A 72089-nucleotide genomic window follows, 5' to 3' on the forward strand; every position below is an offset into this window, starting at 1 on the left:
ACGGAGCTACTCATGCCCTCAAACAACCGAGCGAAGTGAAAATGTTCAAATCGAACGGTCAGGTCGTTACAGGGCAATACTACAAGTGAGTTTACTTGTGTGTGAATTGGTTATTTCAAGTTTGTTACCACCGTTATAAAGCTCGAATTCCTCCACATTTAATTCGAAATCGAGTTCAAATCTCAAACATGGAAAATTTTCCCTCTTAATGAACATACTCAATGCTAATTCATTTATCGATTTTTCAAATTAAATTTTTGTGATGATTATTCACGGGCTTTATCAAGGATGAGAAGCAAAGTAATAATATAGTGGTGATGGATATAACTAATTAGTTATGTGTTCAATCTAACTCTGTATTTCGACACAAAATATATTTGTGAAAATCCAGTAAGTAAAATTTTAACAAAATATTATATTACTCCTATATTTTGAAACTCATAAATTTCAAATATCTGATAAACTAATTAAGTTTTATTTTAATTTTAAATATGCCCGTAATAATATTGAGGAGACACCAGAAATTTCAGCAATAACTCATTGAAGTGATGATTTTTCTCTGCTTGGTAATAACTTACTAATAAGGTAAGATTCGAATAATTTGAGTTCAGAAGATTTTAATGCTTTTGTCAGAATTTGTAGCTAGAAGTCCAAATTAGCATCTAAAGCTTGTGACAGTGCTTTAATTTTTTTACTTAAAATTATTTTTTTACTTTAAATACAGGTCTGTAAACGGCCATAGCTCCAATTAATTTCTTGGAATATGTAAACACACGAATATGTTTGCTGCAAGTTTTATCAAAATACTATAGCCACTCCATATATCCCATGTTGTCAAACTAGTTTTTGAAAGTGAACAATAGGGAAATCAAGACTTGTTTCAACCACTGAAACTTAGGCACTAATAGCAAGTAAATTTCTATTATTCATGTATTTGGAATATCTCTAACTCTAAGGGTGTGTTTGGTACGAAGAAAAAAATTCAGAATTTTTTTTCCAATTTTTCCATGTTTATTGACTTAAATATTTTAGAAAATATTTTCCTCGTGAACTCATTTTTCAAAACTCTTTTTCAACATTTCTCACCCTATTTCTCATCCCCACCAACCTCTACCCCACCCAGCCCTACCCCCTAGCAATTAGAAGGTTATTGCTTGTGATACCTTCTTTTGGCCTTTTGGCTAAAATCAAGTATAAAATATTGCTTGTTCATTTCTTTTTTAGTTGTCGAATAAAATCTACTTTACCTCCTTACCTTTAAGGGTTGGGAAATAATACCTCCCTCACGTTTTAAATGGGAAAGGGAACCCCCTTGTTCAATAGTTTTCCGGGAAAATAATTTTTTAATAAAAATATTTTTTCTTGAATAGATAATTTTTAGAATAATCAAGTTCTTTCACTATATGGCCAAAAGCTCAAGATATGCCAAACAATTAGGATCTATATAATTATGGAGTTCCCCTTTAGCCTTCTTCTTACATAGTTTAAGATATGATGTAATGCAAAAACGCCTCCATAAATGAATTTTCAAATGTGACATTATCAACTATAATTTTTGTTCAATAAAGATATTTTCAAAATAAGTAAAGTTTAGTAATTGCTTTAGTATAATAATTTTAATATACAGAGAAAATACACAAATAAATTAATACTCATAGCATTAATTCTTTCATCTAATATATATGCTAGAGAATTGACTAATTCAATGTATTTTTTCCTTCAAATTGAAACGCTAAAGCATCAATGGTGAATGCAGTCCATCATATTTCTTGAATTTTGTACGCAATATTTTTTTTTTATTACAAAAATTTTAACAACGACCTTAATATAACCTCAATATAATAGAAAAATATCTTAAATTTTACAGGCAATAAAGACGAAATTCAAGTATTGGTTTAGATGAAAAATATTATACTTCACTTTTGAAATGATAGATAGAGAAAAATTATTTTAAAAAAGAAACTCTCACCAAAAAAAATATTGCATAAAGGGTTTCCTCTCCCGTTCAAAATGTGAGGGGGTATTATTTCACAACCCTTAAAGATTAAGGGGGTAAAGTGAATTTTACTTTTAGTTGTCACTAGACTATCTTTTTCTTTTTCTCTCGTTGTATATATTTCTAGAAAATGCCTAGGCATGTGAGTTTCTCTATTTTCACCTTCAGTAATCTAGATTGGATCCGCTGTTGATTTTCATATTATTCTCCAGTAGTTCTAAAATAGAAGGGAAAAAAACGAAAAAAGAAGAATAAGAATATGCAATAACCAAAGAACAAATTCTACTTTCGATATTTGCAAAATACCTTTATGTTTTTGTTAATTTCAATAAGGTACCCATTTGGAGCTAATGTGTCTCCTTTTTATAAGTTTGTGGGACCCATAGGGTCGCTAACTAAAAAATTTATCCAACTAGATATGCTATTATCCTTTGTACAATGCCATATAACTAATTCACCCTACAAATGAATATAGTGATATATAATGGACCTTTAACGGTTCGTATGGAAAGTCCAAATGTCGAATTGTATGTTTACTTTTTCTACACAGTATATATAGATTATATTCTGGTTACATACTATTATATACATATTATACATGAATTATACATTACATCTACCGACTATTTTTAGTTTAAATTGTTGGGTGAGCGGCGTTCCACGATTTAGGTTAATTCTTCCAAATGGGGTTATGAGTACAAAACCACCGAGTTTAGCTCATATTACGGCCCAACTGGTAGTTCAATATATTCTGGGGGCAAAGTGCACCAATAGTCATTTTTAAGCATGCAATTTAAAATATATCTAAAATTTACAATGTAATTAAAGATTAACCAATTCATCCAAATTTCAGGAATAAGTATTTTGAATTTTTGTATATTGAATTTCTGAGCTGTTAATATGAAATTCAGGACTTAGCGTCCTAAATTTTTGAGCTGCTAATCTGAAATTCAGGACTAAGTGTCCTAAATTTCTAAGCTGTTAATTGGAAATTCAGGACTTAATTTCTGAACTGTTAAGTGTCCTGAATTTCTGAACTGTTAATTTAAAATTCATGGCATAAGATTCGAATTTCTGGACATAATTTTTGAACTTTAAAATACGATGTCCTAAAGTTTGAACTTTGAGGTTTAAACAACGTGCCTAAAAATGGCGGGACAATATGCATAAAAATGGCTACCTGGTGTCATTTTTCTGTTACACAAGGATCAACTATTGGGGTACCCAAGCTGCAATCTTCCACTTGATAAGATACACCATTGATGTTGATGAAACTCTGTTGCTTGAAAGAGATGATATAAATTTGGCAACAATAATGAGTTATTTTCCTTTTGGCAAGTCATAGGAACAAATTTAATGAGTAATTGTGTTTTTGGCATGTGATAGGAATATATTCACGGACATTAACCAATTACAGTGTTCTTGCAACAAAATAATTCACAGTGCCTCTAAGTCTAACACTATTGAGTCCATCTTCACAGATCAAAATGTAATGAAAAAAGAATGAAAGAATTAATGGAGTTATTCTTACAACAACAAAAAATCCAGCTTAATTCCACAAGTGAAGTTTGGGGAGGATAGTGTGTACGCAGCCTTAGCCCTGCCTCGTGAAGGTAAAAACACTATGTCCAATAGACTCTCGGCATTTAATGGAATTGTTCTTGCAAAAAAGATTTCCACTAAACCTCAATAGTTGTTTGATTAAGTGCCTTGTATCTCCATCTTTCTTTCTCAACAAAATCAGCATCCAAGAATCTAGCTATAAAACTCCACAACCTATACAAATCTTCAAAGTTTGTCATCATCCCAAGTGAAACAGTTATAACTGATACACCACAATTCAATTTCCCCTTCTTATTATCTCCCACTTCACCACTTCTTGTTTCCAAGATTGTCTTTTTTTCATCATCATACATTTTTGAAAACCATATATGCTGCAAAAATGCACAAGAAAGAGATATGTTGTTTCGATCCGCTAGCTTCTGTACTAATGTTGGATCAATCTTTTGGCCTTTCCAATCAAACACATTGAATGCCACAGCTGGTCCTCTGTTGAAACTTATCTTTGGTCCATAGATTTTCACTAAAGGAGGATGAATATCTCCAGCATGGGGATGTTGAAGGCGCGATAACGCGTTTATCAGCCAGTTTACAAGGTATCTTGCTCTACTACTGATTAATACAAGGCCTAATTTATCAGCATGATCCAAGCCTCTACATTCTAACTCATCAGAATTCATACTTGTCTTTGATTCTACCTTTTTGTATTTGTTAGTGTTGGATTTCTTCCCCCAGTTTAGTATTTCAAACAATGTGATTACTTGCTTTGGTTCTTCAGACACTTGTTTGACTTCTTGAAATTCAGTAGAGTTTTCTTGGCTCACCTCTTGAACTGATTCTGCTGAAGAAAAAGAACAACTTTTATCAAATGGTTTTGTTGCTGGAACAAGACTAATAATTCCAAAGCTAGTGGAGGATTTGTTGAGCACTGATATGCTTGAATTTTTCACAAACAGACAGCAAAAACCAGATGGATTTTCTCCAAATACTTTGTAGAAAGAGCAAATGAGAAAATCAGGCTGAAATATTGAAAGGCCTAAAGTTTCCATTTCCTTAGGACCTAATGCAGATGCATCAAACAGGACATGCCAACCATTTTCTTGTGCAATATTCATCCATTGATAAGAATACCTTGTGCCTGTTACTTTAGATTGAAGAGGAAAAACAAACAAACCCCTCTTCTTTTTAGCATTTTTCTTGACAACTAACATCTTTCTCAATTTTCTTGAATTTACTCTAAAATTAGGCCATGAGAACTCAGCTGATACTACTCGAGCACCTTTCCTCTTCGCGCTATCTATCATTCCCTCAACGGCTTCATTTTCATAATCATAAGCAGTAACAAGGTTGTGATTAGACTCAAAGGGATAAGACCCATCCAAAAGTTTAAAAGCAGAAGATTGGTTTGCTGTAAAGACCATAGAATAATCATGCTTAGAAATATTCATGTATTTCATGATCCTTTCCTTCATTTGAGACTCTAACTCTGATTCTTGGCCTCCATATAGCAACTGAGTACTCAAACTCACTGACTTGTATGATATGTTAAAGAAAGGCTCATTTAGTGAAGCTGATTGTTGAGTTGGAGGAGGAGGAGCTGATGACGAAGACGCGATTGAATCATCTATTGAATTATACCCCTTTTGTTGGTAGTAAGAGAAAAGGCCATAGCCAATATAATCAAGACAAACATGTTTTGATATAGAAAGATGATAGTATTCTTGTGCTCTGATTTCATCAGCAAGATTAGTTTGGTTGTAGTGTGGATATGCTTCTTTTAAGCTTGTAAACAATTCTAAACATGAAGGCAAGCACTCATGGTTAGTGAATTGAGAATTTGGCTGGATAGAAGAAGCCACTGTATCGATGAATTCGCGATGGCAAGTGATGATTGTGCTGATTTTTGAGTTGTGGTTTTGGTTTCCATGGGAATTTTGGCAGCAACACTTGAAACAACCTTCTCTTGTCACTCTAAAACAAGGTGATTGCATTCTTGATTTAGTCTCCTTTGGTCTTTTTGTTGGTTTTTTGGTTGCTGCAGCAAGTGAAGTGTAAACTAAATTGAGTTATTTAGCCTAGTCTAGAGGGCAAAAGTTAGCACTTTACAAACATGATTGACCATTTCAATCTCAACTTACAATGCCCTCTCAAATGTATTTTCTCACACGACATTTAGTACTATATTGAAATTTAGACTTTGTATTTTTTTTTTTGTTTGTTGTTACTATTTCGTTTTCCGTAGTTATTTATCATAACTGTTGTGATTTTGCTTTATTGAATCGGGGTCTTCCGGAAATAGCCTCTCTAGCTTCACAAGGTAGGGGTAAAGACTGCATACATACTACCTCCCCAGACCCCACTTGTGATAATATACTAAGTATGTTGTTATTGTTGTTGATATATTGAACTTTAGACCTGGTCTTTTATGTGAATAGCCACTACATGAATCATTTAATTTTTCTGATTAAACACTAGAACAAGTCATTAATCCTGCCGATTAATATTAATCTGACAGGTTATATGCCTCAAATTTTCCATCAAAACAATCTTAGGATTGTATTAGAATCCAATAATGTGGAAGTGGCTTTGGAAAACTTAGCTGGAAACGTGACATAAAGAGCAAAAAAACAAGCAGAGAAGGATGAATTAATTATGCTTTTTGTAGTGGCCGGCACTATCTATCATTTTTCATAGGAACTTAACAAGAATGATTTTTCTCAATGAATTTTTGGACTTGATTTACGTGGTCAGTTTTCACAATTTAATTCAAAGTTTCCAAAATTTGGTGTAGTCTAGTTGCTTTCACTCACTATAGTACATGTTTCCCCACCAATAATATCAGTTGTAGCATTTCTTGGAAGTTAAGGCCGGCAACTGGACCGGGCCGGATAGTTGGTGGGCTTGTGGGCCGGTTTTACTATTTAGGATCGTTTGGACCGGATCAAGCGGGCCCAACGGAATTTTCTTTAAAAAAAAGAGAGTCGTTGCCCAACGGCCAAATGATAAAAAAGTCTTCAAAAAATAGTCATTTAACCCCCCTCCCTCCCTCCCCCCCAAACTAAACTTTTTATTATTATACTTTTTTCCTATTTTCTACTAAATTACCCCTAATTCTTTCATTTTTCTTACAAAATCAATATCAATCTATCAAAATTTCTCTCTAGTTTTTTTCAATACTTACTACAATTATTTTCTTTATCCCCCAAAAAATAGTAAAAAAATTGTGAGGTTGCTACAATTTCCTATTGCTTACTTTATTTAAAAAAATAGTCAAAACATATTGAGATTGTTAGAATTTGTGAAAATTATGAAGTTGGTGAATTGTAGTCTTCAAGTCTTCAAAAATAATTCAAAAAAAAAAATTTCAATTCAAATTAGAAGTTTAAATTTCAATTCAAAAGTTAGCATGTAACTTGTATGCAATTTGCAAGTCAAACGGTCCCAACGGCTATTTTTGAAAATTTGCCATTGGACTAACGACCATATTATATCTACAAGTTTGTTTTCCATCACAAAAACTTACAAATTAGGAGTTTAATTTTGAATTCAAAAATTAATATGTAACTTGTATGCAATTAGCAAGTCAAATTCTATAATAAAATTACAAGGCATTGCTTTAGATTTTTTTTTTAAACATCTTTTTGTCTCTAAGTTGTATTTAATTTTTTTTTTTAAAACAAAAATTAAAAATTTATAGCCGTTGGACCCATTTAGCCCGTTTGGACTGTGGACCTGGCCCGTTTAGCCCGAGACTATGAGCTAGTGGGCCGGTCTCGGGCATGTTCCTACAAAAAGTAAGTTTAGCCCAGGACTGTTTGAACCGTTTATTTAAGGACCAGACGAGCCCGGGTCCGGGCCCGCGATACCGGATCGTTCGGCCAGTTTGCGGCCCGGCTCAGCCCACTTACCGACTTACTGGAAGTCGAGCGTCTATCGGAAGCAGAGGCTGACCGAGGATTTGAAGGTCGGGATTGCACTTTTGGATTCAATCAAAATCTTCTTTGTATATAGGGTGCCTACTACTAATATATCACTATTTTCTAAAGACATATACATGTAAACATGAAGTTTTTGCCGAACTTTACGGGTGCCGATGAGCCCTCTAGGTATAGTATAGGTCCGCCTCTGATCGGAAGCAACTTCTTTACCTCACAAAAGTTAGAGGTAAAGTCAACGTATATATCACTGTCTTCACACCCCACTTGTGAAATCACGCTGAATTGTTGTATAGCATTTCCAGGAAAAAAGTATCTTTTCTTTTGCCAATATTCCTTGTTCCTTTGCTGGCATATAATTCAATATATATTTCTTCACAAATTAGCTAAAACCTGAATTATAGCTTTAAATCCTGAAGACCTAGAATGATTAGACCTGAGATACAAAAAGTCAATCAACTACATCTCAATTCAAGTCAATTAAGGTCGGTAAAATCATGTTGATATGTACCCGAAAAATAGTATTAAAATTAAAAAAATTAGATGGCTGTATCTTTACTCTTGCCGTTTGGGTGGTTGATACTATGCTAATTTTCATGTACAAAAAATAGAGTCTACTGATGACTTGATCAATACAGGAAAAAATGTGTACAAATACACAGCTTAGTTTGAGTTGTATGATCCAACTAGTATTTCTCAAAAATATAAAAGCAAGAATATTGATATCTTGTGAAATGGGAAATTTCGTAGCCAATTGCTAGTTCTAATACTACAAAATTAAATTTGAGTTGACTAAGTCAACTAGCTGATTGCACACGGCCTATAATGCAGCAAAAATAAAGTCTTGGAAAATAACAGATCTATGGGGTCATGTCTAACTTTTCAATATCTTTCAAGTCAAAAAAGCAGTTAATTCTATTTGATAAGTAAGAAGACTGAAGTGGACAGTGGCAAGGGAAAATGTATAATAGTTTGGCTTGCCAAGCTTCTAAAATCAGTTTATTTGAAGAAGTATTTTTTTCAAAAGTATTTTTTGAAAAAAGTGCTTTTGGTAAGAACTAGTTTATGTTTGACTTTTGAGCAGTAATTATTGTTTGGCTAAACTTTTGAAAACGGCTTCTAAGTGTATTTTTCTCAAAAGTGCTTCTCAGAAAAGTGCTTTTGAAGAAAAACTACTTTTTTCTGTTTCTCAGAAACTTCTTCTGCTTCTCCTCAAAAGTCCTTTTTTCCATCTAAAAGCTTGGTCAAACACCTCAAATTTTGGCCAAAAGTACTTTTAACCCAAAAAAAAGTTTGGCCAAACAGGCTATAAGATTGACCGGAGAGTTATAGCATGTTTGGCCAAGTTAAAGAAATTATCTTATTTTGAGAAATGCTTTTTTCAAAAGTGCTTTCGAAAAAAGTACTTTTGGAGAGAAGCAATTTGTGTTTGGCTAATCACTCTAAAAAATACTTTTGAGCAATAATTTGTGTTTGACCAAACTTTTCAGAAAGTGCTTTTAAGTATCAAATTACGAATACGGACATGAATAGATTTGCTTAATAGTTAATATTATAAGTAAATAAATAATCTTAAAAAATTATTATTACAGGCAATAATTAAATCTTTTTATTTTATTTAAGTAAATTATGAAAATAAAATTTAAAAGTACTTAATTCTTTTAATATAAGTTAAATATATTAAAAATTATTCAACAAATATAAAAGTATTCACCCTTAAAGTCACTATATATTAGAAAGCTATCCTAAAAATAATAAAAAATATTTATATATTAATATCCTAAGTATTAAGTTTAACGGTTATTTTGGTATATACTATATTTTGTTAAGAGTAATTTTGGTAAGAAGAAAAGTCAAAACTGCTTCTGTTTCTGTTTTTGGGAAGAAGCTACTTTTTTCTGCTTCTCAAAAACTGCTTTTGCTTCTTCCCAAAAGTACTTTTTTCCCCAAAAAAACTTGCCCAAGCACCTCAAGTTAAGAAAAAAAAAGTACTTTTGAGAAGAAAAAAAAACACTTTTGGCCTTTTGAGAAGCTTGGCCAAACAAACTATTATTTAGATAGAATTTTATATGTTCCAAAAGTTAAAGATGGGAAAGGAAATCTTTTCCTTTTTTCCCCATCAAAAACATTATAAAAAGATGCAAATTGTTGAGAGTGGGATTTGAACCCACGCCCTTTCGGACCAAAACCTTAATCTGGTGCCTTAGACCAACTCGGCCATCTGAACATTTACTTAGTTAAGCGTTTGTAAACCATAAAACGCAAGAGAGCCAATTGTATTACTGACTTGGGCCAGCCCACTAATCTTGGGGCATTTTCATATAGAGGATTTTTCATAAACCACTATTGTTTAGTGGCTATTAACTTCTTATAACTATCATATACATAATTATTTCCTATAACTACTATTCAGTTGTTACAGTAGTGTATTCACATGGTTTTCCCGTATGGCACTGACAATCTAGTCTAGCATACGGAGGGGACCTCAGTTGGCGGACAGCAACCGTACTGACATCGGTTGCCTAGCCTTACGTCGCCCTTCCAAGGAACTTCAGGAAGGCGCCGCGTAACAATTCACATGTATTCGCGTTGTTGTATTCATGAATATAGCTGTACGCGCATGTATTCACATGTATTCGCGCCATGTATTCATGAATAAAGTAACGGCAATCCCTTAGAAATAGGTATGTCTAGCTGTCTAAGAGAGAGGTAAAACATAAATAACGTATTTCTTGCCTTATTTCATGCCTCAATGGTAGTATATACCATAAAATACTCATTTTGCTATAAAATATAAAAGGTAGCTATAGAAAATAATATTTTAAAATAATTTTGGTTTATAATAAATAGGGTGCATACATTTGTTATAGGAGGTAAAATTTCCTTTGATATATACCCAGTTTTGGGGCCACCATTAAAGTTATATCCGCATTGCAAAGAAATTTGCAACGTGTACCCGCTCGGATCTGAAGTAATTCAATTTATTCAATGCAACTTCAGAAATCAAATATGAAAATTTTCAATCTTACAAATGCAACTTCAGAAATACGAATCTGAAGTAGTTCAATCTCCTTCATCGAAAACTTATTTTACTTATTTTTTCGCTACACTGTGTAAGAAGGTAAAATTTTCTTTTTAACCATTTCCTTCATTTCAATCCTATTAAGTTTTTACTTCGTAATTAACATACACCTCTAGCGTGCCTTAAAAATAATAAAATTGACGCTTATTTATCAAAAAGATACTGTAAAATACTTCTGAACATGCTAGGAATGTAAACTATCTTTCGATAAATGAAGTTCACAGATTCAGAGGGCTAATTTAGTATGATCAGGCTATACGGTCCGCCAACTGATGATAGTGAACTATATGGGGATGTCTATTTCTTTTAAAAAATGATCAATGTCTGGACGAACCAACTCATGATCATTTTATTACACTAGTCTTAGGGAAGTTAACTAATAATGATTATTAACACTCTCTAACCAAAAAGAAATAAATAAAAAATTTAAAAGAAGCAAAATCGTGTTCATAATGTTATCTTGAGATAGTAACACTCTTAGGAGAGAAAAAATAGCAAATTCCTTGTTGCATTCAAAATGCTAAATTCTAGGAATTTTTACATGCTTCAAATAAGGAAATATTTAATAATTAAAATTTAGTTGATTTAAAACATCTAAATATTAAGGAAAAACTTAAATGACAATTTTGTATAATGTAAAATTTATTTTAAAGGGTGAAAAAGGCGAACGATATTTCGCTAAGAGATTTCGTACTTTAAATATATTTTATTATTTATTATTATTACATATGCGTGACTACTTTAGGTTTAGGTTATTCACACAAACTTGTTTGCGAATTATTAAAATTTGTAGTTTGTAAAATGATTTCTAGCTAGGCTGCTAGCATGCCAAAATTACTTTCAAGCTCAAGAACCGAACTGCATAGCTTCTGAATTTAAGAAAGATTTTTTCACGATTCAAGTCCATGGCACATATTATTCGCTTTGGGCCTAGGCTCGCACGGTTTTTCCTTCGGGTTATGCTACCTTGAGCCCCAAAAGCAAGCGTACCATGTGAACTTGTGTCATGTCTTATAAAAGCTATTCACTTCCTTTTTTATTCTGATGTGGGATTTGCCTAAGGTGACATGTACACTTCTAGCCTAGAAGCTTGTTAGTCCTGCTTGACCCGCCCTCGTCAGCCCCCTCTCTATCATGGGCATCACATTCACCCCCGTTGGGACTTAATATCTTCGCGAAGGTTTGCCCCACCATCGTACTAGGGGAGATTCAGCTCTGATACCATATTTATCACGATCCAAGCCCAAGACTCGTATTGTCCGCTCTAGCCCTAGGCTCGCACTGATTTGTCTTTCGGGCTACACCACCTCGAGCGCCAAAAGCGCGCGTACCATGTGAACTTGTGCCATACCTTATAAAGCTCTCCCCTTCCTCTCCCATTCTGATGTGAAATTCGGCTAATGTGATATGTGCACCATTCAGGGGCGGATCTATGTGTAAGGGACAGGATGGTACGCCACCCGCAAGCTTTGGCCGAAACTATGCAATACTATGTATACATACATGTATATATAGAAGGAATGTATACAAATACTTTAAGTGGTACCCTCAGTAACAAAAAAGGCTTAAGGACCGGCAAAGCATTGCCAATTACAGGGAAATCCTTTGTTTCTTCTTTCTCTTTACTTAATTGCTCTTTTTTGTTTATTAATAGATCCCATTGACTTTTTCTTTGATCTTATTAGTTTATTTTTATTCAAAGAAATCTCCATTATTTCACTTTCCTAACTCCTCCATGATTTATCAATAAATAAAGAAAAATTAACAGTTTTCTCGAGGACCACAACTCTGAAAATCTATTTGCAGAAACAAAAAAAAAAATTAAAAAAAGAATCCTTGAATAAGTTATTGTTTTAATCAATGATGAAAGTTTATTTTTTTGTTAGATTGCTCTAAAGTAGGACAATTGTATATAATATCGAGTGAGTTAATTTTTATGAAAAATATAAATTGAAAAATGTCCGTAAACTTACTTAATATTTAGGGTGCTTATTAGTATAAGTTTTTGCCTTAAGTATCTAAATATAAAGTGATAACGAGTCTTTTTTCTCGTACAAAATGTATAATCCAGTTGAATTTTTATGCTTTTTTCCCAAGTTATCATAATTATTATGTAATCTTTTTGCTCGATCGATTTGTTTATATTAACTCCAAAGACGAATAACCCGAACCAAAACCCAAATAGACTAAACCGATTAAATTTATACCCTATTAGACAATGTAATTAATTTGTAATATGACTATGTTCAAAATTTTTGGCACCCGAAGCCGCTAAATTCCGGATCCGCCTCTGGCACCATTTCTTCATAAGCTTTCTAGCCTAAAAGCCTGTGAGTCATGCTTGACCCACCCTCATCACCTCGCTCTCCGTCATGGTCATCACAATTCTCGTCATATGATTTATAGCTAAACTAAATTACCAGAACATTAATCGAATTAACACAATGATAAGGCCCTATTTAGACTAAATCAAAGTGAACACTTACCAACTAAAGAAAATTAAGGAAGCACCAAATGTACGTACAGAAGAGGCACATGATTCTTTTTTTCTCATATAAATAATTAAGCAGAAACAATTATAGGGCAACTCTCCTTTGGCAGACAACAAATGTACGTAAATACGTGTTGATAACTAAATATCTGCCAAACGGAGAGCTACCCTACAACTGGTTCACTTATGATACATTTCAAAATCTGAAGCTTTATTTCTGAATCTCCATATAAGGAAATTAGACTGTGGTGAGCAGAATTTATAACTGGTTCAAGATTATAAGGTTATAAAACGCCAGGATATGCCATTGAATTATGCCAAAGGAATGAATGGATATCCTCTAATATGATGCCTAGCTTTTGAGCATTCCATGCAAAAGCTTCTTTTATCTGAAAAAAGGACTGATCAATTAATGATCTTATTCCTCCTCATATATCTCCACATGTTAATTTAGATTCCAGTTAGCATGATCTTGACTCTCTTCTCTTACAAGACCTTTCTCTCTCTGGATGTTGTGTGTGTGAGAGAGAGACAAGAATAGATATATGAATACTGGTAGTTCTCTTTCATCGTATATAACAATTATTTACTATAAAAATTTTATTTTTTATGAAACCAATTCCATGTTATGTTATAATATTATGCTCACTATAACAATATTTTACTATAACAACCAAAAAGATTCGGAACAAATAAAATTGTCTCCCACAGGTTTGATTGTAATTGGAGAAAGATAGAAAGGGAGGACAGCATACCCTTTGACAGAGCAGAGAATCCTACTTTTGCTTCTACGCAACTAGTTATGAGTAGGTGGCAACAATCTTTTCCTCCTTTGAGGTATATTCTTTGTCATATTCTTCCAAACATTTCTCCACACCGCAACTCCACCCCTTTCTCTGGTCCTAAATATTTTCCATTTAGGCCAGCAAACACAGAGAAGTATAGGGGCAGATCGGTGCACTAAGTTCCCGCTATGCGCGGGATCCGGGAAAGAACCGGACCACAAGGGTCTATTGTACGCATCCTTACCCTACATTTCTGCAAGAGGTTATTTTTACGGCTTGAACCCGTACTTGATCTTTGGAGGGTCTTGAATACGAGATTTTCTGGTTGAATTGAAAAAAAAAGAGAGGAAAAAGAAAAAAGAATATATCGTAAATACTATTATTAAGAAATAATTAGTATCCAACAATAAAAGCCCATACAGGTAGGGAGGTTTAATTATAAATTAAAAAAGAAGAAAGAAACATTCAACAAATAATTCTGTCATTAAGCTTTGATGCCTGTATGTGCAATTTAAAAGCAAAAGAAAGAAGTGGGAGAGAATATCAACATATTATATTCCAGAATCCCTTCTATTCTCCAGAATAAACTCAAAACGTATTGACAGGCCTCTAAAACATAGGAGTATTAAAATTTTGGGATTATTGCAGAGAATAAAGACTATATACACCATATATAGTGGTATACATGTTCTTAATCCATGCACCCTCATTCAAACAAAAGATAAGAAAAGAAAAAAACGAAATTACATCATAAATTAATATGACTCCTCTTTTGCAAGTCTCTCATTCAGTATCCTTACTCCCATATACCTGCACATTTCACACAAACACAAAAATTCCTTTTAGTAATCATCACATTTTTGAAGAACTAAGAAATTTATATATAGTATAGTAGTAGTAAAAAAACAAAATCAGCTCGGTGTACAAATCATCCCACATTCACGCAGGATTCGGGAAGAGCCAGAGGTGTGATTTAGTGTGCCTACCCTAACACAAGCATCAGTGGTTGATTCCACGGCTTGAACCCGTCACCTATAGGTCACACAGAGACAACTTTACCGTTGCTCCAGTAGTGGAGCAGCCCGGTGCACCGTGCACAAGCATTAGTGGCTGCTTCCACGACTTGAATCCGTGACCTATAGGTCACATGAAGACAACTTTACCGTTGCTCCAAGTACGATCTTTAGCCCTCTCTAATCCTGACGCAAGCATCAGTGGCCGATTCCACAACTTGAACCCGTAACCTATAGGTCACACGGAGACAACTTTATCGTTGTTCCGATCCCCTTCATAGTATTTTATATAAATTAGTACTGACCTTCCTAGCATCATGACAGTGGCTTGAGGATTAGTTCCAGGAGAGTAACTAAAAGTTGAACCATCAATTACCCTTAATTTTCCAATCCCAATAACCTTATAATCTTGATCAACCACCCTACCAACTTGACACCCCCCATGATAATGCCATATTGTCATAACTGTGTCCTTACAAAATTGTTCTAAGGACACTGAAACATTGTCATGTCTAGGCAATAAATTCACTGGTGCACTTGCTGTCAAATTGAGCAATGCTGGTATTGAAAGTGTATCATATCTGAATTTTGAGAATGATTTAGATTCAATTATGTTTTCTATCACTTTGAGCCCATTTACACATCTTTGTAAGTCCTCTGGCTGTTTGAAGTAATTGAAGGTGACGGATGGGTTGTCATTCGGGTTCCGGGTTCGGAGCTCCAAGTGTCCTGTGGATATTGGGCCCATTATCTTTTCTATTATGAATCCTCCTCTAAAAGCTGCATCATCTAGTTCACTCATGGCATTTATGGCTTTTTCCAAGGCTTCTGGTGTTCTTTGTTTTGGTGGCACTGTTGATAGCTGTCCCATCTGAAAAATGAACAAAAAATGGTTCTTTTCAAGTTTGTGTTGAGTTAAACAATTTTTTTTTGGGACTTTAACTTAAATAGCCACATCTAATCTCTTGAACTAAAAATAGTCGTATATATGTATTAATGTGTATAATCAATATATACCAGATAGAAAAAAGAAACCTTAAATCTGACCGGCTATTTGTGTAACAATCCCCCCAAATTAATATCCAGAAAATGTTATTTTTATATAATAAATAGTATACATATAACATACTTATTTTATACATAATCCATGTATTTTTTTTTGTATATTTAGATAGTACTGTAATTAAATTTTTATTGACCGGCCTAATATTTCAAAAGCCCAATAAACATAAGGACTCTAATGGGCATATCTAGGTCCATTGAACATTAAGTTAAGCAAAATTTGGGCCGACAAGAATACCTTTTCTTCAATTTTTTTCCAATTATATACTAGGGGAGTTAGAAAATGGAAAGGGGGAGAGAAGTAGAGACAATTAGAGTCAAATATACACATATTGAGGGAGAGATTTCTATCAATTCTATCACTATACTATAATCTTTGGATGAGAAAATTGAGTTCAACTTCTATATACTAACAGTTTGTACTATCAGACCACTTATAAAATAAATACATACAAAAATCTGTATAAGTGAGATAGTAACTTGAATTAAACAAATTATTATATTTGTCGTGCTAAGTTAAAAAAAGTACCTTTGGTGAGAACATTCCGTAATCGCTTTGAGTTTCATGTCCGGCGAAGTTCTCGCCGGAGGCAGCTTCAATGTAGCTACCAAAGTGAGTAATACCAACAACTTGAATGAGAGAAACTTCAACAGGGACAGGTGATGGCACAAAAATGGCATTCATTGGGTTGTCCGACATGCCTTGACCAATATTGGGCTGATCCAATACAACCGTGATATTATGGGCCTTTAATTGGGCTGCTGGGCCTACCCCACTTAACATTAACATTTGTGGGCTCCCAAGTGCCCCGGATGAAACAATTACTTCATTCATTTCTCCTTTTTTCAAGTAGGCCTTGTGTTTCTTCCCTAATGCATCTCTAAACACTACACCACGAGCTACTGGCCTTGCCACTCCTGCACAAAATTATAAAGTTAAAAAAAAAATTAAAACAGTTTGGTGTATAAAGCATCTCATGTTCACGTAGGTTTCGGGGAAGAGTTGTACCCCAAAAGGTGTGATGTAAACAACATACTCTAATACAAACATTAGTGATTGCTTTCACAACTCGAACTCGTGACCTATAGGTCACCCGGAGACAACCAAGAGTCCTCTTTCTTTTAACTCACATAAATTATTAAGTACTTCTTTTTAACTCAAAGTTTAAAATATGAAATTCATTAATCTCACCATCAAATTAATGGTAGACTTAGTATATTGACACTTTCTTCATTAGAACTATAGTAATATGTGCTACTGCTATTCTGCAAATATTAACTTAAAATTTCCGATCAATTTCACAATCAATTTGCTTCCCAATCAGCATAGTTTGGATTTCTTTTACTTTATTTATTCTATTATTTATTTGAGACTCTTTCCTTTTAGTGTGTACCCAAATATTGGCATCTTTTTATATTTGGAAAGTCTGTTAATTTTTTTATTTTACTCTTACTGATATGCTTATAACGATAGAAATGTCATAAGTCATAACACGTTTCAAACTATATCTAAGGATACTTTTGTTCCAAAAGTTTATCTTCTTTCTTAAATTACGTCTCCCGTCAAATGTTGTTAAATAAAATATAACAGATGATCTGTTTTCTCTTTTTATGCAAGAAAAATATACGTACCTTTGGTATTGAACAAGATTTTATGGACAGAAGCATGCAAAAGGACAGTGACGCCACTAGGATTAGCATACTCAAGAAGATCGGCAGCCGTGTGGCGGCTGCCGTTGGCGTCGAAAATAGTGCCACCAACCTTAGTCCCATTTATATGATCATATGTAAAACCATTGTACGGCACCACCCCAGATTCCACAAGACCGTCGCGCACGGCGGATTGCCACTGCTTAACCGGCGGTTGAAACGCCACTTTATTTTCCACCCAAATATACGACTCATTCACCAGCTTACCATCCCACCCCACGCGGTTCACGTACTTTGTGCCGGCGCGTGAGTAAAACCCGGCGTTTAAACAGCTTCCTCCGCCCAGAACGCGTGCGCGCGCGTTGATCACACCGTCCTCGGAAATGAAACGCTGAGAAGGCGAAGTTGGCGAGAGATCAGAAAGTGCCGATCCAAATGCAGATAAATTCGTGATATTTGGATTTCCATAAGGCGAACCGCCGCGTTCGAGTAAAAGAACGCTGTAGTTTTGAGAAAGTGTGGCGGCTAATGGGCAGCCGGCGGTGCCGCCGCCGATGATTATGTAGTCGTAGTATGAAGTCTCCGGAGCTGTAGTTGCTTGGTGCATAAATGAGTAGTTTGGAGCTGCAAATCATACAAAGAGTTTTTTAACTTCTACACATTGATAAGTAAATATTTTTGTTATGTAATTTAAAAGATAATGAGTTTAATTTCTATGTATTAATGGTGAAGAAAATATTTGTATAGTCGTATCATTTATAAGGTAATTATTGGTGAAATTCTATGATAAGTGCTTAGTAATTTTTCAATTAGTAACTAACCTACTAACATAGGTTAAACTACACCGATGATATAATTATTTTTAACATTATTAGTGTATATAACTTAAATCTAAAAGAATTACATGTAATTTCAATAAAATGGGGATTAATAACTTGAAAAACATGACAAACTGCTAAAATTGATTAAATTACGTACCGAATAATGAAAATCAATAGGAAATGTTATTTGCTTCATAAGAATAAGAATTCACTTCTATTAAATGAGTGAGTTTTATGGAAATTGTCTTGATCATCGAGATATCGTTGAAAAACAAATAGGAAAAAATGTTATCAAACGATTTCAATGAGTATAGAATCAAGCTATAAATCTCGATCTATATGAAACGCACAGGTTCTTTTTCTTTCATTCGGTTTCATTTATAAGAGAAAAGACTTAGTATATACTTATAAGTTAACTCCTTTCTTTACCATATGGGTACCTTCATTCTTGGTAGCAAATTCACTATTAACTAGAAAGAAAGGAAAAGGGGTAAGATTTTGTTACCTTTTTCAGAAGAACAAAAGCCATGAAAGAAGACAACTGCAAGAAGAGAAGCAGTGATCAAACCAAACTCCATTGTTAGTATATTCAAGTACGTACTAAATAAAGTTAAGAGATGATTTTCATGTATATGGACAGTTGAAGAAAGTGAGCATATATAGTGAAACTGAAACAATTTGGACGGCAATAAATTTGGAAGTACAGAAAGTTCCTTTATGGGATTTTCAGGAACAAGAAAATGCAGGAGTTGTGAACTCTGAATTATGCAGAAGAATTAGAAGAGGGATCAGGGAGTGGAGCTATAGAGTAGTGATTGCCGAATTTATTTAAAGGAACAAAGAAAATGATTTAGTTTGGTCCAAAAATTTGTGTAAAAAAAAAGGAGATATTCTAATTATGACAGTAGATGAGGCAAGGGAGAGGGGAAGAAGGTAGTTGTAGGATTTTAAAATGGGTGCATGCAATCAACATAAGCATATGCCTATCTTTTTCTCTTTCATTGTTCACATGATTATTAATTTAGCCCCTTTTAATTCTATCAAATGCCAACATTGAATTTTGTCTAGGTCATTATAGAAGTGATTGAGATTGATAGATCTTACAAGATTTAGATTCATGTGTCTAATGAATCTTTACACCTATAGTTATTCATTGTTCTATTTAGTTTTCTTTTATGGTTTAATAATATGGTATGTAAAATGAGGATGTTGGGATGAATGTGTGGGCATACCAGGTTAGATAAGATTAGGAATCATGAAGTTACTAGGAATAAGGTGAGAGTGGCCCCCGTGGAGGATAAGATGCAAGAGGCGAGGCTACGGTGGTTTAGGCTTGTTAGAGGAGAAGCATAGATGCCCAAGTCAGGAGGTGTGAGAGGTTGGCCTTGGTGGGTATGAGGAAAGGTAGAGGTAGGCCAAAGTGGGAGAGGTGATTAGGCGGGATATGGCGCACCTTGAGCTTACCGATGACATAACCCTTAATAGGAGGATGTGGGGGTTGAAAATTAATTAGGGGTACAAGGTTAGTAGGTAGTCGAGTTTTCTTAGTTTTTCTTAGTTCGATAGTATTAGTGTTAGTATGATATCACTTATTGGGATCGAAAATAACAAGGTGTATGCGAAAGCTAATAAAACAAACCTTGGTGACGATAAATGAGACAACAAATAAAATATTCTAAAAATGACATAATATTATAATATAATTTGGTCAAGTGACCTGCATATGATTTACTAGTATAAAAGAAAGAAAAAACTTATGAGAGAATAAATCCTCCCCTAAACAAAACTCTCATAAGAACTACATTATGGATACTATTGTTGTGTTTTTAAGTTGCGAGAAGGATGTCTTCAATTTATACATGTCCAAAACATTTTCCCCAAGACAAGGAATAATCACTATAATATTTTAGGTCTTTAACCACACCTAAAAAGTATGGCTTAAACTATCAGAAAGTGTGACATTTTTGATGCCACACTTTCGGACCTAAGGCAACGTTTTTTAAGGGGTGGCATAAGTTTGCCCTATGTCAACACTTTTTAAATGTTACTTTAGAAGCAACGTTGAAAAGTATGGCCTAAAGAGTAATAAAGGCCACGCTTGTAGTACCCTCTATGGCTACACTTTTCGTCTACTACAACAACACATGAAAAGCATAGCCTTTGTTATTCTTTAGATCACGCTTGAAAGCGCGGCTTTTACTACTATATAGGCCACAAATGTTTCAATCGCTATGGCCACACATTTGAAATGTGGAAATTTGTCTAAGCTATGAAGTAACACTACTAGAAATTCGGCAAAAATCGATCAAGGTCGTCCAATCAGTTTTGATCGGTCAAAAAACCGGACAAAAAACCGACCAAAGTTGGTCGGTTTTTCAAAATATTTTATTTTTTAATTTATTTTTACGAAACCGACCAACTTTGGTCGGTTTTCTTTGGCTAAAAAAAAAAACTATTTTTGAGTCTCGCGAAATTTATTTTTCAAGAAACCGACCAACTTTGGTCGGTTATTCAATTAAAATAAATAAAAATTAATATTAAAAAAATCGACCAAAATTGGTCGGTTAATTCGGCCGGTCATTTTAAAAAACCGACCAACTTTGGTTGGTAATTTTATTTTTTAATAAAACCGACCAACTTTGGTCGGTTATTTTCGTGCGAAAATACAATTAAAGAGTATAAATTAAATAAAAGACAGTCTTAAAACAAATGCACTAATGGTCTAGTGGTAGAATAGTATCCTGCCACAGTACAGACTCCGGTTCGATTCCCAGATGGTGAATCTTTTGATTACATAATTAAAAAATCGACCAACTTTGGTCGGTAATTTCCGACCAACTTTGGTCGGTATGCCTGTCCGACCGTCAAAATACCGTCCACACATAAATGGTCGCGTTTTGGTCGGTAATTGGCCATAGCCGACCAATTTTCATCGATTTTTTTGGTCGGTGTTTAGCGGATTTCTAGTAGTGTAAGCTATGAAGTAATTTGTTATATATATATATTGCGTTCAATAAAATACATCTTTGTATTTATCTCATAATCACGTATGAAGATCTCAAGCACTAAATTATGTATAAAAAAAAATAACAAAAGAATAATTCAAATGCATATACTTGCTGTGAACTTCAAAAAAATTAAATCTCATGTAATTTGTACGAATAAAGCAAATTATTTCAAGGTTCATGTTTGTAACTTTTACAAAATCAAGTGTATTACTATAGTATCAGGAATAACAAAAATCGTAATTGTCTAAAGTCTTCATCGTTAAATTTCAATATATCAAATTGTCTTTTGGCACCATTTTCAATTGCTCACCAAAACTTTCCACCAAAATAAAATTAGTAATTAGATAGAAACCAACAGTATGCAAGTGCAAACTCAGAGCAATGTGGTAGAGTGACCCTTGCCCCTTGGGGACTCGGAACAATACTATCACATAAGTATGAGTTATACATACACACGACTAAAATAAATGACAAAAGTAGAGGAAAATCTATATGCTAAGAGTTTTGAGATGAAAATATAATCATGTTGGAATGATTTGAGTAACAGAACCTATAGACAAAAATCATGCTATATTGGCCTTCCTCATTTGTTTTCTTAACATCCAGACATCTAGTTATATTCTCTGTAGAGTTGAATAGGCTACGTCGATGGAAAACCAACTTATTAGAAATTCTTTTGCTACCAAAATATTTATATATTCTTTCTATTGCCAAAATATTTTGTAATTCTTCAATTACTAGACTAGTATGACTTTGTTTCTTCCTTACATTTAATTGTTGTATACTGATGGACAAATTAGGTTAGTAGACTTTTTTTTGAAAACGAAATTTAACTTTAGTACATAGAAGTGTCGCCTAAATTCGAAGCTTTTATATTGAAAGAGAACGCTTTGGAAGTGTCGCCTAAATTTCGTAGCCAAAAGCTCTCAGCAAATACCACCCCTCAAAAAGTGTTGCCACAAATACTTTTGGCAAGGTTTTTTAAGCGTTGTCTAAAATTAGTGTGGCCTTAGAATAAATTTGTTGTAGTGAATCAAATATGAAAGAGAATTATATTTTTCTTTCAAGTAAAGGCAATTATGGTAGTACTTTAATTTGACTTTCTTTTAAGAGAAAAGTAAAACCCAAATATGGTAAGAAAATCAGGCAAAACTCCTAATAATTACTACCTACCGCTCTATTGCTATCTTGGCTTCGATTTTCTTAATATCTTTTCAATACTTCTTTCATTTTTTCTTTAGTTGAGGGTCTATCGGAAACAACCTAAGGCTGTATACGTTCTATCCTCCACATACCCCACTTGTGAAAATCTACTGGATTGTTGTTATTGTAATTGTAATATGGTATGCGAAATTTACCGGTCAGACTATAATTCGGATTTGTATGGGTACCGAACACGGAATTTATGGTTAAAACTAAAGGGATCTGATGCATCTTAACACACTCAATCCTTGATGGTCTAGTTATAGTTATTTTGAGGGAAATGATAATAATAGTTTAGGAACTTAATTAGGATTTTACCTTGAAAAGATTAAGTGGGATTGATATTCTTCTGTTATGTTTTGGAATTTGTATTCTTGTTTTTTTATCCATCTCCAGTTCTCCCCTATATATCCTTTTCTTTTTTCCTTTTTAACTCGAAGTATAAAGTCAATGATTATTTTCGTATAAATATACGTGCATGCATTTGTTTCGACTGAAGTTAGATTTATACAAACTTTTCAAACATTATATAAGCATATTTATTTGCTTGGAGACAAAGGAATTACGTTTTCTTTTTTGTACTGATCGATATTGTCTGGAATTCCAAAAGCTATACACGTTTAATGTTAATATTGACATTCGAGATTGAATAGCTAGCAGCTGCTGCTGTGTAATATTGCAATTTAACATGATTTATCTTGTTTTGAGTAAAGGTATTATAAAAAGAAAGTATAGCCAAGGTGACAAACATGCGGGTCGGATCGGATATTGGACGGGTCGAAAACGGAAAATGAAAAAATGGATAAATTATCGAACCCGACCCATATTTAATACGGATAAAAAAGAGGTTAACCGGCGGATAATATGGGTAATCATATTATCCATGATTTCATGAATATAATCACTTTTGTGAGAATTTCTAGTCTTCCAAACTTGAGGAACCCTAATTTGAGGTTTTACAAATGTAAAAGTTAAACCCATTAGTTATCCATTGGTTATCCATTTCCTAAATGGATAATATGGTTCTTATTCATATTTGACCCGTTTTTAAAAAGTTCATTATCCAATCCATTTTTTAGTGAATAATATGGTTGGTTAACTGTTTTCTTTTAATTATTTTATCGTAGGTATTATAGAAGTGACAGTTCCAATTGAGCGTGTAAGTGAATACTTACCATGTACGTTAATCCTTTTTCACTAAGGAACAATTTTACTTTGCACTAGGGGCATGCACTAATTTTAGTTAATTAATCTTAACGTAGGGTTCAATATAGAGCAATGAAAAAAGTTTTGTTTAAGAGTTAATATTTTCTAGCTAACACTCAATTTTTTATTTCCCTTGACCATGCATCCTTGAAAAAAAAAATTAAAATGTTATACTCTAAATTTGAAACTTCCTTAGATTTTTTATTTAATAACATGTGTTAAACATATGTGAATCAACGCTGTTAAACGATAAAAATTTATGCAAAATAATGACTATACTAATTTGGTACATATAATAGGTGTAATATATTTTTTTTATAACTGTGGTGTTGGGGTTGCTTATGGATAACTCAACTAATTTTACAGGATACCTTTTATCTCCCTCCAGCACAAGTATTAGGTAACTCTGCCCTTCAAGGTTTGGACAGATGGGACGAAATCACCTAATGTTTTTGTCTCCGATAAAATTTGAACCTGAGATTTTATGATTCTCAACTGACCACTTCATTGACCACTAGACCATACACTTCACACCCTATATATGGTGTAAATTCACCTTTCCTTATCAAAAAGTGATACATGCAAGCAAGCAAAAAGTGATACATGCCAACAATCCAACATTATCCCCTCCGCTCCACAATAAGTGACCAATTTGCCTTTTTATTTTGGTCCAAAATAAGTGTCCATTTATATAATCAAAAAAAAATTCAATTTGTTTCTCCAAAATTACCCTTATGTACATATCCCTAAAAAAAAATTTACTTCTCACATTAACTATGCTGCAACATTTAATTAAGAGTAATTTAGTCACACTAACTATTTTTGTCTAGAATTTTGTATTTTCTTAATGGATGTGCCCAAGATAAATTGGTCACTTATTATGGACGGGATAGAATAAACTCTTTTGAGTTTGAGGTCACTGCATTTACTAGTTATTGTTATTATTTTTGTGTTTCAACCAACCGCTTTTCATTATATTTAATGCAATTAATTTTGTTGGCAGTGAGTAGTTCTTTACTTATCTCCTATTCTTTTCAGGGGTCCCAATTTGAAAAAGGACAATCTAAATAAGTCACCAAAATTCCTGGTAATCTAATTTCCTTTGTCTCTAGCTAGTACAACTCAACTGCCAACCAATATCAAACAAGTATAACCAAAATTGACCACAGAAAAATGAAGGTTTTATCTAACAATAGCTAATCCACTATTAATTATCCACGCACGAAATATAAATATAATATTATTGGATAAATATTAGAGAACGTAACTCATAATATGATCAGACGAGCTATGACGAGTTCAGGTAGCAATTTAAGATGCATTGTTTCCACTCCTACTTCTAAGTAGAAGTAGGAAGTCGACACTAGTACAATGTACCCTTTTCCAAGGCCAAGATCGTCATACTTTGGTTATGCTTTTCCAGCTAATATAGTCAGTTTGTGTAACACGATTTAAAATTTGTGGACAAAATTAATGACACAACAGTCAGTGAGCAGCTAATGACGACAATTAGTTGGCAGATTGACCGTTGAAATTAAGTGGGTAAGCCAGGTGGAGGTGCCACGTAATTGCAAGTTCTGATCATGAGCAACATTAATGGCGGTGAATTTATCCTACTCATTGTAAAAGAATGACGAAACTTAATATGTTAATGTATTAATGAAACTAACTTGGTAAAGTTACTGTCATGTGATCAAAAGATCACGGATTCGAGCCGTGGATATAACCTCTTGCAGAAATATAGGGTAAGACTGCATACAATAGACCTTTGTTGTTAGGGGTGTACAAACCGAAAACGGAAAATCGTACCAAACCAAAAAGTCAAACCAAATCGATGAAAAAACCCGATTAGGTTTAGTTTGATTTGATTTGGTATTGAGTGAAAAAAACCGAACCACAACTCGCTCAGTAATTTCACATACGGTGCGACAGTTCATTGAGTTCATAAACGTACCGACAATATTAAAAACGACTCATTTTCTATGACGCGCATGGAATAGTAACCCACAAAGAATAGTAGGTGACCTGTTACAACCAGTAAAACTACACTAATAGTTAAGTGATGACCTATTACAACCAATAAAACTACACTAATAAGTATACATAAGTTTATAACTATATTGGAAGGAATGGTTGCACGACAAAATAATCGGTGGTTGAAACACCAGTGACTGATTTGTACCATGATATGGCTAGCTAACGTTGCTGGACCGCATTACAAGTTCTGCGACAGACACTAACAGCAACCTAATGACAATTAGGCTGACAACATTATTAGAACAACCAACCAGCAACTACAACTACCTATAAGTCAGAGTAGCAGTTTCTAAGCAAGCAATTTCCATATATAGGACAACAGCAGACATTAAATAATAAGAACCCAGTTAAGATAAAGAAATCAATGAACTAATTACTAACCGAAAATTTACATCAATATTACACATGGGGCAAAACAAAAGTACCTAAAGAAAACAAACTCAATTATTAAACCAGAAAGGGAGGAGGCCTGAAAAGAATTGAGGACAATGATGCTTCTGCAGTCGAGAACGTTTTCAAATTACAGAAGACTGCTCAGTAAAGAGAATTGTAGGTGTAACAGGTTGCAACAATGGAAGCTACACAAATCAAAAGCGAAGGAAGAAGAGTAACATTCAAGAGCGTACTCTGCCCCAAATACCCAGCAAGGGTTATGGTTACATCTGCAATCACCCTAGCAATTGTGCCAGCTTCTGTTGACAAGAGACCCCCATTGTAGGTTCCACGAGAAAGCCTGGATGACATGACTCGAGAGAGGAGCGATAAATTCACACCTATATTCATCAGCGAAATTAGAGGGATTTAGCATGCAAGCAGTAAAAGACGCAACCAAAAAAACAAAATAAATAAAGAACACAGTTATCATCAACAAGATTTGTATCTGTCCAAGTTTATTGTGCTAAAGACTTCGGCTTAACCAATTCGAGACTGGTTAAGAAAGCTAAATTCAGCAGGATTAGGCTTATCATTCCAGGATCACATCATTAAAGGTACTGGAAGGAAAAAGACCAGCACCTTTTTTTCGCTCAATTACTCCCTGTGTGTCTGTCACTTCCAATTGATAGCCCTATTTCTATTATAAGAAATGTGGTCTTAAGTCTTAACCTACTTCAAAAGAGCCCCCATGGTCAAAAAGAGACCTCAAAAATCAATTTTCTAGGAGTACATTCTTTTTAGGAGTAAGCAAATATAAACAGCCATACGTCACTCAGTAACGGATCCATTTATCCAAGATATGCTGCTGTAAACCTAGTTTCTGAAATCAAGGACTTTAGTTTGTGACATGTGGATAAGCTTATCAAGTGAGATTAAAAACATCATCTTTGAATTAGTTCACGTAGAAGGGAAAAGGAAAGCTACTGATATAATTATTGAGAGAACCTAGAATATTATGAGGCCACTCTACCACTAGCCACCCAGATGCAACATACCATCCATCAATGATCTGAAAACATCTCCGACCACAGATATATGCGTTAGATATGGGCATGGTGCCCCTCACAGTAGCAATCATATAATGCTAAATTAGCAGCGGTATCATGCACAGCTGGCTATTTGGAACCTACAGTATTTCCTTTTGCCTGAAATTTTCTTCGCTTGAGCAGAGCTACTAACCTATTGCTTTATCATATTGATAGGTTCAGATGAGAAGTAAGTTTCTTAAAGGGGAAAAAAGAATCGGACAGAGAGGTCTTACCTTCCAACACTTCAGCAGCTACAAACATTATGAGCCCGGAAATAACATATTGTGGAACAGAATATGAGATTACAACATGAAAGCTCCCAAGTATACCAAGAAAAACCATGATTTCAGATGCCAACAAAATTTGCCTGAAAACAGAAGAAATCTATCATTGAATTCTGATAGCAAAGGTTCAACACGATAGTAGCGAATTTTCACATGCTTGATCTTGAATTGATTATTCTGCTTTTTGGTAATTAGATGCATCAATTTTCAAGAACTGAATCGAAGTTTTAGTAGCACGGCATTATATATGGATTAATTAGCAGAAGACATGAAGTTTAGAAGCAGAGCCACAACAAATAGCTACCTTTGTATGAGCATACAGCGCACAAGGAATTCAATGCACTAGTAAACATGAAGGCCAAAAGAGAAACTAATGCACTTACGAATCCCTCTGATAAGAGTAAATACTACAGACTGATAGCCTTCTTATGCAAGTGAAGGAAAGTTATTCTATTCTCATTGTAATATCCATCAATATGAGCAACAAAACTTTATATCCAAGAAAACTTTAGAAAATTTAGCTCCCTGTCCAAAAAGTAAGCAGCCAAAGCATATTCTTGTGCAAAAGAAGTTACCTGTCTTCGAACATGTTACTTATGTAGCTCCCAACAACAACATTTATCGGAAGTACCGTGAGGCCAAGACACGCAAGAAAAATTGCCACGGTTCCCGTTGACCAGCCAAAGTAATATGACGTAACGACACTGGATTCTGAAAGTAAAATCTCCATTGCATATTTCAGCATAAAGTAGATTAGTAATTGAACCTGTATAGATGAAAGAGTCATGTCACTGGCCATTTAAATATAAATCTTAAAGCATAATCAAGTTATATTATGCTTCTTTTTTCATATGCATACAGAGAGTGATCCATCTTTCATTTTTCCTCTCCTTTGCTTTGTTTCTTTTTCTCCTGAGCACTGTGAGAAGGCAATGCCCAATTAGACATAAAGTTATCTGCACTTCCACATCTGTACCTGACCCCAGCAAGCACCAAAAGAGCACAATTTTATGTGCTTTGATTTATACTGTACACTTCCCTCCAAAAACATGAGTTCTCATTAAAAGGAATTGCTTCTTAGCAGTATGTGTTTAATACGAAGTGGAAATGTACATGCATAATGAGATAATAGTAGTAGGACCTCTGGCCTGTTAGGTCACCAATGCCAACAGATGCTTAACTACTTCCAAAGCTCTGATTTTGATGGAAATTACTTGGAGTATCAAGACACTGATCCTCATTAGTTGTGTGTTGCTTTCTAGTAAGGTAAGCTTATGTACTACAACATTACTTTCAATAAGTAAACCACCATTGTTAACCTCCAATTATGATAAGCAACAGTTCATGACCTACTTACCCTGTCCCTTTTCTTTGACGTCATTATCCATCTCGTTAAAGAGAGGAAGAATTTCGAAGTCCAAGCAACATAAGGAAGCAAGGTGTGGGAAACACACAGCATGGCTGGACTTCCACGGGACAAATAGCCATTAAGGATGGATGCGAGTAATATCATTGACCCATTTCTCAATAGACTCTACTCACATGTTGATAAGACAAACAACAAGGTCAGAGTTGACTACTTACCTTCACAGAAGGAGTAAGTAATCTGTATGCTTCTGCTATAGAGTTCGCCGGCTTACGAGACTCCTCAGGAGCTTCTTCACTCCCATCATATTCTTGGTCATTCTCACCATCGTGTTGATTCTCTTCCGCTTTTAAGAGCAATGGTTGTGTAACACCCTTCTCAAGGGCATCATTTTCTACTGGTATAAAAAAAAATTCAGCATCAGACTGTATTTAGATAAACACTCCACCTCTTCCATTTTGTATGACATGAACTTTTTCTTCTGGGTGGTTTAAAATAATGTGATGCACTTGCACAAAGAATAAAACACATCTATAAGTTTTAAAATCATAATATGATGTTTCTTGTTACACCAACTTCATTCACATACTCCCAATTTCTAGTTCAGCATTCTTTTCGATGGTAGAAATTTAGTAAGTCAAATGAGCTTCTTAATTTCCATTCAGTGTTAAACTATTACACATAAAAGTATAAGTTAGTGCACCTTAATATACACTAAAGAGCATTTGCGCGAGGTTCCATTAAAGAGTTGAGTGCGGAATTCCTCATTTCCCACTTTGGGACTTTAAAACAGAGGTTGGAGAAGTACATATAAATATGCCGTACCCCTATGTCTCTGATTCAATCTTACTGTATTATTTTGGATGTTCTTGCAGAAAATATGGTATTTCTAAATGTTAAAGACAATGTCTACTTATGTAATAGAACTTCTACTATTATCCATTCGCTAATCTTTCTGAACATAATACGGCATCAAAAGAAATAGTTTTTCAATTTTTTTTCTACTTCTCAAGTGGACTAATTTATACTCTGCATTTCCCTCACTCAGCATTGTGTAAAAGACACAATCTACTCTCATCCTAAACTTTGTGGTTTATCAAGCTACAACAGTTAAAAAAACTTTGATATACGTGGCTAAATAACAATGTGAGGTCTACACAAATAGAAAAGTTGGGCTCAAAAAGTGGTCTTACTGGCTGGGTCCATGCAGCCACAAGCTAATGACACAATAAAAAGATAATGAATTTAGCACCTCGACAAGTAATTATCAATGCAACAGGATTTTCAGATAGATATTCATTCAACCTGAACAACATTAACCCATCCCAAGAGCATTATATATTTGTACACTTCATCTCACCATAACCTACAAGGAAGCTATTTCAATAACGGCATTGCTGTCAACGTCTTGCACCATGTTTGGAGTTTAACTGATACCAGTCCAGTTAAAGCATAGAGAATGGAGGGAAAAGGAGAGTGGACATGTGCTAATTTATGCTATATACCCATACCATGCAACAAAAAGTTCAACGTACCACTATTAGATTCTTGAGGACCATTGTTCACTTCTGTCTCATTAGCAGGTTCTCTAAATGAGATCCACAGCCATATCAAATAGATTAACCATGCAAAAGCCATGAGCCAACCAGGCAAAGTATCTTGATTGAAGGTCAACTTGTAAATCTTAAAATTAGTTTGGAGTAATCCAGCAAGTGCAGGACCACATGCCATTCCAAGAGCGCTAGCACTGACAAATCCTGCTGACGCCTGCATCCGGATTCTAAGGGGCACGCAGTCACTGATGTAACGTCGGTTCACTGCTCTGGCAGAACCCAAACTGCAAATCAAAGACACAAAAGGGGAAAGCACCTTCCTGTCAACTTAATATTCAGGTGTAAGTTATCATTTCAACATCAGAATGAACCTCAACAAAACAGAAGTAGGAATGAAATGAATGTGGTATGAAGATGAGCAAGCAAATGGTTTACTGACTTCAACTAATATCATTCATTTGACTTCTTTACTCATGTGATCTCGATATTCCAGACTGAAGGTGGTTGTTTACCTGGTCCCCGAAGTAATGTTTTATTTCCAACGACACACAAGAATAGCCTAGCTTTCCGGAACCAAAATATATAATTCTATGCTGTTAAATTATTAAACATGCTAATTTGTTTAAAGTCCTCATATCACACTCCAAAATCAATTCAGCAAAATCCTCATCTTTGATATCACTGAAGATTATCTGTCTAAAAGGTATTAAATTCTTCTCTATACACCCTACCATCACCCCTAAAATATAGCAAAGAAATATCTAAAATACTCATCACAGATATCCATGTGCGTGGTGCAACACATGCACAGATTTGGGAAGAGAGAGAGACCTACCCACAACATAATCGACCAATAAGGAGAACTGGTATCGAATTGAGATCATAAGCCAATGCATACATGACATTCCCCACAAAGAGAGCTATACTGCTAAATACCAGAGGTCTGAAATAAGATCTGTTTGACCAAGCACTAAAATACACAGAGGAAAAGATCTGTGCAACAGCCATGGCTCCAATCACAATCCCACAAACTGTTGCAGCAGCACCAAGGCTCATAGAATAATTATCTGCTGTTGGAACAATAATATATGTATTGACCATATAAAGGAAGGTATTTGCCAAGTTCAAGAGAAGTGACATAAAATGGTATCTCTGATCATCAACTTGTTCCTCAACAGGAGTAGGGAACTCTTCTTGCATGATAAGTGCATGTTGGGCCAAAAAGTTAAGGAAGTTTGTTGAATTGCTTAATCTATCAACAGCTGCTTTCATTGAGTCAACAACAGAATCCTGCAAAACAATTTAATGCCATATAGGAATACAGTAGAGGAAGTCTCAAAATTATTTGATATCAAGAAACTGTGATGCACAAAGGATTATGAAACAGCACAAGACAAAAGGATTAAAGGATGTAGAGAAAAACCTGGAGTGGAAGAGAAGGCTGGTCATAAATTGACAAGTAGCTTCCTTGACGGTCCTGAAGGTCTGCAAGATTACGAGATATTGCACCAACAACTGCCCCTAGTCCCTGCAATCACCATTCATGATCAGTGAAGTCCACCTTGACCTTTTGTGATTTGTCAGTGAGATTTTGCTCTTGGACAAGTCTATCAAATTTCTGAAGGAAATTCACTTTTTCTCATCACAAATACACAAGGTTCGATATTTCTTTGTGTCTAACTCGTTTTTTCGTACTTCTCATTAAAAAATGCCAACTAGACAGAGTAAACCAATAGTAGTGTAGTAGTCATAGTAGTAGTTGATGCTATAGAAGCAACAGTCTTGTTATTACTAGTAGAAGAAGATGAAAAGAATGCAGTAGCTATTTGAGTTTAGCATATTACCACATGCTTGAAAACTTGCTGAAGTTGGGAATAAGGATGATTAGCCCGGGTTTTGACATAATAATCAGTGAATTTATACCCAAAACGTTTGTCAAACTTCTTGAGGATCTTCCGCAGCCCAATGGCATTTATTTCAACAAAAAAGAGAAGCTTCAGAAGATCACGTCCCACATCTCTATAAGCTTCTCGCAGCTCGGTTATTTTGGATATATCAGGCTGCTCTTGAAGAGAATCTTGCTGCTTATTAAGTTCAGATATCCTGCTTGCCAGCACTCCTTGTTGTTCCAACAAAAACAGAACAATTCTTTCAATCTGCAATATGAAGAAAATTGCACAGGCTTTCACTTTTATTCTACTTAAGTAAAAGTATAGATGAGTGTGACAGAATGTTTCTTCCCTATAAGGAACATCCTTTTAACCAAACAATACATGAATAAGGTATTAGCACATAGACAAAATTAGGCTAATTCCTGAAGTCCACCTTTGACAGTTGACCTATCCAAATGCCTGTTTGGAATACAGAGAGAGAGAGAGAGAGAGAGAGAGAGAGAGATGACGCAATAGCCAGAAGAAAGAAATAAACATCGAAGAAGAAGGCATGGATTGAATCATCACTGCCTCCTAGGAAGAGGAGATTAAAGACAAATGAGGGTTCTATAACATGCTAATTTTTGAGAGACTGAATAATACCTCTCTAAGAAACTTGGAAAATAGTCAGTATTTTGGAGAAGGGCTGCCTGTTTTTTCGGTATAACATACTTGCAGCTACTACTTACCGGTTTCAAGTTGAAATAGGAATAGATATCACTTCAAGAAAGATCATCACACTTTTTTAAAGAATAACAAGGAATGTACTGGCGAGCCTCATAACTTACTCTTAACAATAAAAACCGTTAGGAAAATATCTGACAGTAAAGATCAACAAACCAACTCTAACATCATTTAGCTGAGATGCACGTAAAGGATGCTAGTGCACAATCGTCATATTCTTACCTGATTGTCCAGCATCCGTGAGAAATCCTTAAGAACATGTCGACGATCTAGTGCTCCAGCTTTGATTTGGTTACCATACTGCTTAACCTTTTTCTTCATTAATTTGTAGTTGATGTAATATCTGGAAAGTACAAAATAAAGCTCTTCAAGTATACAAAAACCAATCAATTTTGACAACACAATCAAAATATGTCTGCGGATTCAAATAAAAGCTAGTTTCCTTGTTTCCTTTCCTTTAACAGGTAGGATCTAATATATCTCTTTGCTTAACTATTTTCTTTACGTCTCCACATAAGTTTGCCTTGTCTATTTTATTATCACAAAGCAATATGTTTACTTAACCCTTACACAAGCTTACTAGCTGTTGTTCTGCAATTTAACTGTTATTTCCTTCCTCTTAACAGAGCTTGTGCTCAACTGTTATACAGCAGATATTACAGTTTCTCTAGATGTCACTCGTTTAAACTGTATAAGCACTGGAAAAGTGGAAATGATACTCTCAAATGTAGCAAGGTTGAAAAGCATTTAACATGCTTCCATGGAAATTATCCTCCGAATAAACCAGCGAAAGATAATGCATGGTCTAGTTTCCAGCAAGTTTAAATGAAAGAAAGTATACAACAACTAGGTCTATAACGTATTATTCTGCATACCCTTGCCATTCTTGGATCTGTCTGTCCTTCAACTTCTTCCCAAAAGCAACCATGTTTCACTGTACAGCCAAAATGAAAAGGACATAAGAGAAACAATAAAAAAAATAAGCAGAACTCCAGACAATGAAAAACCGTTTTTCATATACTACAGAGCTAGAATTGTTTGGTTGATGGAAATTGAGAAGGTAATTACACCAATCCTATTTCAATCTATCACAATACTTACTGAACGCTGATAACCGAGAACTGCTGCCTAGTTTTGCTATAGTTTTGGAGAATGAAATATTCTTTTATGCACAATAAATGTGCATCACTAAACCATAGTTTAATAGCATGGAGGCACCGACTGTGGGTTGATATCTCATAACATGCTCATAAAAACTTGACAAACAAAGACAAATTCAGAGGAAAAGAAATTTATTTTTCAAGTTTGAGGCCACTCATTGTCCATAGTGGTCGAAGATAAGTTGCACATCTTCTCTTTTAGTTTTAATTAATAATTAAAATAAACACATCTTCTTCAGAATATGCCCTAATTATATTAGTGACTGGTCATACCATTTCAGACCAGTAAAGAGCTTAAATATTTTTAGCAAATACCAAATTTGAATAGCATGATAATATTGACCATGTCCAATTCCAACATCGCATAAAAACATGACCATGTCCAATTCCAACATCGCATAAAAACACGCATTCCTACACACTACACAGTTACACATCTTAACTACTCGTCAGCACAACAACTGCTTTGCCAATTATTAGAAAAACATTTAAAAATACGATAAAAGTCAAGACGAAACAAAGATCACACGCAATAACACTGAATATTCACATCAAAAAAAAAAAAAAAAAAAAAAAAAAGAAGCTCACGCAATAAAAATGAATAGCAGCACACAACGTCCGAATTGACAGATATTTCAATATTTAAGCCGATCTCGTCAAAATTTAAAAAAAGAAAAAATTAACAGGACATGCAAAATTTGACAAAAAAACATCCAAAATTCAGCAACAAACACGGCTTCAAAGAGAAATTGCATTAGGTTGACAGAATCCCAAATCAACTCACTCTAACACATGCATAAACATACATATACCCGTAATTAACATGTTTTTGTTTTTAATTAATTTGCTTGAGTTTTGAAAGGATTTTTGCGCATTACCTGAAGAGGAGTGTGCAATTTGCAGTAAAGCTCTTAGATAAGCATCAACAAACACGTGAAAAAGCTCTAGCTAGAGAGAGAGAGAGAGAGCTATGTTAAATCTCGACGAGATTTCGTAAAGAGCTTAGCTTATTTGGAATCTGAAAAGATTTACACAAAATTCGGATCTCTAAACAACAAAAAGGAAATTCCAATTTTTGAAATACTCTCTCTCTCAGATTCCTTTTTCGATTCTTTCAAACCATATAGTTATCAGAATTCTATTTGTTGTGTGCGCGCGCGCGACTATATACGCAAAAACAATGAGACGGAAGGAATGGGATGATGATTGAAGCAGGAGGTGGTGAAAGAGTGTGTATGGCTGGTAAAATGACTCAGCACATAAGATCTCCTCCTCTTTTTTGCTTTTTCTTTTTTATTATTTTGCCTAAGGTAATTTGCTCAATGTTTTTGAAAAATAGAAAATTTGGTATTTAGCAGGCATTTGGACATAAAAATTTGGGAAACATGCTTTCTATTTTCATAAGGTAGGGCTAAGACCTTTATGTATATTATATTGTGAGATTACACGGGGTATAATATTATTATTGTTATTGTTGGACATAAATAAAATATGATTTGTTTTATAAAAAAAGTAATTTTTGAAGTTAAATTAGAAAAAGATATTTGAAAATTGAAATTGCGTTTGAATATGCATTTCACTTGAAAAAATATTACAATTTTAAAAGAGAAAAATATTATTTATTTAAAAAAGGGTTAATATTTACTTTTTCAAATTTGAAACTCTTTTTCAAAAGTTTAGTTAAATGTATAATCAAACAAAGATTTGACGATGAGATTCGAAAAAAATAGTACTAAAAATGATGAACTTTAAAAAAATCTTTTTTCATGTAGGAGCACGGGCAAGAAGAGAGATTTGGTTTTATATAGTCAATTTTTTCCTAGTAGGCACATTTAATTATTTTTTCAAACTTTATACTAGAGTGATGCAATTTGAAATTGTAACTAGTATTAGATTGTAAGTTACGTAATTTACAAGGACTCGTATTTAATTTTTTATTATGCCGTTTTTTGATTGAATAGCTTTTTCTTTTACTCTATTTTGATGCAAGGAATTCATGATCTCTATGCTTGCATCAACAAATGTCGCTTATCATTCAAAGGCATTTCAAAATAAATTGCAATTAATTTCAAATTTTACGAATTTTGATGTCATTAAAATCCTTCCTTTTGTGATTATATGGTATATCTATAAATGGATTTAAAAATATTTATGGCTAATCATTGATGAATTTTTAATTTAAATTTCGTAATAGTGTAGGACGTGTAATTACATGCATCTAAGTAATCAATCAACCCGACCCGACTTTGGTTCGGTCGCTCCGATATGTAATTCACTGGTTTCTTTTGTTACAAATTTCAACTCTCACATTTCTTATTTTTTTTCTTTTCATAAAACTTCATTACTCTTGACGGTCAACTAATATTGTTTTTCAGTAAATATAATTTGTAGAAGAAAAGGTTGACCCATTATTCAGTAATTTGTCGCCACTTGTTTTAACTTGTTCGTCTCCTTGAAAATAAAATATTTTCTTGTGGTTGGGATTTGGGAAATACATAAAGTAACAAATCTTACTTATGTAATTGGACTTTTCGAATGCATGTTATGTGTTCAGGAGTCGTAGATCTGCAGCTGTGTTCTTTCCCTACTACCTTATTTTGTATTTAGTGAAGAAAAGGATTAAGCTGGGGCACATAAATCTACCAATGTGACAATAAAGACAAAAATTAAATTATATAATTACTGCCTTATTAAATTATATAATTACTGCCTTTCTTTTCCTTATCTTTTCACTATTTTGTTTTTGGTATATTGCGAAATACTAAACTATCTCATAAGATATATTGACAAGAGCACAAACTCCATATTCTTGATCGTTACTTCCATACTGGCAAATTTCATCTCGTTTTTCACCTTAATTTGTTAGAAAATCTGCACATTTGTTTGCGCCTCTTCAAAAATTTGCAATCTTAAAATTATAGCTCTAAGAGTATGATGGTGTACCTTTGATAAACTTCACAGCAAGTAGACATTCCATTTTCACTTTTAAATCCTTATATCTTATCTTTTTTGACTAATTTTAACCCTCGCTTATGACACTCCAGTTTGGGATATTACCAGTAATGGTATGTTTACTATCAACTCCTGCTATAAACTCATCGATGGCTTTAGTAATACAGAGAAAGATTTTACATGGATTTGAAAACTTCATTCCCTGAACAAAATTAAGTTCCTTTTATGGCTATGTTATCATAATAGGCTCCCTTGTCGTTCTTATCTAAAGCCTAAACTACCTCGGAATGAACATAGTGTAGTATGTCCGGTATGTAGAGGAGCCAAAGAAATCATTACTCATATACACTACAAGAAAGCACGAAATTTGCAACAATATTTTTTGTTGTAATATATTGGTTGTCGTTGCGAAACATACTTTTTGCAACAAAAAATAAGTAGTTGCACGTTGTTGCAGCAAAGTCCGATGCGAAAAATCTATGCAACAAGAACCGATGTTGTTGCCAAATAGCTAAATTATCTCAACAAATCTTGTTGTTGCAATAAATTATATTTTGTTGTTATAAAAGCATATAATTGTGGTTTATAAAAATATTCAGCAACAACAATAATTGTTGCGACAAATCAATCTTTTTTTCAACAATATAAGTTGTTGCAAAAACAATTGCGGGAATACTAGTTAATATGTTATCAAGAATTTTAGCAACAAGCGTTATTGTGGTAATATGTTACTTTGTGTCAACAACATTAATTGTTGTATATGAGCTTCGTGAATTGTTTTAGCAACAACTTAAGAATTGTTGCTATATACATAATTCCTATATGCTTTTAGATTTTTAACAAATCTATATAAATTACTAAATTTTATATATATGTAAAAGATTAATTCAGTTGTTGCACTAGATATATACACCCTTCTAATAGCTAAATACTTCTAAACGTTTTTTTACTTACAAAAGGATAAAAACATCATATGTCCTAGGTCAGTAAATTCTAATCTAATAGAACCCAAAAGACAAATCTTCCAGCTTGTGCAGTGCATGAACTAGATTGCAAGTAGCGTTGGTTTAGGCTTCATCATCCTACAAAAAAATAAAAATTAGACTTTGATTTAAAATTGAGAGAACCACAAAGGCCTATTACATTAGACAGTATGGTAGGGGTAGAAATATTCAGCTAAAAGAATATTATAACATAAGTTCCAAGATATCATATCAAGTATCCACGCCAAACAAACTGAATAAAAATATATTAGAAAATATTTCAGATACTCCTTAACCTTATTAAACTAAAATGAACTGCAAGAACAGAGGTGCAACCAACTAAATATATACTAACATGTACATTGCTAGCAATAGAAAGGTAACACTATTTAAAATACAAAAATGAAGGGACACCATTATCCAAATTGGACAAACACTGTAGTAGAATTTAAATTGGATCTTCTTTATCTTAACATTTTCAGTTGAACATATACTGCGTCATTGTCAATACCTCTCCCAATTTAAGCATCTTTGTCTTGCCAATACATGTAATTCATTTCTTTTTTCTTTAGGCTGTTGTTCCCCTTGTTGAGTAATTACTATTAGTCACAAGATCCTATCACATAAATGTAGTTGTACATAAATAAAGTTGCAGAGTTTTTAAAGTAAAAAATATTTTCTGTACTTTATATAAAACTGAAATTTTTATGTTCCAGTGGAAAAATCTAAAGGAAAATGAAAGAAGAAAGGCTAAAATATATTAAAAATTTATTTAGTAGTATTATTTTATGAATATTACTTATCACGATGTCATCCATAGTACTTTTAGGCAGCCAAATAAGAAGTCATAAAGGAAGGAGAGGAGAGACAAATAATTCATTTCATTGCAGTACAAAAGATGAACATAAGCATAAGTCAATAATAGAACAAGTAATAGAAGAGCGACAAGATTTTTTTTTTACATGAATGAGGTGGAGTTTACTTACCATGATGTCATCTATAGGACTTGCAAGATTTTCTTCATCTAAACTACTTAAATTTGTAATAATATTGAAAAGTGCGGCAGGAAGTCGAGTCTGTTAATCATAGCACAAATAAAGATCTTAAACATGATAATACAAAGGATGAAGCTATTTTGTAATATCAAAAAAACTATGACAAGTTTCATTTGCAAGAACAATAGCAAAGAGTTATTGGAAAGAAATGAGTAATGAAAGAAATATTGTCACAGTCTACTATCTATGTTTTCTTTGATTCTTTTTATAGTTTTCCTCTCAGAAGCGAGAAAAGGGATATGGACCATGACTTGGGGCACAGAAGTGCAATATATAGGTTAGTTGACAGACTTAAAGAATCTTTGCAGCTTAAGGGTATTAATAGAACCAAACTCAGGTGGAATTCCACCTTCATAACTATTAAAATAACCCAACCTAATTGGTTCTTCAAGATTTGGAAGCAAAACCAAACTCTTTGGTATTTTTCCAGTAAGTGAGTTACCTGTAAACCCAACCACAGTAAGTGATTTATAGAATAACTATTTGGTCTTCATAAGGAACATACATAAACATTAGCGCTTATACTAAATGAATACCTTAGAACTTTGTATAAGGGATGCAAGTCCCACCATGCCCTCTTTTAACATTTTCTGCTCACGTCCTACATGAGCTTCCATGACTCCTACATGATCTTTCATGACTTCTAGATTTTTTCGCTCTTCCTCAAGTTGCTCTTGTACTTCTTTAAGTTTAGATTCTACACTCTCTCGTTTATGGCGTTCTTATTCCACCTCTTTTTTTTTTTTTGCTTGCAGCTGCTCTTGAAGCCCTTGTATGGATCTCTTATTTGTTAGCTTAAGTCCCGATCCTTGGCTACGGTAATAGCCTGATTTTTCTCCAACAATTTTCATAAAGGACGCATTAACAATAGCGTCCATATCAATAACCTCTTCCGTTTCATGAACTTGCTTTGCAACCAATTCATTCACTTTATCCTACAAACAGGCCATACAAGCTTTAGCTTTCAATATTTATTTCAATAAACGCATATCATAGGATTAAAGATTAGAGTTTTGTATGTACATTCAATTCAACAGCGGCATCGTTGACCCAATGACCATTTTTCATGTGAGTTTTTTCCCAAAGTTTCTGAAAGTTTGGCTCTTTTCCAGTGATTGCATCTCTCTAACAAAATAAATCAAATTACATTATTGAAGAAAGAATTACTAAGTTCATAAAATAAGACATATCTCACCTCTTCAAAAGAGACTGCCCGGAAAGATTTTCTACCGCAAATATGATTGATTCCTTATTTTGCCTTGTTTATTTTGTTTCTAGCACTCATTCTCTGCATTGAATATGAATCAATGATACATCTTATGATTCAAGTATAAAAGTAAAATAAGAAATAAACAAGACTTTGAGTCTGGTCATGAGAATTTAAGTTCCATTTCATAGGTTGCTTTCTTAGTTTTTTGTAACATCCCTGGTTGATGAAGACATTTTTCAGAATTCTTTTAGCTAAATAATAGCTTTTGCGCATATTTCATCTAATTACCTTGAAAGGATCAGAGTCGAAATACTCCACCAAGAATTTCCATTCAACTTCAGTGACATCTTCTGGTATGTTTTGCAATCGTTCATCCTTTGTAGCAAATTTCTTGAAATGATCATGGAGCCTACTACGACGATATCGATACAAATTATTAGCTGTATGAAGGATAGTATCCCTAGTGTGTTGTGTGTCTGAAATTTCAAAGGGGTCCTGCACTCAAATCAAAAATTAGAAGTGATAGCTTTGTCACCTAAGACTTTATTAGCAACCAAATAGATTTGTATGTGGAACATGTAATAAAGGATTTCAAAGTTGGAGCCATTAGATTAATAAATATGCCTACTGTTCTTTGTACATACTACTATAATGGGAAACTATTACTAAATATGTCATTTGGTTGAATACTACTCATTCAAGAACAAAAAACTATAAACTTAAAATATACAAAGAGAATTACCAGCATATGAGCAAGAATCATTTCTTTTGCTAGATCAGAAACTTTCTTCCAAGATTTGACATCATGCTTAGTATTCTGGTCAACTTTGACTGAAAGCTCAGTAACAAAACTATTAGCTCCAGGACCAACTGCTACCATTCGATCGGATGGGATAATCGCCTCAAGCTTTCCATTGGGATTATTTCTGCATTTCTTTTGGATTGAAAACCCTCTAGTCTTCCCCCTTCCCTTTCTCATTTGTCCTTAAGCAATACATAGAAATATTAAAATGAAAGATTTCAGAAAATTTCAATATCAATTCATCATAGAGAAAAATAGTACTACTGCAAATAAATAGATTTATCGACCTTAGGCATAATATTTTTCATATGAAGTCCTTACAAACTTCAACTTCCCAAGTAACTACAGTTTACAAATAAGGATTCAAATAATTTAATTGTTCTTGTTGGAAAAGTGGAACAGAAGGATTCAAAGAGGTTTCAATGCCTGTTATATACATTATTTTTCACATGTTTCTTCTTTCATCAATGCTTGATGTTTTACATAAATCCCTTAGCATTATACAACCATGTCAATGTGGATATGAAATTTCTTTTGTCCTCTTTTTGTGCTTTAAAATAGAGAAATTAATGGTTTCAAGCGATTGCAAAATTTATATTCTTAGTTTAAGTATATTCACACTCTTCTTTGCATCAGTTACAGTGTCTAATCTTAAACATACCCTGCTTGTTTATCGTTTTTTAGTTGCTTTATCCTACTGTTAAAAAGTTGATAAACTATAGCTCTTGACATATTTTTACTCTCAAACTTCTTTTAGCAGTTCCCAACACTCATCTCTATAAGCATTTAGATATAAAGTTTGAGTTGGCAGTAAAACATTATATCGATCTGCTTCAGTCGTTCCATGAACAAATGTTCCAGAAGATCATCAAGCATGAGATTTCTTAAAGCTACTTTTTACTCAATTAATCAACTCACGTGGTTGTGGGTTTGAAATTACTCCAGCATGTTCAACACTATCAAAAACATGCGCATCTGCCATAATGATAGTCTGCAAGACATATTAAAAGAATTATACTGGAGACTAGTTGAAGTACAAGTGAAGGCAGAGCATTGCACAGACATATAACAACATATAAATTACACGAACAATAATACAAGCGAAGGAACACACTATAGATGAATAGAAATCAGCAAGACTCACCAGACTTTGTAAACGAGAAATAATGAAGCAGAATAAATCAGAACCAATTGAGAGCTGTAGAACAATAAGAAAACCTAGCTTGAATGGTAACTGAAATAGGCTAAGGATTAAGAAAAGGATAATTAAAAAGAAAAAAACTGGTTTGCCGCGTTTCTTTTGGCAGAAAGTTGAAAAATACTTAGCTAACTCTTAGGCCACTAACCAAAAATCCGGAAAAAGTGATTAACAAGTGAAAATTTTGCCGCGTTTGATTTTGGCGGAAAACTGAAAAATAATTAGCTAAGTTTTAGGCCATAACCCACCTATATTGTTGGCAAAAATAAAGTGTATTGCCAACAATACGAATTTATTATTGTCAATCCTATTTATATTTTAAAAATACTATATTGTCCATAAATATGACAATAGGAATATAAAACGTTGGTAACAATGAAAAAGTCATTGCTAAAAGTTCTATGATAATAGCAATAATTTTATCAAGTTGTTGTCATTTATTACAATAAGCCAACAACACTGTGATTGTTGGAAAAAAGTTGTTGCCAATATGTTTAATTTAAAATTAATTAACTAAACGATAGAATATAGCAACATTATTATAATATTTGCTCACAAGAAAAAAATTGTGTTTAAAAATTCTATGATATAGCAACAACTTTATGAAGTTGTTGCTATTTGTTCCTTTTTGCCAACAATGCTATAGTTGTTGCTAAAACATTGTTGCAAATTCCATACTTTCTTGTAGTGATATTTCTATATTGTTATGCGGCACGTAATGTTTGGAACCAGTTATGAATTGCAGTAAATCACCAAATATCTAATAATAAGCACCAGCTTATTGCAGTTAGAGACATGAGCCCACGACTAATATTAATAAATTTTTGACTTGGAGGGATCTCTTTCCATTTGTTATTTGGAATATTTGGATGAACATAAGTCGTAACAATCAAAATAACACAAACAATGTCAAGAGCTCTATGACTGCTATTAGTCATGCTATGGAATATAAGCTCATGACTGACGGAGAAAGTAATCCCTCTAAGAAAATTCCTATACATATTCGATGGTGGTACAAGTTAAATACAGATGTTGCGTTCAATATCAACAAATTGTGTTGTGGAATGGGAGGTGTCATAAGGAATTGTAAAGGTGACTAGGTAGTTGGCTACCAAGATTATTCCAAAGCTATTTCTCCTTTGCATGCAGAATTTATGGCACTCAGACAAGGTCTCCAAGTGGCTATACAAATGAATCTCACGCCATTGGAAGTGAAAATTGACTCAACTGTGGTAATAAAATATTTGAAGCATGATATCCTACTTACAATGCCTTAATTAATTATGACTGCAGGTTATTACTGTCCGAAATGGGGAAGCCAAGAATTATGCATAACTTCAAGGAAGGAAATGAAGTAGCTCACCTACTGGCTAAGAAGGCAATCAATCAGTCTAACATGAATCATCTAGTTTATCTGGCAGTTCCTCCTCCTCTTGTTGAGACCAAGGTGTTGGCAGACAAAGATGGACTCTTCTTTAAAATTTGTTGCAGGCGATGCTTGTAGGATGTTAGCCGTAATAGTATGGAACAACTTTAGTATATTTTCAATAAAATCTCCAATTTTTCAACCAAAAAAACCTTGCCTAATTAGTGGGCGTTTGGACATAAGAATTGTAAAATTTCGAAAAAGGTAATTTTTTTTTTCCAGGTGGAAATGGTATTTGAAAATTAGAGTTGTGTTTGGACATGAATATAATTTTGGGCTGTTTATAAATTTTTGTGAGTGATCTGAAGTAAAAATTTTGAAAAATAGCTTTGTTGGAGTTTTTTAAAATTTTTCAAAAATTTTGGAATTTATCTTTAAGTGAAAATCGAAAATTTTATGGCCAAACATTGATTTTGAAAAAAAAGTGAAAAAATTCGAAAAAAAGAACTCTTTTTGTTATGGCCATGCTCCATAATCTATACTATATTAAAAGCACTATGGCCCTTAGCGAAATATCGTTCGCCTTTTTTACCCTTTAAAAATAGATTTTACATTGAATAAAATTATCATTTTACTTATCTTCCTAATATTTAGGACTTTTACATCAACTAAAATTCTATTTATTATATCTTTTCTTATTTAAACTCTGAAAAAACTAAACTTAAAAATCAATGAAGAGTTTACCTTATATAAATAATTCACTTTAATTATGATACAATTATAACTATATTTTTTCAAATATTTAGGGAAAAGGGCAATAAAAGAGGCCAAAAATTACCGTAAACTACCGTTCTCAAATTTCCTTTCTATTAGAAGTACTTAATTTTGTTTGGCCAAAATCACTCAACTTGAACTTTCCATGTTTCTATTTTGTTTACATTTTTATTTTGTGAATATAAATCATAATAACATTGCATATAATCAGCTACTAAATTTTTGAGCGTCGAAAAGTTGTTCTTACCGGTTAAAAGTATTTGGTCGACTTTATATTCATTAAATTGAATTTTACACTAGACAAAATAGTTATTCAATTATTTTTCTAACAAATAAGACTTTTTAATCATATAAATTTTATTTACTAAATCTTTATTTATTAGAGTTATGATTTTCTAAAAATGACTTTAATATTAATTAAGATTTTACCTTATAAACTAATAAGAAAAATTAAATACTAAGGGCTCTTAGAATCTTTTTAACATTGTTCGTTCATTATCACCAATTTATCTATCTATATTTAAATCTTTATCTATCTATACTATATTAAAAGCACGAAAACCCTTAGCAAAATATCGTTCGTCTTTTTTACGCTTTTAAAATAAAATTCATACTAGACAAAATAGTCATTTGATTATTCTCCTAGCTAATATTTAGGAGTTTGAAATTAAATAAAATTTAATACTTATTAAATCTTTCCTTATTTGAATTAAGTAAGAAGTCCTTATATTTAGGACTTTAAAATTATTAAATTTTACCTTATATAAATTTTATAATTAAATAAGTATTAAATAATACCAAATCTTTATGCGTATGATTTTTCTACAGTTGAACATTTTTTAGCTTCAAAAGAGATTGTATAATGCTAAATTTTAGGTGAACAATTATGATGTAAACAAAATAAAATAAAGAAAAGATTGAAGAAAGAGGAAGCATTTAGCTTTATTCTTTATCCCAAGTCAGTAAGTAACTTATATATGTTGTGAGTAGTATATGTGAGATTGGTCCACTGACTATTAATTTTATTCTTCGATCAATAATTTGCTTAGATATAAATATTAATATAGATTTTAAAATATAATTAGAAAAAATAATTACGAAAATATTTAATGATAGCAAGAGAAAGAGAAAGAAAAAGCAATTGATAAAAGTTATTTACTAACAATGCGACAAACACAAAGTGCAAAAGTTAGATTTTATCATTTGATAAAAGAGTTTTTGTGGATAAAAATATAGTTATAATTAAATATTTAATATATGGTATGAGCTAATATTAATAATTTGAATCCTTAAAAAATAGAGTATTTCTTTTAGTGATTAAAAATATAATTAAGTATTTAAATTAACTTTTTGCTCGGATTTGAATTAACTAACTAGTAAAATAATTCAATTTTATTCCTTTCCAAATTCATCCAATGGATAAAATTATTTTTCAAGTTTACACAAATCTTAGAGTACATAAATTATTTTTCATAAAAAGACCATTAGCGATAAAAGAAATAAGAATATAAACCAAAATCAGCTATAGCATTAAGAATTAAATTGGTTAAAATGCAACCTTTAAGAAATAAGAATGAAATGGTAGAAGACAAAATGTATTCATAAAGAAATGTCAAGTGAGACACAATTTAACATATTTGTATATCATATTATAGGATATGTATAACTATAAAATAATGTACAACTAATTTAACTAAATTCATCATCTATGCATATTCAGAAGATATTGAATACAATTACTATGTTAGTGTGAGAAAAATTACTTTCATCGTTTAAGCAAATATTACATTTTATTTTAATGTCAGTATATATATTTTTAATTGATAGACACTACACACGTGCAACTCATGTATCCTAAAATTAGTTTTGTATTAAAATAAGTAGGTCCACGTCTTATCTTTTTCACTATGATATGATGGGGAGATACTTCTTTATGCAAATTCCAAAAGCAAAAAACTGAAAAAGATTATATTTCGGAAGAAAAAGAAAATATGATTTTTCTCACAGCAACAGATGATTGCGTAATATTAGAGATTATAAAATCGCATATCTCTTATGAGTTATGGATAAGCACTAGGAAAGAAAATTTTAAGGAAGAAGAGAGAAAAGAGATTAAAAAGGGAAACAAATTGACGGATATGAATGATTTAGGAAGTCATAATCGTTTTTTCTTTTCTTTTAAAGGGCCTAATGATACAAAAGAGTTCCTACAACTAACCCAAGGTCGGTTTATGTTAGTCAACTTCATTGGACCTACAGAATAATTGTCAATTACCTGCTAATTTGCTATTTTATTAACGTGGTCCCATGGCTCGCTGAATCTATTTTTTAATTTTTAATTTTTGTTGTTTTTCATTGTAACAAACCTTGTATTAACCGGATTATTGTCATAATTAATGACATCAAAGCAAGTCTTATATTTTTTTAGGTCACGACATCAATGATGCGTATTCGACTATATAAAAGGAAAAAATTCATTAATTACATCTCATTATATGTAATACATTGTTAAACAACTTGAAAGTAGCGGGGCTAACCATCGAATTAAAATTTGAACAAATGACAGGGGTAGAAATCAACCAAGGCAGAATACTAAAAGTCAAGATGTGTCCCTCTAACTCGACCAATATAACTGCCTAAGCTTTGAGTCTTAGAATGTCAATTAAAATATATATATATATATATTATTTAAAAAATATACACATAGATATATACATTTTTTTCGAAGTTACCGGGAGCCGATAAGCCCCTTCCCTAAGGGATAGGTCCGCCTCTGAGTCCAGGATTAAATTAATAGATGAATGAAGAAGCGTGCTACTCTTGACCACCACGTACATAAGGGACAAGCCATGCAACTCGACTAAACAAAATTAAGCACATTTTTAGTACTCTATTTTTCATGCAACTATATATTATTTGAAATGACAATAATTCATCCAATATCCTTATTAATTAAAAGATAGACAAGAAACATTACTGCGTCACAAGGATCCGATCTATATATATAATATCGCGATCGCCTATACTTTATCACATGCAACTCTGATGATTTTGTCTCTCAAAATTAATTACAAAACTATAGTTGCAGATTTGAGAAAAAATATAAATATGAAGTGATAAAGGTTTCTTTGCAAATGAACAGTTCAATCTTACATTTAGATCTCATTAATTATGTTGCCAAACATGGCCCTCCAATTATTTGCCACTTCTGATCTGAACTACTGGTCGATCTGCATTATTATATTATCGTTTGCCACTTTTCATTCATCATATAAAATAAATCTCAGTACAATTTTTTCCTCATTTGGATAAGCACCTTAAAACATTTGTCAAGTTAATCGTTAATTTCATGTGGTAATCAGAAATTAATTGGGAGAATATTTCTTGGGATTTTTTCCGCTAAGAACAAATATAGTATCTGTCTGATCAATTTAATATCTGAAATTTTCAATTATTGACTCATATTATATTAACTTAATTTTAGCGCGGAAGGCCCATCAAAGTAGCAACTTGCTACTTATGCCTTTCGCGCTTTAACCTAAGCGTTAGCCCTATAACGCTTGTACACCCGGGAGCGAATTTATAGAAAAAATTATGGGGCATGTGAACCCATGGTCTTTCTACAAAATTAAATATTTTATGTACATATTTTTTAAAATTGGTATAATATTAATTGTTGGCATCCTTGGTTGAATGGTGAGTTAATTACTAAGATGAATGGGGATCAATTCCCACTTAATTTATTTTTTCTTTCTTTTTTTAAGTAGTGCATCCATGTACCGGAAATGCCAGTTAGATCTGCCTCTGTGTTCACCCTACTAGAGGCGAAGCCAAGATTTTAGAACTTATGAGTTCGGGATTCGAGTCTTTTTAATTTATTGAGTTCTAAATTAATAATTTATATATATTTAATAAATAATTTTGTAAAATAAATACAGAGTTCTAATTAAAGTTATGGAATTCAGTTAAACGCGAAATCTAAACGATAGTTCCGCCACTGCACCCCACTTGTTTTTTCTTTCGAATATTAGAATTAGGGAAGAAAACATCTAGTAATAAGGGTGTTAGGATCGGGAAGCCTGGGTAGTGCGTAATTTAGCCAAACAACGTTATAATAACAATAACAAAGACAATGCAAGTTGATAATAACGGCAATTAAAGCATATAAAGAAGACACAAATTTAACGTGGTTCGGTCAAAGTGACCTACGTACACAAGCGGAGATGAACAATTTCACTATACCAACAAAAGTACAAAAGAGAGTACAAAATTAAAGTAAATACTCTAATTAATCTCAAATACCCTAAGAGAATAACCTCACAAAATCATTCCAACGAAAGGGTTCACACAAGTGTTTTCCAACACTCAACTCTCATTCAAAACACTCTTAATAAAGGAGAAAAGGAAGAAACAAGAAATGAAGACTAAGTCTTGTTGGTGTATTTAAAATGAATTAATGGCATTTTCTTCTATAGACAAAAAAGTCTTGGCATCTTAGTTGTAAACGAAAAGATATAACTTGTGCAAATGATATCCACCATACAATGCAATATTTTTGGGTCCCAAAGAATATTACCAACAAAGTCTACACTTTGCAAATATGCTTATACTTATGTGAGATGGACTCCATTAGATAAAATATTGGCCATATTATAAATCTCCACCTTGGCCTAATTTTGGCTGATATAGTAAATTTGCTTCACCCTCTCTGCAAAAACCCCAATGGGCATATGTCAAAATTTAATGCCATCAAAATCAGACAAGTTGTCTAATACCGAAACTGTAGTAGGGCCTATAACAGTGGATCCCAATAAAGTATACAACGAACCAGCTCTATGTGCTTTTATGATCACAAGAGTACCATGAGAAACTTTCAGAACTCCACCTTCACCTACGTACTTGCACCCAAGAGATTCTAGAGTGCCCAAAGAGATGAGATTTTTCTTCAAGTCAGGAATATGTCTAGCATCGGTGAGAATTCTCACCACACCATCGTGCATTTTGATTCGAACTGTACCTTTTCCAAAAACTTTGCAGGCAGCATTGTTGCCAATCAAGACAACTCCACCTCCAATAGATTCATATATGGTGAATAAATCCCAATTGGGACACATATGATAAGAACAACTCGAATCTAAAATCCACTCATTGTTAGATTTGAAACTATTATTAGTTGCTAAAAAAATAATTCTCCCAGTCTCATCAGCAGCTACACTTGCTTCGACAGTGTCAGTATTTTTGTGCTCATTTTTCCTTTCCTTATGCTTTTCTTTATTTTTCAGCGTATAGCATTCGGAGATAATGTGACCTTTCTTATGACAATAGCGACACTCTAAATTATTATATCTGGATTTTGAGTCGGATTTGCCCCTAATAAACAAGCCAACTTCCGCTTGAGTTCCACTACCTTCCCCAGTAATATCACTATCTATATGTTCTTTTGATTTTAATATAGATTTAATATCCTTATAAGAGATATTATCCTTTTCATAAAGCATAGTATCTCTTATATGCTTAAAAGATGGAGGTAAATAACAAAGCAGTAATACGGCTTGATCCTCATCTTTAATTTCAGCATCTATATTACTCAAATCCATAAGAATGGAATCAAATGTGTCAAGATGAGAGAGAATAGAGGTACCTTCACCCATACGAATTGTATAAAGCTTCTGTTTTAGGTAAAGTCTATTTTCCACCGTCCTCTTCATATATAAAGTTTTCAATTTTTTCCACATGCCTTTGGCTGTGGTTTCTACAGAAACTTCATGTAAAATCTCATTTGATAGATTTAAGATGATACCTGATTTTACCTTTTTGTCTATGACGGCAAACTTCTCGTCCGTCATTTTATCTGACTTTTTCTCATGTCCTTGCAACGCCAAGTCTAAGCCATCCTGAATTATGATAGCTTCCATCTTTAATTTTCACATTCTGAAGTTTGCACTTCGATCAAATTTCTCAACATAAGTCTTTGTTAAAGTCATATTGGCTACTGAAATAAACTCGGTTAGATCCGACTCTGATACTAATTTGTTAGGATCGGGAACCTGGGTAGTGCAAAATTTAGCCAAACAACGTTATAATAACAATAACAAAGATAATGCAAGTTGATAATAACGGCAATTAAAGCATATAAAGAAAACACAAATTTAACGTGGTTCGGTCAAAGTGACCTACCTCCACAAGCAGAGAGGGGCAATTTTACTATACCAACAAGAGTACAAAAGAGAGTACAAAATTAGAGTAAATACTCTAATTAATCCCAAATATCCTAAGAGAATAAACTCACAAGGTTCACACAAGTACTTCACAACACTCAACTCTCATACAAAACACTCTTAATAAAGGAGGAAGGGAAGAAACAAGAAATGAAGACTAAGTCTTGTTGGTGTGTTTAAAATGAACCAATGACCTTTCCTTTTATAGACAAAAAAATCTTGGCATCTTAGTTGTAAAAGAAAAAATACAACTTATGCAAATAATATCCACCACACAATGCAATATTTTTGGGTACCAAAGAATATTGCCAACAAATTTTACACTTTACAAATATACTTATGCTTACGTGAAATGGGCTCTATTAGCCAAAATATTTGTCACATTACAAAGGGAAAAGACATTGCATATTATCTTAGCAGGAGCTAATAACTTTTTGTTTTTTGGGGTGGTAGGAGTTAGTTGCTTTCATATCATAACAACAAATGGTAAAAAGATTATGACAAAAGTAAAGATAGAAATGATGCTATTTATTACTAAGAAAGCCGTGTGGTTGTCCTTATCAAATTACTATAATTCAATGGAATAAGAACACGGATTCATATTACTCTATATCAAGAAAATGGCCTTATGATATAATGTATGTCGTCCATAACAGACATTCTTAACTTGAAAGACAAATTCTTTTTCATTAATAGGCTTAGTTATACAATATTAAAATCTTCCTGCAGTAAGTCACATCGATAGTTAACTGAATATAATGAGAACTAGTTTCTATGAACGCAATAACAATGGCATGTTAATGTTTGATCACTAAAAACTTTCACTTTCTGATTGCAGGGCCTTTAAATACATATACAATAATATTTTTATTATTCCCGCCAATATTGCTGTATTTGTAAATAATAATTCTGCAAAATATAAGTTAACGTTATGAAACAATAATAAATTCGAGCCCACTGAATTTAATCCCCTCCTAGTACCCAAGGTAATGGATTATTTCCTCCCAGGATAGAACGAATAACACACTGGTGTAGCGGTACTTCAAACCCCAGTGTTTCAGCGAACACAAAGTTCGGTAGCAAATCACACTTACAGTTGCTTTGTTTGAAGTTAAAAATAATGCAGAACGAAGGAGTATAAACTCAGAAAATCGTATGGAAATGCTGAGAGGAAAGAGTGCAAATGTATAGCCAATTTGTTGAGCGAATTGTGTGTTGTGTGTTGAGTGTCTTTCTTCAACATCTGCTGCACATATATATAGCAGCAAAATATTGAAGAAGACCAAACGTCTACCCTCCATGGTGGAGCAAGCATTACATGTTTGTGGAGCAAGCACTTCATGTTTGTGGAGCAAGCACTTCATGGTGGGAAGAGCATTAGGTGGCTGCCAAATGGTCAATACACGGATTGAAAAATATCCGTTATAAATGCGGATAATCTTACGTTAATATTTACTATTAAATCAATCAATCGATCATTTGACCAAATCCAAATCCAAATCCAAAGCCGAAGCCGTAGCCGAGCCGAGCGAGCGACGACGACGACGGCGCGAGGCTTGCTTTCTTCTTAACTCTTTAAGAGCTACAAGAAGAGCAATTATATATATACTCACCAAAAATGTCTTCCTCTTTCAATATGGGACAATGTCTCATTGTCAAGAGGGGAAAACTTAAAATTTTACTCAAAATTTCATTTTCCCTCCATTTCCCATTCACCCTCATTTTAAGAATATTTCATCTTAAAAACAAAACCTCAACAATCCCCCACATGAATGGGGAATGGCTATATCACGGAAGTATGCATGAAAAAACTGTGTGATTTACAAGTAAGGATTAATCGCATCTGGATAAGTAGGTTTCCCTTTGAACTTTCCGTAGTAAACTTATGTCGGATATACTCGGTCAATCGGTAGATTTGATATCTTTGAACCGTCGATCTTTGGTGTATACCTAGACAACCATAAGTCACACAATCAACCCTTAACCGTCTTTGGTTCTCATTGTTGTGTTCGTTTCAGCCATGAACACCGCCTGGTTTCATAAGTGCGTAGAGAACTGGCCTTACAAAGTTCTCCTTGAAGCGGCTAACACTTCACACTTACATAGGTGATTCATAAACGTGTCATCCTGTAGATACACTATTTGATATACCCCGTATCAAATTTAGAAATCATTAAAAAGCCTTAATGTTTTATCCTTGGTACTGAACATTATCTCATCACGAGAACGGACTAAAATTTTATTTGACAATGTTGAACCGTCATTAATGACTTTGTTTGATCTCCTTGAACCTAGATCTTGGGATCTCCAGTCTTCTAGGTAGAGTTACTGCCACAATGACTTGTTCTCGGCCATAGCCCCATTCCCCTTGATGATTTCTCAACTACCTCTCTAGTTAGGCCTTTTGTAAGTGGATCCGATATATTATCACTTGACTTTACATAGTCAATCGTGATAATTCCTCTAGAGAGTAATTGCCTAACGGTTTTATGTCTTCGTCGTATATGACGAGATTTACCGTTATACATAACGCTCCCAGCCCTTCTAATTGCCGCTTGACTATCACAATGTATGCATATTGGTGCCAACGGTTTGGGCCAAAATGGAATGTCTTCCAAGAAATTCCGGAGCCATTCAGCTTCTTCACCGGCTTTATCTAAGGCTATGAATTCAGCCTCCATTATAGAGCGGGCAATACATGTTTGTTTGGACGACTTCCAAGATACCGCTCCTCCACCAATAGTGAATACATATCCACTCGTGGACTTAGAATCAGTTGAACCGGTGATCCAATTTGCATCACAGTATCCCTCAATCACCGCAGGGAAATTACTGTAGTGCAATTCAAAGTTCTGGGTATGTTCTAAATATCCCAAAACTCGTTTCATTGCCATCCAATGATATTGGCCTGGATTGCTCGTATATCGACTCAGTTTACTTATAGCACAAGCTATATCTGGTCGTGTACAATTCATGATATACATTAAGCATCCCAATACACAAGCATAATCCAATTGTGATATGCTTTGGCCTTTGTTCTTTGCTAATGCAAGATTCACGTCAATTGGAGTCTTTGCAACTTTAAAGCCCAAGTGCTTGAATTTTTCAAGTACTGTCTTAATATAATGAGATTGTGACAATGCCAGACCTTGAGGAGTCTTATGGATCTTAATTCCAAGAATTAAATCAGCAACTCCCAAGTCTTTCATATCAAACTTGCTATTGAGCATACGCTTAGTAGCATTTATGTTGGCAATGTCATTACTCATTATCAGCATATCATCCACATATAGGCAAACAATGACTATGTGATTTGGAACATTTTTAATGTACACACATTTATCACATTCATTTATCTTAAAACCATTTGACAACATTGTTTGGTCAAATTTCGCATGCCATTGTTTGGGTGCTTGTTTTAGTCCGTAAAGAGACTTAACAAGTCTACATACCTTTTTTTCTTTACCTGGAACCACAAACCCTTCAGGTTGTTCCATGTAAATTTCTTCCTCCAACTCTCCATTCAAGAAGGCAGTCTTAACATCCATTTGATGAATTTCAAGACCATATACTGCAGCTAATGCTACCAACATTCGTATGGACGTAATTCTTGTAACTGGAGAGTATGTATCAAAGTAGTCTAGACCTTCTCGTTGTCTATACCCTTTGACTACGAGCCTTGCCTTGAATTTATCAATAGTGCCATCATCTTTGATTTTTCTCTTAAAAATCCATTTAGAACCCAAAGGTTTATTTCCAAGAGGAAGATCAACCAATTCCCATGTATGGTTGTTCAATATGGATTCTATTTCACTATTGACTGCCTCTTTCCAAAATAATGATTCCGAAAAAGTCATAGCTTTTTTAAATGTTTGAGGCTCATTCTCCAATAAGAAAGTCACAAAATATAGTCCAAATGAAGTAGACGTTCTTTGACGTTTACTACGTCTTGGATTCTCCTGATTACATGTACTTTCTTTTGTTTCTTCCCGAGGTCGTTTAGATCCTTCATCAAACGACTCACATTCCTTTTTATACGGATATATATTTTCAAAGAACTCAGCATTATCTGATTCTATAATCGTATTATTATGAATGTCGGGATTTTCTGATTTATGAACTAGAAATCGATATGCTTTACTATTTGTCGCATATCCTATGAAAACACAATCAACGGTTTTCGGTCCTATCTTTACCCTTTTGGGTTTAGGAACTTACACTTTTTGCCAAACACCCCCACACTTTAAAGTAATTCAAGTTGGGCTTCCTTCCTTTCCATTTTTCATATGGAATGGATTGTGTTTTGCTATGGGGCAATCGATTTAATATTCGATTAGCCGTAAGAATGGCTTCCCCCCACAAGTTCTGTGGCAAATCAGAACTTATCAACAACGCATTCATCATCTCCTTTAATGTGCGATTCTTTCTTTCCGCAATCCCATTAGATTGGGGTGTGTAAGGGGCTGTTGTTTGATGAATAATTCCATATTCTAAACATATTTCTTCAAAAGGAGATTCATATTCACCACCCCGATCACTTCTTATCATTTTTACTTTCTTGTTAAGTTACGTTTCAACTTCATTTTTGTATTGCCTGAATGCGTCTATTGCTTCATCTTTACTATTCAGTAAGTAAACATAGCAATATCGAGTACCATCGTCAATAAAAGTTATGAAATACTTTTTTCCACCGCGAGATGGTATTGACTTCATGTCACAAATATCTGTGTGAATTAAGTCTAAAGGATTTGAATTCCTTTCAACTGACTTATAAGGATGTTTAACATACTTAGATTCCACACATGTTTGACATTTTGATTTTTTGCATTCAAACTTGGGCAGCACTTACAAGTTAATCATTTTCCGCAAGGTTTTATAATTGACATGTCCCAAATGTACATGCCATAAATCATTTGACTCAAGTAAGTAAGAAGAAGCTGAAATATTATTATTATTTTCTACAACCATTACATTTAGGTTGAAAAGGCCCTCGGTGAGGTAACCTTTTCCTACAAATATTTCATTCTTACTAATTACAACCTTGTTTGACACAAAAACGCACTTAAAACCGTGCTTAACAAGAAGTCCAGTAGAGACTAAATTCTTTCTCATTTCGGGAACATGAAGGACATTGTTCAAAGTCATGACCTTGCCAGAAGTCATTTTCAGAAATATCTTTCCATTTCCTTCAACTTTTGCTGTTGAAGCATTTCCCATATAAACTGTCTCTCCGGGTTCAGCAAGAGCATAGGTAGCAAAAGCCTCTCTAACTGCACAAATATGGCGAGTGGCTCCTGAATCAAACCACCACAGTTTAGGATTTCCCACCAAGTTACATTCAGAAAGCATGGCACACAAGTTATTAACATCATCATGGTTTACTACTATGTTTGCTTGACCTTTTTTCTTGTCTTTCTTCGAAGCACGACACTCCGTAGACTTGTGTCCGATTTTCCCACAGTTGTAGCAGTTTCCACTGAACCGCTTCTTGCTTGGATTGTATTTCGGACCAGAAGCCTTCTTCCTCTTTTTGTTAGCTTCAACAATATTTGCTCCCATTATTGTTGAATTTCCACGGCCTCTCCTTTCAGCAGCTTTATTGTCCTCTTCGATTCTCAACCGAACAATGAGATCTTCAAGGGACATTTCCTTTCGTTTGTGTTTCAAATAATTTTTGAAGTCCTTCCACAACGGAGGCAACTTCTCAATCATTGCTGCTACTTGAAATGCTTCGTTGATGATAAGACCTTCAGCAAGTAGATCATGAATAATCACTTGCAATTCCTGGACTTGGGTAATAACAGATTTGCTATCTACCATTTTGTAGTCCAAAAATTTTGCGGCAACGAATTTCTTCATCCCGGCATCTTCAGTTTTATATTTCTTTTCAAGCGCATTCCACAATTCTTTTGAGGTCTCCATGCTACTGTATACATTATACAGATTATCATCCAGCCCGCTAAGAATATAATTCTTGCATAAAAAATCAGAATGCTTCCACACTTCAATCACGAGAAAGCGTTCATTATCTGGAGTTTTATCTGGCAGATCAGGAACATCTTCCTTGATGAACTTCTGTAGATATAACGTAGTTAAGTAGAAGAACATCTTCTGCTGCCAGCGCTTGAAATCAATCCCGGAAAATTTTTTGGGTTTTTCTGCCGGTGCTAACGCCGGTGTTCGGCTTGTCGATGCGTTGGCAGTTACCATCGGAACAGCTTGGTTTTCGCTTTCAGTCATCATTTTTTCTGTAAAAGAATGACACAAACAAATGTTTAATACACGTTTTCAAACTGGAGTAAAAATCACGTAGATTTTAATATCCAACAAAACGCCACGAAGGCTTAACTCTCCAAAACGGGAGTACACAAACCACAAAGGTTTTAGTTTACAGAATAATAAGAATAACACAAATACAGAAATTAATATTAAATTCCTTAAGATTGTTATTCCCGCCAATATTGCTGTATTTGTAAATAATAATTCTGTAAAATATAAGTTAACGTTATGAAACAATAATAAATTCGAGCCCACTGAATTCACAGTGTTTCCTTACGGAATTTAATCCCCTCCTAGTACCCAAGGTAATGGATTATTTCCTCCCAGGATAGAACGAATAACACACTGGTGTAGCGGTACTTCAAACCCCAGTGTTTCAGCGAACACAAAGTTCGGTAGCAAATCACACTTACAGTTGCTTTGTTTGAAGTTAAAAACAATGCAGAACGAAGGAGTATAAACTCAGAAAATCGTATGGAAATGCTGAGAGGAAGGAGTGCAAATGTATAGCCAATTTATTGAGCGAATTGTGTGTTGTGTGTTGAGTGTCTTTCTTCAACATCTGCTGCACATATATATAGCAGCAAAATATTGAAGAAGACCAAACGTCCACCCTCCATGGTGGAGCAAGCATTACATGTTTGTGGAGCAAGCACTTCATGTTTGTGGAGCAAGCACTTCATGGTGGGAAGAGCATTAGGCGGCTGCCAAATGGTCAATACACGGATTGAAAAATATCCGTTACAAATGCGGATAATCTTACGTTAATATTTACTATTAACAAATAAATTTGGTCCAAAAAATTAATCAATCAATCATTTGACCAAATCCAAAGCCGAAGCCGAAGCCGAAGCCGTAGCCGTAGCCGAGCCGAGCGAGCGACGACGACGACGGCGCGAGGCTTGCTTTCTTCTTAACTCTTTAAGAGCTACAAGAAGAGCAATTATATATATACCCACCAAAAATGTCTTCCTCTTCCAATATGGGACAATGTCTCATTGTCAAGAGGGGAAAACTTAAAATTTTACTCAAAATTTTATTTTCCCTCCATTTCCCATTCACCCTCATTTTAAGAATATTTTATCTTAAAAACAAAACCTCAACAGTTTTATCACTTAATATTCATGGATATCGTTTTAAAAAAATTGAGTAGCATGAAATTATCTCTATTTAATATTGTTTAAAATGCAAGTTGTGTATCGATTGACAAGTACAATATAGATATGTATTAGAATAGAGTTTATGAGATCTTTGGACAACTTGCTTTAGGCTTTTATATTTAAAAATAAATTCTTTAGAAGAGTAAAAATAGATGATTTTATTATACAATTATTTTAAGAAAGACATAATATATGATAATATTATTTTTGTAACAGAAAAGAGAACTGGATAACCGATACCCTCTTAAGTCCCAATTTGCAGAACTGTGCTAAAAATTTATACTGATATTCCCATTAGGTTTGTTAAAGTGAAGCGTAAGATCAACCAAAACAAAGAAGATATCAATTTTTTTTTAAATTACTTTTAAAGAAAGAACAACAATAGCAATGTACTGCATGCTGATATACTTCATGAATTCTGCATTAAATATATTAAGTTAATCTTAAAGAGAAAATTCATGAAATTAAGAAATTAAATTACCTCTAGAAAGACATATGTCCTTTGAGTGCAACATCAGATGATGAAATGCATTATTAAAGAATGTCATCATATCAGAACGGATAAATAATACGCTGGAATAAAAAGCCAAGCTGACATAGTTTATTTTCCATTGAGATAGTTACAACATACAAGTCCTTTTATTTTTAATCTCGAGAAGGAACTCATTTTATGAAATTATAAATAAAAAAATCTTAACCAGATTTAACATACAAAGATGTTGAAGTAAATTACTCACTCTGCCAAAGCTCAAATGCTACTATAGGCAATTGTGCACTTGCTTCCTCTGCGTGTTTGATGCTTCGTTTATGTCTAAACCTGTTGAGTTAGATACGTGAAACTAATATTCGAACAAAATTAATAAATTACCTCTAGAAGATTGATATTCCATAATAATAAGTACAACCTAATTTGTCTGAGGTAGACATAAATAAATTATACAAAGTGTCCTTCTCCAAGTCGATAAGTGTTTAAAAGTGCTTGTGTCTGTGTCGGGATGGTATGAAACTTTCACATTAAGTAGAACAATATGGTAAATATATGAAAAGTTGGAACTTGATTAGTGTTAGAAGTTTGTTCAAATTCATAATTATCTCCAATATTATCACTTTTTAATTGAATTAGAAGTTCTCGATATTGGTAGAGTGGGAATTTATATGCACGATAAGTGGCGTTTAAATCGGGAAGAATGTCATCCTTGGGTAATATTTTAAATATTACAATTTTATCCACCTTTAATAACTTGAATATTTAAGGGCATAAAAGTCTATCAAAGTTTCAAGGATGTTTTAGTCGTTCAACATTTAGCATAATAATATTCGTACTTTTATAATAATATAGATAGATATAAATATAGATATAGATATGGATTAACTTTTCGTGGTTTTAAATGTTCTAAGTAGTTGGTACATGTGTTTTGTTCGTTTATTTATTTTTTTCCCTTTTTCTCTGTGACGTGCGTACTAACAATCTCATATCTTTTGATAAATTCATCGATCATTTTCTAAACATCTCCCGACAGTACAACACTCAAAAAGAAAAATATATATAGAAAAAAGTTTACCTTTAATTCACCCCCCCCAACCCCCCCCCCCCAAATTATGTATTTAAGTAAAAAAAGAAAATTAGCCTTTTAAATCTAACACACCAATTTGAACGTTTTGGAGTTGCCATTTTATTGTTGTTGTCATGTTAATCTAGGAAAAGTAAGTATTTTTATTCTGAATGTTACAATTGTAGAAAAATAACAATTTTTAGTTGATATATTTTTCAAAAATTATTATGAGTTTTGAAATATTATTCGACATGGAATTGAATCTTTAATGAAATAAATATTTATTATGAAATTTCATTATAAATTTTAAGAACACTATTATTACTTAACTTTAAATTTTTATATCTTATAATTTTATCCAACACAAAAAATTTTTAAAAAAAATAGTTAGTTTTGAAGAATTTAAAATTAATTCATTACGATTTTGACATGATAGGAATAATAAGTTATTTTACTCTGTATTTTCTTTGATTAACTTATTATTTCAGTTAGCAGATTATTCTTTGTCTTGTCTAAAAGTTTTAAAAAAAAAAAACTTAAAATAAACTAAAGAAAAAACTCCCAAAAGACCCAACCCACGGGCAATATCAATTTCCAATATAGAAAGTCTATTTTATTCGGAAGTAGTATTTTAATAGAATTTTATTTATATTGTTTTGACCAAAATATGACCTACAAAGTTATGTGAAGAATAATGTAAAAAAGGATATTTTATCCAGTATTAAGAACCCTTTTACTCCTAATCAAACTAAAACTATTGAAATAGTTAATACTGTTCTTGTAAAAAAAGGAAAAAATTATTAGAACCCATTACAAATTAGGCATATTTCAGGCAAAATCTTAAATACTAAGTACAATTTCTATTATAATTACAACTCTTTATTTTAATGTGCATTACTTCCAGTTGTGTCCTCTTCTTATGCCTTTTAGTGAAAATTATTTTAAGGTTATTTTGGTCTATCAACATTGTATTCGTGCTTTTATAATAATATAGAAGATTAGTCAAACGAGTTAATTATGTTATGAAAAATCTATTCTTTTTTTTTCTTTCTTTAATTCGTAAAGCAATAAGAATAAATTAAAGCATTTATAGAGCCAATTTGTGAATAGACACTTAACAGAATCCGGGATTGGAGAATCTTAATTCATTATAGTTTTTAAAATGAATATGATATTATTGTAACTTTTTTTTATCTTTTTTGTAACATATATATTTCAAATTCATATTGTTTCTAACGATAGGATATTATTAAAGTAAGAAAATCCGTAACAACTGTATGAGAATTGTAGTCCTTTAGGACAAAAAAGTTCCACTCTCTTCCATCTGAACTTTAATTTTTGAGAATATATTCAATTTCCAATAGCCAATTTACTTAATATTCCCATTTCAAAGAGTTAAATTATTTAGTTTTTTTTTTTTTTAACTCTCTTTCACAATAATTTTCTTTTTAGATGAATTCCCATCAATTATAAATGTAGATTTAGAAGTCAGTGAAATCACTGCCACCTTACATTTCCTTCATTTACTTGTGGTAGGTTGGTTATTTAAATTGAACAGAAAATGGCTTTGGCTCCATTCATTTACTAGTCAAATATTGTGTCTATTCTAGAAAATCTTGTAGGGACACAAGGTTCTAGATCTATGCCTAATTCTCCCCCATATTTATTCTAACAATAACAATATGTTTGACCCTTTTCTTTTCATACTTGCTCTTTTTAATTCTGAAGCTAATTTTCATTCTCCCTTTTAGGTCAGATTCTTATAAGTGAGATCATTTTCTTTTTTCCAGTGTCTTAATTCTTGTTATATACAACAATAACATACCCAGTGTAATCCCACAAGTTAAATATGGGGTGGATAATATATAGGCAGGCCTTACCCCTATCTTGTGCAGATAGAGAGTCTCTTTCAGATAGACCGTCAGCTAAGGCAAGCAGAATTAATTCTTACTAGATGTATCACCAATGGCGGAAGGGGGTTCATTTGAACTCCCTTCGCCGGAGAATTACACTTATTTTGTAAATTTTTTGGTAAAAATCTTGGTTCTGCCATTGTGTATCACTTTATATCACCAAACTTAGGGAGAAGGGTTTTTTTATGTCATTATTGGTTTTATAATAAGTTAAATCGTTAAATTTATTGCCCTGTTAAAAATAGAAACGAAAAACAAGCAAGCAGAGAAAACCATTGTATTTAGTAGGAAGTAGTTGCTCTCCTACCATATTCACAACTTAATTCAAACTTTCGTGACATTGGAATAAAAGCAATAACAACTACGTGAACAAGAAAATGACCAAATTATTCAATTTTATTCGTCCCCGGTAGGGTGTCAATGGTTCGGTTCGGCCGGTTATTTTATAAAATTTGTACCATACCATTTTGCGGTTATTCTACTATGTATAACCAAAATTAGACTTTCCGAAACCGTCCCAATCATGTCAATTTCTATTCGGTATCGGTAATTTTCGGTTATTTTTTTTAGTGTCATGTAAAAGTCACTAGTAGAAGTAGAATGCAATAACATGCGTACTTTTATAGGACTTCACAAAATTCTCTGGACATTTTACTGTTTAAAGGGTGATGAATGAAGAAAACATGAAAGATGGCCAGAGTATAGATCCATCAATTATTCTATAGCAGTGTAAAAGAAACTAAGCAAAGATAAAGAAAATATAAATCACACGAGTGGAAAGATATGAACCTGGGAGTGTTGAATAAAGTCTATAGAAGATTAAATATTCAAAAAGATAAATCTAAATCATACGAAAAGAAATATATTCATTACATTGTAGTTTGCTACTCATAATTGCTAGAATACCTTGTGTCTTGCTAGTGAATATGTTGGAAATAATTTAATTTCAATAGGAGTAGCATAATAGCTTTGGGAATTAGGATTTTGAGTTTACTTGTTGGCTTGTAACCGCTTTCATAATTCCACGGCCCAAGGAAGAATTTAATGCTTTGTTATTTTTAAACGTAATATATAAATATATTTTCACATCTAAATTTATTCGGTACGTTTCGGTATTTTTTCGATTTATTTTCATAAAATAAAAAATCTACCCTAATTATCGGTACGGTTATAGATTTATATTAAAACCTGCGATTTATTAAAAGAAACCCGAAAATCGGTTCGGTACGGTACGGTTCGGTTGGTTTTTAAATATCCATCGACACCTTTAGTCCCGGTACGTGATTACGTGAAAGACCATTATTTTCCCTTTTAATACGCATAGTTAAAAAATCTTAATATCTTCCTTCATTAAGTCACGTCCATTTTTACTTGAATATTATGAGAATATGATTGTCAATAACCAATTTATTAACCACCAAAGGAAGTGATTGAATGATAAAGGTTAATCCAATGTTAATCAGATTTCTTGAAAATGTGATGAGGCACCAAAGTTCGTTAGAGGGCATCCTACAACATGAATCCAAATTAGTCGGGTCTATAATTTTCAGACATCATATATCATATTGTCAAATAAAAAAATCAAACTATGACGAACAACTTAATCAATTTTAAAAAAGAACATCTCTTCTTCTTTCTTTTTTTTTCCACTTTAGGAGTACATTAGCAACATGTGTAGCGCTAACTAATGTTAGGATTTAACTTTCGATTTTGTAAGATGGAGAGCCCCACTTTATGCCTTTAACTAGTAGTACTAGATTAGGGCTTCGTCACTAGGAATCTTAATTAGTTGAATGTCACGTCCTTAGTCGTTAACTAAGTACACGTGCGGCACTTGACAATTTGCTCACGATCTTGCACAACTTGTTCACGTTCTTGATATGCCAAGTCAGCCTTACTACACTCAAGATTGCTAAGAGAATGTTAGAACACAAGAGAATTGCCAAAGGAAGCTTTTGTATTAGAGAGAAGTTGATCGTTTTGTTTGATGAGTTACAAATGAATAACCCCTTTATATACTAGTTTCATAGGGGCTAGTGAGTAAATAATAATTATTACATAATGCCCTTATTATTTACAATTAAGTCCCTTCCTAGAATATTCTAGATAGCTAGAATCTTCTAAGAACTTTCCTAGCAATTCCATAGGGTTCTAAGGTCTTCCATGAGAAATCTCCATATTTCTCTAGAACCTTTCCACATGTGCTAAATTATTTCCCAATTTCGATAAACACAAATTTGTTGACCCGAATCTTAACTAGTTGAAGCTCTATAAACGCAAAAAAATTATTATAACATAGTTTGTTGTTATAATATAGTAGTAGTTTATTATTTTGGTTGACAGCAACAAGAGAGTATCTTAGGCTCCATTCAACCATGCAGTCACGTATAAAACACCATCACGTGGGAGACTTCACTGACACTCTAAATTGAAGAACATGAATAATTGTCGGTAACAAGACAAGGGTCAACTATGTTATAATCATTTTTTGCATATCCTTCTAACAATAACTATATAAGCCTACCATATTCATATATATTCTTATATTGATTCGAGCAAAATTTACCAAGAAAAGAGAACAAGGTCGTATAGTTGGTAAAAAATCAAAATTTAAGGTAGGTCGTATACGTCACACCCTTGAGGTGCGATCCTTCCCGACCCTGCGTAAACACGAGATGCTTTGTGCATAAGGTTGCTTTTTTTACTATAGATGATATGAAAACTTAAGTGCACATTAATTGGAATGGATTTTGCATGAGCTCCCAAAGGTTAACAATGTTGACATTTCCTACAAAAGCAAAATTCAAATTCCCTATAACTATTTTAGCTCGATTAGACTAAAAATAACTTTGCATCATATGGTAGGGACAATAACCTAATTATGTTAGAAAACTATTGGAATTCTCTGCACTTAGACAACATAAAGAACTTCTCAAATGCCCTATTACAAATCATATCAGCATTGAATTAGGTGTAACAACAACATAATCACACAAGTGGGATCAATGGAGGATAGTGTGTAGTGTATACGCAAACCTTATCCCGACCTTGTGAAGGTAAAGAAGTTGTTTCCGATAGACCATCAGCTCAAGGAGCCTTGAATTAGGTGCATGACTCTAAATCAAACTTTTAAGAACACAACAAATGGAAGCTAAAGAGAAATTTAGGCTAAGAAGATAGGGGATACTAGAAGATTAAAATGTTTTCATTGATGAAACATTCTACTGATACAACAATAGAAATGCATAGCCCCTCAGAGCTTTTCGTTGCTACTCCCACTAATTTCCCTTTGCCTTAGACCCTATGAAAGGCAAACAAACCTTAGTGGGAGCAGCAAAAAGAAGCATAAGATAACGGGGTATTCAAAATTGGTTCACGTATTTAGTACAACTATGTTACATGAATACTTCAGTTGCCTACGTACCTTGTCTGGCGGGTGTCACCTGTTCAAAAGTGGCAGAAACGTACCCGTACCAGATACTTACACACACCACTGTATACATACATACCCGTAAACGAGTGAATATAACACGTTTTTATTTTAGTTTATCGAAGGCCTTTATCATTTTACTTGACCTCATTTTGCAAGGATGAGGCAGTGGGACCACGCGATGCTCCATTCAACCATTTATAGGTTTTTGCCTTTTGAGGAGCAATTAGTTCCAGAGCATGTTGTAGACACTTACGATACGAGAAATCTTCAACTGTTCCATCTGTACGTACCAACATAAAGCAACGGGAATCTTCATATTCTTTGTGGTAACCAATCTGTGATAAAAGGGAAAGACCATCAGTAGATATACCACATGTATTTCTCTATTTTTGCTTATGTAATTTTAGTACATAGTAGTATCGCGAGGTCAAACGTAAATGGGAGGAGTCTTACCCATAGTACATTGGTAACATTGTACATCACTCATATTAGGCACAAACTATCTAAGGCTTAACATCTGTAAAGGGATGAGCATGTTCATCCCTATCATACGATATTGAGGAGGGGGGACACTATGTCCCCCTTCTTCACAAGCTCCGGTTTTGGTTATTAACAGTAAAAAGTAGCGGTCAATGTCAAACACCTCACCATCAAAAGGTGGATTTAACTTAAAAGAAAATCCAAGTAATTCTAGCAATTTCATCGGCATTCGTTTCATGACTTTAGTTAGTATTTCTCAATAATCATGAATAACTTTCATCTAGATCACCTTTATTTCCATTGCTCCTTTTCCGATCTTCTCACTCCTTCTGGGATGAAAATGTAATGCCATCATTACTATGGACTTGTCTGCTTCACTTAACTCGCGATCAATAGCATATCTGCACCAATTTTGACAAGTATAAGTTAGTGAGAAATTTGAAATAGAGAAGTCACTTCCCACAAGAGAAAAGCAACAAGGTGGGTAAGCAACATGAAAAGGAAAGATAATACGTGAACAAACAAATTGTAGCAAAATAATGGGTTTCCTCAGATTTAAGCATACTCCTGAGAAATTGAAGATAAAGTATGTGTGACGTTGTTCACGTAAAATATGAATTCAGAGAATGATTTCAGCCTGGCGCATATAGTCCGACATCACCGAAATGTCTTGGCAAGTATAATGCTTTCTGTTTTGCTTAGGTAGTCCGTTTATCAGGAATAAGTTAGTTGCAAATTTAAAATAATGATACTTCAACTTGGAAGACTCAATGTCTGAAACATCGTCAAAGGATTAAATAATAAGCCTCTACATATATCTTTTCTGAAACATCGTCTTTCCCTTGTCTGGTCCCAGCAGAAAACAAGATAAAATGGAGAATAATGTGTCATGGATGAAGAATTCATGCGCAATCCAATATAAAAAAGATTACTCCATAGCACATTCTCTCTCCAATCTTTCTTTTGAAAACCAAAAAGAGGAAGGGAAATTTTGCTCACTTTTTCTTCCGTTCTCTTCCTTTGCTTAGTTTCCTTTTATCTTTTTTATTCTTTTTTCTATTGGGGGAAGGGGCGAGAAGCCTTAGGTGAAGAAAACACTTGATTATAAATGGCAGTTTAGCTAGTTTAAAGTAGTACGTGGATTAAGCCGGCTGGAGAATATCCTGAAAGCTAGAGGAGAGTGCTTGGAAAGAAAAGAAAGAAGTAGAAGGCTTCTTCGATAGTCAATGAGAAATCAGTAACCTGAGTGCCCATTTTGCTTCTACGGAAAAAAATATGCTCCTAATTCAAACTAAGATTCGTATTTGGCTTTAACGCACCTATTAATAAACATATGTTTCTAATGAGCCACGGAGAAAGATAAAAAGAGAGTAATGAAGAGCTAGGGGCAGCAATGGGTCGGGTCTCATCGTTTATGGGTCATGCGTCGAAAATTTTAACCGTGAAGCTACTGATTAAGCATCTGAGTTGTCACGTGTCAATCCATCTAATACTAATGGTTGGATCATTTCAAACTTACGCATTAACCCGTGCCTTGTAAAATCATATCTTTTACATACACATCATCTAAAAATAATATGAAGCAAATCATTCAATAGATAAGAATATTATGTATATCAATGCATCTAACTTCACTTATCTGACCAACAATTTAGCAAATTTACATATCAAAATATATGCTAACTTGATAAGCACAAAAAAAAAAAAAAAAAATCTCTAGATAACAACACAATCTCTATGTAGTAAAGAAAACACCTATTAATACTCAAGAGATAAATATTGAACCAGGAAAGCAAACACAAAATCTTTTAGCTAAATTTCTTTTGGTGTAGAAGACAGGCAACTGAAAATACAAAATTACTATCGAAGTCATTGTGTTTAACAAGTTAGATGGGCTCATTTTGACATACTAATGAGCTTTAAGCAGGTTGTTAGAAACCCAAAGGTTGACGCAAAGGTGAAGATTAGAGGTTCTGTTGTGTTGGGTTCACGTGTTGTGTTCCAAGTGGTTGCCCCGAGGAACAGCTCGGCTTTGTTAACAAAGAATAACCTTACTATAAGAGGTAAAGATAAAATATACATAGATAAGGAGGAGGAGAAATATAATTCATAGTCAATAAGTTGCAGCTAAATAGATAGTCAGATTCTATTTTTCTTCTTCGACTACTTTTTCGTTGGTGATGGGTTAGTATCTACTATCAGATTCTAAAGTAACTAGATGCTCGGATATTCTCCCGCCGGACTAACTCATATTAGCATAGACCAATCAGAGTCATTAACATTCCGATGACTTTGAAACTTAATTTCAAAGAAATACGAGAAAAAGTACGCAAATTCCAAATATAACAGTTTAAAAGAACTAAACTTTATCAACGAAGAAGGAATTGCATAAGAGAAGCATTGACATACTTGGACAACATTTGCTTCAATGCCTGAGAGAGCTTCTTTATGTCATTGAATGAAAGGAAACTTCTCAAATTTGCAATTGACCACTGGCTTTTACATCTCTTTGTATTGAGATCATCAAGTTTACAAAGACGTCGTGCAAGAGCCTTGTCAGCCGTTTCATTGTCTTCGTCAAGAGTGACCTTCACCTTTTGTCTATTTGATGTGACGTGGTTGCCCAGCAGAGCATACACATCTGTTGGTGCAGCAGGCTCATATCCCTGATGAAAAAGGTCCGGATATTTTAGTCAAAGTCTTAAATTGTTTTATCATATCACTTATCCTGGTCTATCAGATCCATAAAATTAAGATGAGAAATGACAAGACTGGAACGAATCTATTCACATTAAGTTTCTTTTTTTATAAAAAAATAATCATTAAATGTTTGGGCCAAAATAAAAGCTCCCATATACAAGTAGTATACCAAAAAGGTAGAAACCCTACAAAAAACATGGTTTTCTACAAAAAAACAGCTTCCCTAAGGTAAATATTTTCAACTTATGCGGTAATACTTCACATGTAATGTCAATAATGGATTTTGAGATCGTTCTATCTATATATACATAGTCAATAATGTCAATAATGGATTTTGAGATCGTTCTATTTATATATACGTAGTCACAAATAAAAGGAGACATTAATACAATATCGCATAATATGCACTATATTCACTGTGAAAATCATATCTTCTTTTTGGTGAGAAGACTGAAGTTCTTTTATAATGCATGCAAAAAGGAATAAGAAGGAGATGATTATCTTGAACAATAAACACATGCATTCTCCCAAGTTGCTTTAGGATTGTATAGTTGCCAGATTTTTTAGAACTAATTTTCCATTTAAAAGCATGAGCAGAACAACTCCATCGGAGACAAGTATCATATTATTAATTTTTTTCTCTCCTACAACCAAATTACGCTAATCCATCTGAGTTCATATCATAGCAATATAATTGGTAAACCAGCTTGGTAATTCCGCAAAAAAAAAAAAAAAAACAAATGTGAACTTCAGTAAAAAAAAATTGGTTTTATACCTTTTCAGAATAGATAATGTCAAATGAAAAACCAGTCCCTGTGGAAGGAGTTTTTCCCCACGCCAATGCTTCCAGACTTCCTTGAAGATCATCACTTAATTCTGTCTTGGCAGCCCTAACAAAAGAGTCCCCGGGATGCTGCATTGGGTTCAACACGCAGAAAAGTTTCAAAACTTGGAGATACATCTCCTTGACATATTAACTGTTATCACTTGTAATATGAGAAGTAAACTATTAGGAAAAAAAAAATAAGGGAAAAAAGAGTAAGAAAATTGGCAACACATAAATTTTATCAAAATTCTTTCCTTTTAGCGGAACAAAGGTCAAATGTGAATCACATTACCGAAAAGCACGCTTGCATAAATGGTGAAATAACACCAGCACACTTTCTTTGCTGTGCCAGCCCTTTTGTATTCAACGGAACAAATTCTCCTGTAGCTGTGAGACAATCTGCTGCAAGTACCAAGTGTTCCGGAAGGATTTTCTTGCCAGTTTCAGAGACAGCAGAATTTAGATTCTGCACTTTAACTCAGCGTTGTCAGAATTGTACCATTTTATTCTTGGAGTAAAGAATAAAAGGAATCTTAAGTGGAAATAACGTTAACATCAGAGTAAAGAAAATGTGGTTAAGTTATATATCAACAAAAAAAAAGGCTGTCGAAAATTTAGACGAAAAAACAGGAATCTCGTAACCAGAACTCACACGTAGAAAGTACTTCCATGCTACATCAACTCCATAGGCTACAGTCAGATCATGGACGTTATCGGGATGACTCCGCTCCCAATCAATCAAATCCATTATATGGAGGCAACTATCCACAAGTGCATTCCAAAAGTTGTTCCGGTCACAACTTTCCGACATGAAGACCTGCAAATATAGTTCCCCGGTAGAGCCTCTGGAAGATTTTGATGTACTTGGCAACTCTCTCCATAAGATATCAACTTTTTTAAATGCGGAGAAACCTAAAAAAAAGGAAACATCAAAGATAAACGACAAAATCAAATACTTTAAAATAGCAGCTCACCAGAATAACAAAAGGTATCCACAAGAAGAAATTGTGCTACAACTTTTAGAGATAGAACAAATATCCAATGTTGAAGTCACTTTCAAATGTCCTCTCATTTGTGATAGATATTATTCATTAATCTTTTTCACAATCTTTGACCGAAGGAATCCAACTACTTCAATAATCTAAAGAGGCCACAGACGCGTGACAATTCACATGCGAATTACACTCTTCTTTATGAAGATCAGGATAAAATGATAGAAATGACTTTAAACAACTCAATGTCCAAGATGTCAAAACTTTCCTGTAACTTCAGCTTTGCAAAAGCTGTGAATTAATCTCTTGTTTAACCTTTAACTCAACCCTGATACTGCCCGTATCAAGCAACTCCCTTTTTCCTTCCATAAAAATTCATGCAAGAAAAATGTTGTTTCCCTTTATAGCAATATCATTCAACATCAGACTAAGTCATAAGGACAAAAGCATAGCTAAATAGCATGTCCATTTCATGGTTTCTAAACCCACATTAAAGTGGCCAAAATGTTTGTAAAATGATTTGAGCCCCTAGAGATAATAGTTTCCAAACAACATAAATATCTAAACGAAAATTTAGTTAACAATCACTAAAAGATTTTCCCGTAGTTGAATAGGAATGGATTCAAAAGTCATAAACTTGAAATGGATACTGACAGACAACGAAATCCCTTTTTAATGAAAAATGACCAGGAACATAGCCAGCAAGGAACAGATTCCATGTTCTTTTCAATAACAGCAGAAGTCAAAACTCCTTTTCACAAAAAAAAAAAATAATAATAATAACAAATTAACAAGTACATAGCTCAAGGACATCAGCTTGCTAGGCAATAATATGGAAAGCAGAAAAAAGATCTAAACCTTTGATACATCAGCTTGCTAGGCAATAATATGGAAAGCAGAAAAAAGATCTAAACCTTTGATACATCAGCTTGCTAGGCAATAATATGGAAAGCAGAAAAAAGATCTAAACCTTTGATCACAGTCTCAAGAAGGAATGGAATCACCAAATCACGAAGTGTATCCAGTAGTGAAAAAGAATCTTTTGAGGTCTCAACCACAGCAACTGCGATGCAAATTTTGGAATTCGCTTTTTGCATTTCAGCGGCTGAACAATCCCTACAACATTTACAAGAAATAAGAGAATACGAAGGCCTAAACAGTGATCAAGAGACTGTACAATAAGGTAGTGGAGGATTCAGAATGAATTTATTTCATATCCCCATTTCCATGCATCCAATAACAATTAAAAGATGAAACCCAAAGCAAAGCATCTTACTTGCATGTTATATGCAGGCTTGGAAGATCAATTCCAGCTTCCATTCTAGTTGATCTATATCTCATATTAAGAGCATCTATTACTGATTTCAGCTTCAGCCTTCTTGTCTTCACATATTCCTGAGAGAGCAGAATTTAAGAGCACAAAACCAATAAAACTACAAAAGGATAGGAAATGAATTTCTTATTGCATTACCTTATCTATATGAAAATGACAAACCCAGGGACTACTGTGAGTGCTTTTACATGTTTCAGGGGAGAAGCTACATCATAGAAATCTTTAGTCAGATAAGAATCAACCGAAAGGATATCAACAAAACTGGATTGCAAAAGTTTGAAAATGTAGGAAGAGCGTGTACCATATCATTACGGTTGAAACAATATCTGAAAGAAGAAGCCTTTCTAGATGACCCTTGACCTCTATAGCTCCATATTCAAAACCATGAGCCCATCTGCCAAGTCTTCTCGAAAGAAACAGAGTTGCAGTTTTCTCGCTACTATTACTCTTTACTCCAGCTTCCAATATTTTCTGTTAAAGTCACATCGGAATACCGAAAAGTTTTACAAGGCATTTCAGCAACAAAAGAATCATAAAGGGCCAAAAAAGGACAAGCAGCAACCAGCTCAACA

At 33.5% G+C, this 72089-nt stretch overlaps 5 protein-coding genes and 1 non-coding gene across 14 annotated transcripts in view; all 6 read right to left on the reverse strand.

Moving 5' to 3' along the window:
* Positions 1-3348: 3348 nt before the first annotated feature.
* Positions 3349-5748, reverse strand: LOC107811071 (uncharacterized). Its single transcript, XM_016635924.2, has one exon. It carries the CDS (start codon positions 5545-5547, stop codon positions 3676-3678), a length of 1872 nt encoding a protein of 623 aa, XP_016491410.1. The 5' UTR covers positions 5548-5748; the 3' UTR covers positions 3349-3675.
* A 3889-nt stretch (positions 5749-9637) lies between these two features.
* On the reverse strand, positions 9638-9718 carry TRNAL-AAG (transfer RNA leucine (anticodon AAG)). The gene has a single exon. It is a non-coding gene; the product is annotated as a tRNA-Leu (tRNA).
* A 4662-nt stretch (positions 9719-14380) lies between these two features.
* On the reverse strand, positions 14381-19406 carry LOC107811073 (protein HOTHEAD). Its single transcript, XM_016635928.2, has 5 exons — positions 18901-19406; positions 17557-18198; positions 16454-16842; positions 15168-15733; positions 14381-14659 (listed from the first exon to the last, which is right to left on the reverse strand). Exons 1-5 carry the CDS (start codon positions 18971-18973, stop codon positions 14605-14607), a joined length of 1725 nt encoding a protein of 574 aa, XP_016491414.1. The 5' UTR covers positions 18974-19406; the 3' UTR covers positions 14381-14604.
* Positions 19407-26135: 6729 nt separating this feature from the next.
* Positions 26136-35551, reverse strand: LOC107811072 (SPX domain-containing membrane protein At4g22990-like). Of its 3 annotated transcripts, none has more exons than XM_016635927.2 (11): positions 35169-35551; positions 34006-34064; positions 33353-33473; positions 32360-32671; positions 31939-32043; positions 31351-31805; positions 30498-30799; positions 29181-29356; positions 28172-28362; positions 27546-27679; positions 26136-26622 (listed from the first exon to the last, which is right to left on the reverse strand). In XM_016635927.2, the coding sequence occupies exons 2-11, from the start codon at positions 34056-34058 to the stop codon at positions 26384-26386; spliced, it is 2088 nt and encodes a 695-aa protein (XP_016491413.1). In that variant the 5' UTR covers positions 34059-34064; positions 35169-35551; the 3' UTR covers positions 26136-26383. The 3 variants fall into 3 exon arrangements, with proteins under 3 accessions (XP_016491413.1, XP_016491411.1, XP_016491412.1); XM_016635925.2 differs by having other exon boundaries at positions 29181-29359; XM_016635926.2 differs by lacking the exon at positions 35169-35551 and adding an exon at positions 34232-34370 and having other exon boundaries at positions 29181-29359.
* A 2593-nt stretch (positions 35552-38144) lies between these two features.
* On the reverse strand, positions 38145-42624 carry LOC142176987 (uncharacterized). Its single transcript, XM_075245272.1, has 7 exons — positions 42437-42624; positions 42211-42283; positions 41233-41474; positions 40779-40985; positions 40476-40568; positions 40304-40405; positions 38145-40215 (listed from the first exon to the last, which is right to left on the reverse strand). Exons 2-5 carry the CDS (start codon positions 42272-42274, stop codon positions 40530-40532), a joined length of 552 nt encoding a protein of 183 aa, XP_075101373.1. The 5' UTR covers positions 42275-42283; positions 42437-42624; the 3' UTR covers positions 38145-40215; positions 40304-40405; positions 40476-40529.
* Positions 42625-64937: 22313 nt separating this feature from the next.
* The window catches only part of LOC107766126 (DNA-directed RNA polymerase IV subunit 1), an 18278-nt gene continuing 11126 nt past the window's right edge, over positions 64938-72089 (reverse strand). For all 7 annotated transcript variants that reach the window (XM_075246083.1, XM_075246086.1, XM_075246087.1 and 4 more), the window contains 10 exons: positions 71819-71988; positions 71656-71722; positions 71461-71579; positions 71155-71300; positions 69845-70104; positions 69485-69658; positions 69142-69279; positions 68076-68332; positions 65956-66067; positions 64938-65521 (listed from right to left, as the gene is read on the reverse strand). In XM_075246083.1, coding sequence (XP_075102184.1) covers positions 65321-65521; positions 65956-66067; positions 68076-68332; positions 69142-69279; positions 69485-69658; positions 69845-70104; positions 71155-71300; positions 71461-71579; positions 71656-71722; positions 71819-71988 — 1644 coding nt within the window. In that variant the 3' untranslated portion in view covers positions 64938-65320. The remainder of the gene's footprint in view (positions 65522-65955; positions 66068-68075; positions 68333-69141; positions 69280-69484; positions 69659-69844; positions 70105-71154; positions 71301-71460; positions 71580-71655; positions 71723-71818; positions 71989-72089) is intronic.

Source organism: Nicotiana tabacum, chromosome 23 (genome assembly GCF_000715075.1).
Source record: "Nicotiana tabacum cultivar K326 chromosome 23, ASM71507v2, whole genome shotgun sequence".
NCBI lineage: Eukaryota > Viridiplantae > Streptophyta > Magnoliopsida > Solanales > Solanaceae > Nicotiana > Nicotiana tabacum.

Excerpts from the sequence above, each read along its gene's own strand:
- LOC107811071 (XM_016635924.2), bottom strand. The coding sequence starts at position 5,547 with ATGCAATCACCTTGTTTTAGAGTGACAAGAGAAGGTTGTTTCAAGTGT.
- LOC107811073 (XM_016635928.2), bottom strand. The coding sequence starts at position 18,973 with ATGGAGTTTGGTTTGATCACTGCTTCTCTTCTTGCAGTTGTCTTCTTT. Across the intron at positions 15,734-16,453 it reads ACGGAATGTTCTCACCAAAG|ATGGGACAGCTATCAACAGT; the intron begins GTACTTTTTTTA and ends TTCATTTTTCAG. Across the intron at positions 14,660-15,167 it reads ACTGTCATGATGCTAGGAAG|GTATATGGGAGTAAGGATAC; the intron begins GTCAGTACTAAT and ends TGAAATGTGCAG.
- LOC107811072 (XM_016635925.2), bottom strand. The coding sequence starts at position 34,058 with ATGGTTGCTTTTGGGAAGAAGTTGAAGGACAGACAGATCCAAGAATGG. Across the intron at positions 31,806-31,938 it reads AGCCTTCTCTTCCACTCCAG|GATTCTGTTGTTGACTCAAT; the intron begins GTTTTTCTCTAC and ends ATTGTTTTGCAG. Across the intron at positions 29,360-30,497 it reads TCCTCAAGAATCTAATAGTG|TAGAAAATGATGCCCTTGAG; the intron begins GTACGTTGAACT and ends TTTTTATACCAG.
- LOC142176987 (XM_075245272.1), bottom strand. The coding sequence starts at position 42,274 with ATGGCAGATGCGCATGTTTTTGATAGTGTTGAACATGCTGGAGTAATT. Across the intron at positions 40,986-41,232 it reads TGATTCTTGCTCATATGCTG|GACCCCTTTGAAATTTCAGA; the intron begins GTAATTCTCTTT and ends ATTTGAGTGCAG. Across the intron at positions 40,569-40,778 it reads TCGACTCTGATCCTTTCAAG|AGAATGAGTGCTAGAAACAA; the intron begins GTAATTAGATGA and ends TATTCAATGCAG.